General features: G+C 47.9%; 2 long non-coding RNA genes and 1 pseudogene across 2 annotated transcripts; all 3 read left to right on the top strand.

Annotated features, from left to right (window-relative positions):
- Window positions 1–33,805: 33,805 nt before the first annotated feature.
- LOC101414641 (E3 ubiquitin-protein ligase RNF146-like) lies at window positions 33,806–34,621 on the top strand (annotated as a pseudogene).
- Window positions 34,622–37,781: 3,160 nt separating this feature from the next.
- LOC131278992 (uncharacterized) lies at window positions 37,782–39,942 on the top strand. The gene is made up of 3 exons (XR_009186339.1): window positions 37,782–37,832; window positions 39,717–39,801; window positions 39,906–39,942. It is a non-coding gene; the product is annotated as an uncharacterized lncRNA (long non-coding RNA).
- Window positions 39,943–62,258: 22,316 nt separating this feature from the next.
- LOC131278895 (uncharacterized) lies at window positions 62,259–63,960 on the top strand. Its single transcript, XR_011648953.1, has 3 exons — window positions 62,259–62,327; window positions 63,238–63,316; window positions 63,758–63,960. It is a non-coding gene; the product is annotated as an uncharacterized lncRNA (long non-coding RNA).
- Window positions 63,961–71,503: the final 7,543 nt, after the last annotated feature.

The following is a 71,503-nucleotide window of genomic DNA, read 5'->3' as shown; positions in this document are numbered from 1 at the left end:
TTTCCAAGCACCAGCAACACTTAAAATACCCAAAGAAAGCCACAAACCTGCTTCTTTGGGACCCTGTAGAGACAGAAGTCTTATAGACTAAAGATCAGCCCACTTGGAGGCCACTTAAAAGGAGGGATAGAAGCTTCAGAAACATTGTGGTGGCTTATGTTCCCTTCCTTATAAAGAACGAAAAGAAAACAGAGTTTGATAGCCAAGAGATTTCAAATGGAGTCAGGAGGCCACACAGAGGTGACTCTTAGGCAGGTCTCAGGTGTCACAAACCACTCGAGTCTGCAAAGCCTCAGGCACAGGCTCCTCAAAACCTCAGGGACATCCCGACACCAAAAAGCAAAGCGCAATGAAAGAACTCAGTTAACTCCTAACACAAGCCCAAATATCCTCCGGCCACAATCAAATTTTGTGCTCGTCTTTTTCTTTGAAAACCCTTGCTTGGAAGTGCTACAACAAACACTACTTGGGATCCTACCTGAATCTTTGCTCCCCGAATTGCCATTCAAGAGCCCAGATGAACGTCTTGGTTGCCTTGCAGCTTAGTCTATTTCTCAGTAGAAACCTCCAAAGAAAAAGTATCAGGACACAAAAGCCTGGAGCATCCTTCTGCCTCGGGAAACGAGGTATTCCCGGAGCCATCTCTCTTGTGCCTGACCCCTGGACCTCCCGCAGCGCCCACAAGACAGGGGCTCCCCAGGCCCTGGACCCAGGGAGGCGGGGAATCAGAACCCCCCTGTGGAGCTTGGACCTGCTCCAACGACCCTCACCTCCCCCTCTCCGCCCCCACCCCCACCCCCGTGCACCAGGCGCCCCCAGCGACTTACTTGTCCAGGACGAAATAGAGGTCCAAGGAAGGCTGGCAGGCTCCCTGAATTCTGGAGCCACGCGCCCCTCCCGCTCCAAACATGGTGAGGTCTGCCCGCCGCGCTCAACACCATCAACAGCAGCAGCCAGAGGGGCGCAGGGGTTGCCTGGGGGGCGCGGCTCCCCATCTCCCTGGGCTCCCAGGCGGCCACCACAAGTCAGCTCCAGTCGCCGCTTCCCACTTGTTGAGCGGCCTTTGGCCTAGACCCGCCTGAGGTCGCCGCGCACCCGCGCAGCACGCCAAGCGGGGCAGCGGCTGGCTCTGGGCACCAGCCGCACCTGCCTGCTCGCCCCCTTCCACCGCCTCGGGGGGACCCAGTTATTACCGACGGCCATGAGGCTGAGGTGGCCCCTTTGTGACCTGCAGCTCTGCGGGGCTGTTCACAATAGCAAGGGGGAGTCACAGGATCTGTGCGGGGTGGGAGGGGCTAAACGAGGCGCCCCTTTCCCCCAGACCCTCACAGGGGCCCACTAGAACCTCAAAATCTCTGCGTTTTTGGTTAATAGCGGTTATTAGAGGGTTCTGGGTGTTTGCGGGTGAGTACCCGGCACTCCCTCGCCCCCCACCCGCTCTCCCCACCCTGGCCGGGGAGCAGAGCCTGGAGGCAGAGGCTGGGCTCAGGCATCTCTGTGGTCCGCAGTTACTCTCAGTCTTGCGGGGGTCGCAAGTGGGACCCAGAGGGTGCTCGCAGGCTGAGGACGCCTCCCTCTCCTCACCCAGCAGGAGGCAGTCCTCCCCTGACCAGCTCCAGGGGGAAACCGAGGCCCTGCAGCAGGCAGTGGGGGAGGCGGGCCAGCCGCGGGCTCCGAGGGTCTCCAGACTCTCCCTTGGGGGCTGCCTCCGGAGGGGGTGGGGAGGGAAAGTCGGCTGGGGGAGCGGGAGGGGCCCTGGGAGTCCGTCTGTCCTGAGGGGCCCTTTCTCCTGGAGAGAAAGCCCCGCCTGAGCTGGCGAGCCCGCCCCCTGGGGTCCAGCCGCGACTCTCCTGGCTCGGAGGCGGAGCTGTGGGGACCCGCCTGCTCGGCGCCCCCGGGCCAGCACCAAGCGCTGACAGGGCGGCGGGGCCACGCCGCGGTCCAAGCCGGCAGGGCGGAGGCCTGGGGTCCTTCTGAGTTCACTGGCCTGGAGCTGACTCTGGGCTGGGGGTGCAGTGACGGGGCACGGGCTCTTCTTTCACATCCGCGCGCTCAGCACTGCGAACTGCGACCACCGACCACCGACCACGGTCCCCTCGGGCTGCGGGCGGCGGGGAAGTGTTCTGTGCGCGGAGGGGAGCCTCGCGCTCAGCCGTTATCAGAACGCGGGCGCTGGGACCAAGCGTCCCCGCACGTGGAGTCGGATGCCAGCGGCGCTGGGCCTCGTGGAGGCGGTGTTGGGGCCGCCCGGCGGGGCCGGCTGGTCCTTTGGGGTTTTTCTTCTCTACGCGGCTTCCCGGGGGGACTTGGGGTTCGTCCAGGGCTGAAGTGTTTGCTGAGGGAGGGAGCGTGAAGCCAGCGTGCAGGGGCTCTGGGTGCGAGCTCCTGCTGTTGAAGGGATCCCAGCTGCTGGGGGGGGAGGGGCAGGTAGAGGGTGCCTGGAGCCCCTGGGAGAAGGCGTCACGCTGAGGGGGGGGTGTGGTTAAAAATAAGCCCCTGGAGCCAAGGTCGATCAGAGTAGGATGTTGATTTAGGGTGCCAGAGATTCCAGCGTCCACAAAGTGCAGAGTGTCACCAAGAGCCAGGGCCCCAGAGTGGGGGACGGGGACTTCACGGGGCATGAGGAGGCCTGTGGCCTGGGAGGTCAGAGTGCTCAAGGTCACTCGGCTTGGCCTTCAAGCCGCCCTGTGGTGGCAGGGTCTGGGCTGAGGAGGGGGCTGTGCGGGAGGCCCCAGGCCTGTGGAATGGGGGTGCTCCGGGGTCAGGGCTGAGGGACAGACCCCCAGCCTTCGGGACACACAGCTGCAGCCCTTGGGTCATGCTCACAGGTTCTAGGGTCACACGGGACAGCTGCTCCCAGCTCCACACCCCGGGGCTCAGACGCCAAGACCCCAGCAGCTGCCAGCACCCGAGGGGCGGGGACTGCTCATCTGGGAGCTTCTCCCCTCCAGGGCTGGGACCTGGGTGGGAAAGGCCGGAATGTGGGCTCAGCTGGGACTGTGAGGGACACCCACCCAGGGCCTGCCAGCTGACCTGGCTCCCCCCAGCCTCGAGGTTTGATGGACTGGATGCCTACGGGGTGCTCAGGCCTCCAGGAGCTCTGCCTCCAGGGAACAAGGCAGAAAGGGTTTGGCCTTTGTGACATCACCTTGCCCGTCAGACGTGTCACTTCCCTGGACCCTGCTGGCCCAAGTCAGGAGCCTGCCTGGGCCAGCCAGGGGGACACAGGACCCGCCTCTCCATGGAGGCTGTCCAAGGCACTTCCACCAGGTTTTAAAGCTGCTGCCTCCCCAGTGCTTTCAGTGGCCTGGAGAGTCCACTGCGCACAACACAGGGCACAGACAACTCTGCATTGTAAGAACTTCAAAAATGTCAGGCTGAGCATGTAAAAACATGTAGAACTACCTTAACCAAAGTAGTTTCGGTATGTACAAGTATGATACATTATTTTCTAAAAGCCCTTTTTTAATTCTAAAAATGTGTATTCAATATGTGTAACAGAACAGTAAGTGATTTAAAAAATCCCTCCATTGTCATGTCTTTTCCTTCTTTGGAGTGATATTTAAAATAAAGGTATATCTTAGATAAACAGCATTTTAGAATTGGTGAACTCTAACATATTTCCCTATGAGGTATCTCTTTCCTATTACTAGAATTGTCATATGTTAATCCTTCATGTATTAGAATGGTCATATTTTAATATTTTGGCTTATTAAGCAGCCATCTTATTCATTGGATCTCAACTTAGCATTTCCCTAATTTCTAGAGGGAGAAGTTTTCTATTCACATGATTTGGGGCCATTCATATTCTCTCCTCTGTGAAATTCTTTTTCATATCTGTGTCCAGTCTTTGATTTAGGTGTTTATCTTCTTCACATTGATTCTTTAGTGTTATTTATGTATTATGGATAGTAATCCTTCCACTATTGTTGTAAGTTCCTTCTTCCAGTTTGAAGCTTGTTTTTTTTCCCCATTTTATTTGTTGCCACTTTTAATAAGCAGAAATTCTTTATTTTAACACACCTGAATATGACCATTTTTATAAACTTTAAGATTTCAGCTGTCTCGTAGTGTATCTTAAGAAATTCTTCCCCATTAAAGGTGACAAGGACAGTCTCCTACCTTTTAAAGGTTTGGAGACTTGCCTCTCACACTGAAGCCTTAGATTCACGTGGGGTGACTTTATAAGTGTGAGCTGTGCTCTCATCTGTTCCACCTTTTCCCATGGAGGTAGCAAGTGGCAGCCCCCATGGTGGAGCTTCCTCCTGTCCTCAGTGAGCTGCCACCACCTCAGGAGTTTCCAGCTCCGAGCTCCCGGCTCCAGGCCCTGGTTTAGGTTGACAGGCTCAGCCCCAGGAGGTCTGTTATCCATGTGGAAAGTGGTCGGGGGTCTTGCTGCCCCCCTGCCCCTCCCCTCTTAGGGGAGATTTCAAGCCATGTCCCCCTGGAGTCCATGACTCCCTTCCACCAGTGACATGCTCCTATGTACCAGGCGCTGTAACGTGTGGCCAGGAGCTTTCAGGGCCAGCGATGAACCAGTGGCCCCACCGCCTGGTGCCTGAGGGAGGCTGAGGCCGAGAGCCCCCAGGGACCCAGGATGGGTACATGGGGTGAGCGGGGAGGAGCATGTGTGCTTTGAAGCTGATCGGCTTTGGGATGGCTCATTACCAGATGATGTAACCCAGCCAATTCTGACACGTCACAGCCTTCTGTAGCCAGCCCTGATATTTCTCTGATTTCATACATTTTTGGAATCAGCTTGTCAAGGCTCCCCACCCTCCAGGCCTCTCAATGGTGGATTATAATGGCATTAATTATAGAAGTTCATCTGGGGGAAGGGAGTCCTTGCAGAGAAGATCCTTCCCTGCGGGCACCTGGCACATTTCGTCGTTCTTAGGTCTTCATCAGTGGCTTTCACAGCATCTTTCCCAAATTGTAAAATAAATAGAAAAATAGTTTGAAAGAAATTACAAATTACAAATTTTAAAGGAGAGTAGAAGACCAGGTTAGATTTAATAATCTATTATAAGAAATAGATAGTATAGAAACAAACATTTACAAATGTAAATAATAATTTTAATATAATAGAAATTATTTATAACCTAATTCTAACTTTTATATCAGAGCTCTAACTTTAGGACATAATTTCTAAGAATGAACTGAATTATTGGTTTAGTTATTTAATTTCCATTTATGCCGTAGTTCTTTCTGGATAATCAAATTCATATTTAGGAATTCTTCATATCTTGGAATGAACTGAAGCAGATAACAGTATACTATCTCATAATTTTATGAGGCAAGAAAACTCAGTCTTTTTCAAAGTAGTTATGTTAAATCATTATTGATCCGGATGGATTATTTTAATTAATGTGTATGCATAAGAAAGGGTTCAAGAAAAATCAAGTATCCAAAACAAATGTTCTCTTCTCCAGTCCTTCCCAATTAAAAGCAAGCGTTGGCAGCCGGGCAGCGCCAGGGCCCCTCCAACCCCGGTGCCCAGTACCCCGCCCCCAAAACTTTGCCAAATTGCAACCCCGCCGGGAGGCGCGGGGCGCGCGCGGGGCTGAAGCTGACGCCGGGGCGCCCCCTCCCCGCCCAGCCGGCCCAAGGGCTCCGCGAAAAGTCGCTGCCCTGCCCGCCTGACGACCGGGCGAACCCTGCGGCGGGCGGCGGCCAACCGGGGAAAGTGCGCGGGAGCCAGGCGGGCGCGCGGCCCGGCGCAGGGACGTGGGTGCCGTGCGCCGGCGGGGATTTTACACACCCAACTTGAACGCGCACGTCCCCGCCGCCTCCCTCAGCGCGGCTGCAAGTGTCCATTCTCCTGCCACTAGCATGGTGACATCCGCTCAGTCGCGCCAGCTGCTGAGTGACTAAGGGCAGCCATCCCTTGGCTACACCCACGGAAGTGAGGCCTTTTGGATGGAGAAGGAGCCCATGCATCTCCATCACGATGTCTTGGGCCAGCGAAAAGAAGGATGGGCCCCAAATCTCAGTTTTCCACACTTAATGGAATCAAGGGAGCTGCGACCGGCCAGGTGCCCCAAAGCAAATCTGCTGAGCTGCGGGCCATTATCGAAGAGTTGGGAAAAAAGATCAGAACATCGACGCAGGGAGCAAGAGTGCCAGGGAGAGATTAAAACCAGGCATCCTTCAAGCCAGAGGACTGGTTCCCGAGCAGCTGGCCGAAACAGGAATGCCGGAGCCTAGCAGCCTTGTTAACCTTGAAGCTTTCCAGCTTTTACAAGACGAGAAATTACAGTTCATCTTCCTATTCAAAGGAAACTCTTGTGTTCAAAATGTTAAGTTGGTTTTTATTTCTCCCCATTCCCTCTCATGGTTCATTAGGCTCTGAACCTACAGACTTTACAATTGAGAAAAGATTTTGCAGTTGATTAGGATTTGTCTTTTAAGTAGTTAGGAAGTCCCTGTGTTTTTTTTTTTCTCCAAGCATTGATTAAAAATAATAAATGGAAAGTTTACCTATCTTACATCAAACTGTAGTTTGCTTTCAAGATACTAGTGTCTCACTTTAATTCTCTCTTTTTGAATACAATTGTTACAATTGTTCTTTTCATAAGCTCATACAGGTTGAAGGATTCTGTTTTTAGCAAATACAGTGCGCTTTACTTAGTGGCCCCTCCTAGTTTGGCATACAGTGTAGCTTCTGTTTAATATAACTTTTTTGCTTAAGCATTTGCATGACTGTTAGCGCTTTGAAGTCAAATAAAAAGTACACAAACTATAAATACGGAAGAGCAATCAATCATACCTAACAAGGACCCCTGAAAATTTTCATACTGAGACTATGTGTAGATTTCAGTTTTATGTTTCCTGTAAGTTGATCAAAATGCCTGGAAAAAAAATGACGAACTGTTTTCATCTTTGTATGTATTCATTACTTGACGTAATAAAGCTTATTTTCATTAACAACAAAAAAGCAAGTCTTTATTTTGTATGAAGAAACTTACAGAATACTGATCCCATAAACAATTTGTTAGTTACCTTGAGTAATTATTGTTCATATACTTTAATATTGTTATTTTACATTTATCTGGTCTACTCCAGCTCTTTTTTTTTGGTCACTATTTGCATGGAATACCTTTTTCCAACCTTTCACTTTAACCTAGTTACATCATTACATGTGAGTTTGGTCTCTTGTAGACAACATATAGACAGCTCATATATATTTTTATCCATTTTTTCAGTCTTTGTCTTTTGATTGGGGAGTTCAATCCCTTAACATTCAGTGTTATTCCTGGAAAGGCAGTACTTACTTCATCCATTTTGCCCTTCAGCTCTCTACTGTCACACCATTCTATTGTCTTTTTATCCTTTAGTTTACCCTTCCTAATAATCTTCATTTCTAAACTCTTCTCCAAATCTCTCACCCTTGTTCTTTCCTTTGACTGCAGCATCCCCTTTAGTGTCTTGCAAAGCTGGTCTTTTGGTTACATATTCTATCTGTTTTTGTTTGTCTGTGAATACTTTGAATTCACCCTGATTTTTGAAGCACAGCTTTGCCAGACACAGATTACTTGGCTGGCAGTTTTTGTCTTTCAGTACCTTAAATACATCATACTACTTTCTTCTCTCCCCCATAGCTTCTGATGAGAGGTCTGTACTTAATTTTATCGAGTTTTCCTTGGATGTGATGCTTTGCTTTTCTCTTGCTGCTTTCAGAATCTTCCCTTTGTATCTGATATTTGTCATTTGAGTAGTAGGTGTCTCGGGGTAACTCTATTTGGGTTTATTCTGTTTGGGGAGAGTTTTTCTTTTTGGGTATTGATATTTATGTCCTTCATAAGGGTTGGGAAGATTTCAGTCATTATTTCCTCAAATTATTCTTTCTGTCCCTTTTCCCTTTTCTTCTTCTGGGACACCAATAATGCCAATGTTTGTGTGCTTCACATTGTCATTCACTTCCTTGAGACTCTATTCAGTTTTTTCCATTCTCTTCTCTTTCTGTTCTCTTGTCTTTTCTAGTTCAGATGTTTGGCCTTCAAAGTCACTAATTCTGTCTTCAGGCAATTCAAATCTGCTCCTTCGTGCCCTAATGTATTTTCAATCTCATCCATTGTGTCTTTCAGTCTCAGAAGGTCTGTTACTTTTCTTTGCAGGCTTTCAACTTGTTCTTTATGCTCTCCCAGTGTCCTCTTAATATCCATTACTACTTCAGCAATATTTTGTATAAGTTCTTTGAAGTGATTCAGGAGAGTTATGTGATTATCACTGATTATGAGTTGCCTTAAATCCTGTATCTCTTCAGGATATTTGGTTTGTTCTTTTGGCTGGGCCATCTCTTCCTGTTTCTTAGTACAGCTTGTAATTTTTTGCTGATGTCTAGGCATTTGAATATGTTGGTGAATTTACTCTGAAGGCCAATTTCTCTCTTTTGCCTATTTTTTTCACAGCTTTTATTTGATATTTGGTTCAACTTATTCTCAGTCTTTAAAATTGCCCAGCTTAAGCTTTCAAAATTGGGCCTGGGACATCATTAGTGGGGTGCAGATTTTCTCCCAGGGAGCTGGATACAGTTTTTTTTTTTAATCCTGTAACATAATTGCTTTATTTTTTTATTTTTTATTGTTTTCATTTCTCTCCCCTCCCCACCCCCATTGTCTGCTATCTGTGTCCATTCGCTGTGTGTTCTTCTGTGACTGCTTCTCTCCTTATCAGCGGCACCAGGAATCTGTGTTTCTTTTTGTTGCATCTTGTTGTGTCAGCTCTCCGTGTGTGTGGTGCCATTCCTGGGCAGGCTGCACTTCCTTTTGCACTGGGCGGCTCTCCTTACAGGGCGCACTCCTTGCGCATGGGGCTCCCCTATGCAGGGGACACCCCTGCGTGCCAGGGCACTCCTTGCACGCATCAGCACTGCACATGGGCCAGCTCGATACGGGTCAAGGAGGCCCGGGGTTTGAACCGTGGACCTCCCATGTGGTAGACGGACGCCCTAACCACAGGGCCAAGTCTGCTTCCCTGGATACAGTTTTTGTTCAACAGTTTTTGTTCATGCAGTTTCCACAGAGGTGCTTCAGTCTCCGTTTTCTGGTGTTCCCGTGTGGAATCTCCAGATCTGAGATTCAAAACCGGCTCTGCTGGCCCAATTCACAGAAGAAAAGCACCCCACCTCCCCTCCCTTTTCCCTTGAAACAGCTGACAGGAAGGGCAATGTCTGTTCCCCTCTGTCACTGCAGTGAGCCAGATGTTTTACGCCAGCTTATTATCTGGGGGGTGCAGGAGGGGAGCCCTGCCTGGCTGCCACAGGGGCTTGGTAACTCAAAGTTTGTCCCTCCCGCGCCCTCCTCTCTGTCCCTCCCCCTCCTGGGAGTGGTGTGGCACTGTCCTGAGCTGCTGACCGCACAGCAGCTCTCTCAACAGCGCTTCTGCCTCCTTCTCCGTTTTTGTGAGGCATTCGGCTCTGCCCCTTAGTCCATTGCCCTCTTCCCCAATCCTCATGAAGCGCTGTAGGCTCGGCTTTAAAGAGAATGCTTCTAACACAGCACCCTGAAGAAAGCTGGTACCCGAAGGTTTTTGGTGGTAATTCTTTATCAAATTAAGGAGCTGTCTGGTTTGCTACAAATCATGAATGTGTCGAATTTTATCTGAACATTTTTTTCATCTTATTTTTTCCTCTAGTGTGTACGATAGGGCCCATTACATTAGTGCATTTTCAACTCTATAATCCACTGTAAGATTTAGAAATAAAGCCAACTTTGTTGTAATGATTTTGTAAGCCACTGCTGGATTCTGCTCCCACCTCCCTTTAGCCCCCACTCGGCCGCTCAAGCCTTGGCACACCCGTCAGCGCCCAGGAGCGCCCAGGAGCCCTTCCCTGCAGCCGCCCGCTTCCGCCCCGCGAGGCTCGCACCCTCCGCAGGCAGTTAAGGTCTCTGGACCCCCGTATACTCCCGGGGTCCCTGAGCGCAGCGCCGCCAATTCTGCGGGGTCTGGAGAGAGGCGGAGGGACAGCTCCCCAGAGCGGGGACGCCCTGGCCGGGCTGGGCCGAGGACCCGCCTCGCCCGGCAGCTACGTGGCCAGGGCGGTGGGGGGTCCCGAGCTCCTCCAGACAGGACCCTTGCGCTCTCCCGGCTGGAGACACCGCCTGGGTGGCGCTGGCGGCACCAGGACGCGCTCCGGATCTCACCGCCCCGCCGTCGTCCCCGGACGGGGCCCGGGTCGGCGAGCCCCGGTGGGCTTCTCTGGCGTCCGTGCCTGGGAAGTGGGGTCCACGCTGCGCCCCTCGCCGCCCCCCTGAAGGAAAGCGGGGCAGCCACCGCACCACCCGCCCCCCAGCCGCCTCGGCCCATCCGGGAGTGGGGACCCTGGGTCTGGGGCGCCCGGAGACCCCGCCCCGGAGGCGGAGCAGCGCAGGAAGGCGGGGCCGGGCCGTCCCGGGCTCCCCGCCGAGCTCGCGGGGGCGGGCGGCGGGCGGCGGGGGACGCGAGGGGCGGAGTCAAGACCGCGGACGTGCCCGCCCACCCGCACCGCCGGCCCCGCGCGGGGAGAGCGCCGGGAGAGCCCCGGGAGGAGCGCCCTCTGGCGGCCCGGAGCGAGGGGTGCGGGGGCCGTGGGCCCGCTCTGTCCTGCCCTGGGCGCAATCCCGTCTTCCCGTCTCCGCCTGCCTCCCTCTCCTCTTGTCCCCCTCACTTTTTCTTGTCAGTCTTGTTCTTTTCCCCTGCCTTCTCCATCTCCTCTCTCCCCTCCTCTTCCTCTACACCCTCTCCCCCTCTCCTTTTTCACGCACGACTCCAGTCTTTGTTGCCCATCCATCCATCATCCATGCATGATCCAGTTGTCCATCCCCCGTCCCCCACCATCCTCCACCCCCCCCCATCTATCCCATATCACCCCCATCATGCTCAGCCAGGACTTGTGCTGAGCACTAGGTAAAAAGCATGCGTCAGTCTCAGACTCTCTAAGATTTTGTATTCATAGATCTGCATGGGTAAACTGTTCAGTGCCTTTCCTGAGGCAAAAAAACAAAAATGATCAAATTATAAATCTGAATTTTCAGGGTAAGCTGAAAGAAAATACTTGGTTTTAGAGACAGGCGTTGATTGAAACCTGTTCCTGACATCTTGCCTTTATAATCGTACAGACAGCATACCTGGAAGGACGCTCAGCCTTGCAGGGGCACACAGGGGGCACTGGGTGCCCATGCCCTGCTTTGTGGAGGTGCAGTGCCTGGCTGGGGCAGGGAGGGGTGGAGAGAGAGGAGAGGTTCAGAGACAGGTTCTGGGGAGACAATAGAGAGGCTGGGGCTTCACAGTGGAAACATCTGGGTGAGAGTTGAAGTAAGTGAACTGTTCACTTCTAATACCTCTACTCACAATGCTGTTGTTGGACAGAAATCAACTCACAGAATTACTGATGAGACAATGGCCATTTTATAGTATTAATTGTGGCTTTGGACATTAATGTTTTTGTTTACATTATGGAGGGTCAGGGTGAAAATATTTCATTTTACTATCGAAGAATGTCTTAGACACACTAAGTAAAGAAATCTAGGAAAGGAAGTCAGATTCATTTTGGAGGAATAAAGGAGATCTAGTATATATCAAGGCAAATTTTTACTGAGTGTTAAAAATTTAGTCTTCTCAGAGAGATGTGATTTCCTTATTAATGATATTTCTATGACATATAAATCTATATATTCAAACATACAGATACACACACAAGTAATATATAGATAGATATGCTAAGTTATAAAAAGAAAACTTCTTTGTTTTAAGGATATTAAGTAGTAGCTAAAGCTTAAAGCTTTGACTTCATATAAACATTTTAACCTACTTTAGGTTATTATAATCTTTAATGATAATTCAGCTATTTGATTCTTCAGTTGATTTGGAAGAGGAATTTGGCAGTAGATAAATCACACAGAGGAAGTGAACAAAATTAAATATGATGGAGGAGGAAAGATTTTTTTCACTTTAGATCAAAGATGACTAGACAAATTCATGGGTACATGTGGGCAGCTTTCATTTGGGGGACCCTATTTGCTCTTGAAGAGTTAGTGCCTTTTCAATCATTAACCATTGACCTCCAATTTATCATTATTGTGTGTGGGGGGGGAGCAAAAGGGATGCTTTTCAAAGGATCCAGAACCACCACATCTGCTTTGCTCAGCAGAATCCTTCTCCAGAAGCCCAGAGGTGGCCACTTCTCTTAACAAACAGGTGATCAGACCAATTTTCAGATACATACCTAATTCTTGAGTTGCAATGCTCTTAGGCTTACGTTCCCTGGCTGTGGCTGTGTCTCTCTTTAGAGCACAGAGTCCTCCTTTCTAGTAGAGGAAGACACTGTTGGCAAGTGGGAGGGCCTGGCTGAGCAGCCTGATGTTTGAACCATGGATTTCCCTCTGAAAGCCCCTCACCCCCCACCCCGGACCTGAGACCCCTGGCTGGGGAGCTGCTATACTCTAGTTTGTTAGTCATAAAGCCAGGCTGCTCTTGGACTCTCGCTCCCTGCCCTGCACACGTGTGTAATCCTACCAGTAAGCCCTGAAGTGAAGATAACCACCCCCCTTTTACTTATGAGGAAACGGAGGCCCCGAGGCCTTGCCCAGGACCACACAGCTAGTGAGGGAGTGAGTGGTGGGGCTGAGCCTCCAGCCAAGCCATCCCTGGAGCCCTGGGTGCTGAGGCTAATGCAGCCCCACTGTGGACTGCCTGTGCAGCTGCAGCCTGGGCCTGTGATGTGTCTGCACTGTGGCGCCAGCTAGCAGCCCCGGGTGACTGACGGAGAGTGGTGGGACACTCCCAGTTCTAGGGCCCTGGCCATCCTCAGCCATGGCTGGCTGTCTAAATGCCCCCACAGGGCCTTTTGGAAGCCACGGTCCTGCTCCTCTGCTCTCATTGGCCCTGCCCCTGCAGATTCTCAGCATCCGAGTGGGCGATGGGATTGCATGTCCTCTTAGAAGATAGTTTGTGAGCATTTGGGTGCAGGCGGCTGACTTGTGTTGGGACTCAGGCCACCGTCCCTGCAAGCCTGGGGCCTGACTGTGTCCTGAAGGCTGCCCTTGGTTTGGCATGAACCCAGCAAAGCAACCCCTCTGGCGGGGGTGCAGGCAGAGCTGGCTGAGGAGCCCGTGGTGGCTGGGCAGGAAGCCGTCCTCGCCCCCAGCCCCAGGCACCCAGTTGGCCCCCACAGAAGCCTGGCCGGCTCTCCAGGTTGTCATTTTTTCAGTGTGCCGGGGCTAGGAGGATGCCTAAACCATGTGTAGTCATGCCCTTCCTACCAAAAGCCACCCATAGGCCTTTGAGTTCAACTGATGATCATCCTCTGCAATCTTCCAAAAAGGGTTGACATCCAGGGTCACCAAAGCAGCAGGAGGCCAGGAGGCATTTTCTACGTGTATTTGTTTTCCCTGAAGAGGAAGGCAGACACAGGAAGGGGTCAGCCAGCCAGGTAGATGGTGTCAACAAGGAAGAGTCATTTCTGAGCTGTGGCTTAGAACACCTGGGGTTGGCAGGTGACTGGGCATGGAGAGTATCTTCAGATCTCTGGGGAATATGAGCTCATCTCATTGTTTGCCAAGAGTTCTCTTTTGTTTTGTTTTGTTCCTCTGTGAATGGAGGGGGAAGGAGAAAGATGCCCAGGCCATTTGGTCTTTCATCAACTGCTATCAGTGCCAACTTCTGGCTGGCCCCTAGGGGAAGGAAGGTGGCATGTGGATGGCTAACCCTTTGCAGGAAGTGTGAGAATAAGATTGAGGCTACCCAGCATTTACTGAGCCTGGCTGATGAGCACTTTTGATACAGCCACTCATTTAATCTTTACAATAGTATCCCATGATGTGGGCCCTTGGAGATGCTTTCGTAGAAGTGAAGAAGTGCAGGCCCAGAGGAGATGCACATCCTGTGCCCAGTCAGACAGAGCAGATCAGCATTTGAACCCAGACCTTCAGACCCCGGAGCCCGTGCTCTTAGCACTCAATCACTATGAGGACTGAAAGCACAATGGCTCCCTGGGTGGCCTGGATTATGGCTTGGACAGGGGGGATATGGGAGAATGTGGGCAGTGGTCCCCAGGAAGGAACAATGAGCCTTCTGCAGCCAGTGCCCAGGCGGTGGGGATAAACCAGGAACCACGGGCTGCCTGCCCAGTGGGGAGGTGGGTGCTGGGGGCCTCTCAGAGGCAGACTTGGCCATGCTGGTCATAGGAGGGGGATGGGAGCCTTAGGGGAAAGTGTCTGGGTGGGCTCAGGCACCCTGCAGACTGGGGGAGCTCACCTGCAGTTTCCAAGACCCGGCTTCATGATCCGAGGGCTTGAAAACAGAGTCTTGGGATTGAAGCAGGTTTCCTCCAGCAGGGAGAGCCTGAGTGGCACTGAAAGGTGCCTGTGTGGCTGAGCTGGGACTGAAAAGAACCAACGATGACAAGATCAACGTGTGCTCTGGGCACATGCAGAGAGGAGCACTGAGGACCAGCAAATCGTGCCAGGGGGCGAGAGCCCAGAGTGAACTGAGCCCAGGGAGAAGTGTGAGGACAACAAAGGGGTCTTTGGCATTGCACTTGGAGCCAGAAGAATGAGGAATGCATGGACTCCTTATCCCCAGGGCAGCTGGCATCTGTGCAGCAAGAAAGAGGGGGCAGCCAGCTGCCCTTTGCCTCTGGAAGTCTGGACAGGCACCATTTCTCCCATGGGAACGCACAGCAGGCCCTCGTGGGGAGGGAGCAGGGAGGCTGCCTAGAGCTGCTGTGGTTCTGGTTTGCTTTCCTGACCCAGGGAAGTCCAGCTGGGCACCGAGGGGCCCATGAGATGAGAGCTCCTGTCTGCAGTGGCTTGAGAGGAGTCGGAGGGCGTGGGGGCTGGGAAAGAAGCCTGGAGGCAATGAGACTCCAAAGCCTGGGATTGGCCGGGGCCCTGGACATCAAGGCATTTTAATGGATGAGGGGAGAGGAGCACGAGGGCTGGCAGGGGTCCCTGGGAGCCAGCCCCCTCAGACCAGCATCATGTCTGTTTGACAAGCAGAGAGCCTGCCGTTGTCACAGTTGGAGTGGGGCAGGGTTAGGGTCATTTTGTAGAACATCTTAGCACATGTCCAGGTGATCTTCTCCCAAGCAGTGCTGATGACTGTGATGGCGGTGACTCCAGGTGGGTTCCCTGGTGGTTTGCTGAAATGCTGGTCCATTCAGTATCTTCTTCTCTTCCTCTTTCCTTCCTCCTCAGAATTTTTATCCCAATTATTAAGTTTTGGTTGACTGCACTGATGGAGTGTTACTTAGGTTATGGGATGTTGTGTGGCTGGATGGGATATCTAACTCAGCAGTCAGTGGACTCCAGAACCTTACTTGTTTCGGAGGCTGGACAGCTGGGCTCAAGTTAGCAAGATGGTATTTGGCAGGTTGGAGATCAGCACTTGGATCTTTCCCTGACTTCTATGTTGTGGTTGTGAAAATTAAATGAAGTGTGCTCAGTGGCTGGCATGTAAGAGCGTTTCAGTAACAGTGATTTCTATTTTTATATCATGAAGCATCCTGTTAGCAACTATACTCTCCTCTTGGAAGATTTTCTGTCTGAGAAGAAGGTGGTCTCATCACTGGCCCCGGGTGCCTGTGGACAGTTCTGACATTGGGGCTCCCACCCAACAGCAGTTGGCAAAGGGCTCCTAAGACTCTGGGAAGGGAGCCTGGGGGGCCATCTACAGAAGGGGTGGCACCCAGAAGGGCAGCAGGGACAGGCTCCTGCCCAGCCTGGGAACAGGCATTATATGGTTTGGAGCTGTCCTTTGGAAGACAATCAGAGAAAGAGAATGGGGGAGAGCAAGTGAGCTTGCAGAAGCTCAGGGATGGGGCTTCTGAGATGGGTTATTCTTTGAGAAATGGGTGAACTGGCTTCAGACCAGTTAGAATGATATGACTCCCTGGTGATGTGGAAGACAGATGGATAACAGCCCACAGTATGCAGACGGGACATTGCAGCAAGGCTCAGGGTCACTGGGTGAGCTGAGCAGGCCACCCCCACCTCTGGAGGAGACATGAGCTGATACTACCAGTCTCTGGTACCGGCTGTCCCCGTGTAGCCACTGCTTTGGGAAGGAGTGCCTCCGGTGTCCTGGGCAGCATGCAGTTTGGACGTCCTCTCAGCCTGACCCCCAAGGGTTGCCCAGGAATGGCTCGAAGGTTGAGATGTTTCAGAAGGACCTGTTGGGATGGTCCTGCGGAGATTGCTCAGAGTCCAACTCTGTGATGGGATGAAAGCACATGGAAAAGTTGGAGAGAAATTAGGAAGAGGAGACCAAATGCCATCACATCTTCTCCTCTGGCTTTGCATGTCACTGTTGTCTTGGAGCCCACCAGGCCAGGCCCTGGGGTGGAGATGTGGAGGGAGCCACCAGAAAGGCTTTGGGGTCATGACGGACTGACATCCAAGCTGTGCCCCATACTTCCTGCTGTCACTGAGCATGGTGCTCAGGTTTCAGAGACCCAGGGCCCCCCATCTAGGGAAAGACAATGGGAACCCCCCACATGTGATGAAAATGAAAGGGCATGACACTTGCACGTTCTCCATAGAAAGAGCGTGGACCCATGTGCTCCTTCTCTAGACAGGGACAGCGTGAGTGGGAGGTGCTGGCTGGAGCCCAGGATGTTCACACCTAACCAGCTGCAGAGGGTGCAGTGATTCTGCCCCCTGGTGGTTTTCCCAGTGGTGAAGACATGGTGAGTGTTCAGTGGAGTGGGACGGAACCACTCGCCAGCCACTGGGGAACCCCTAGGTGCTTTTACTAGTTTGAAGAATGTGATGTGAAGCATGCTTTTTAGGGCAGGGTGAGGATGGAAGCCACTGAAGCACAGGTGACAGCACCCCTGTGTCTCCTCTCCTCTGGCACTGACCTCTGACCCTGCACTGTCCCGCCTGTGGTCAGCAAACATCTTCCTCACCTGACTGTGACACCTCAGGGGCACAGGTTGAGTCTGGAGTCCATCCCCACTGGTGCTACCCAGCCAGTTGGCTCAAGTAGGCAGTCAACAAACACTTGGCGGAGGAGCAGAGGTAAAGCAGGTGGGCCCCCACATGGGGGTCTCTTTTGGCAAACAGGGCTGCGGCAGCTCTCAGCCTGGCACACAGCCTTGCCCCATCGACCATGAGCTGCCACTTCTGCCCCAAGAATCCAGGTGTTTCTTTCCACGTTGTTATCTCTCCAGTCCTCCCTCCCCACCCCACATCAGCGACACCTCTGATCCCCTCTCCTGTGAGGACGAGGGCTGGTCAAGGTTGTTCATTGTTCCCACTTTACAGACAACCCTAGAAGGCTCAGAGGATCAAGTGCACTAACTACCCATGGCCAGTGATTGGTAGAACCTGGCCCCAAATGAGACCAGTTCCCGCGGTCCTTGCTCCTGGTAAATGTAGCCTGGTAAATGTACCTGCAGGGTGTGTGGTGCAGCCAGGGTGCCTCTGAATGTCTTCCTCTCTCCCTGTTGCTTCCTCTCTCTGCAGGGCCCTGCCGTCTGAGTGTGGCCAGGCCCTGCCATCATGGGGCGCTCTCCTCATCTCACAGCTGCAGCCTGGTCCAGGCCCTCGGGGACCCCAGAGCCCTGCAGAGTGGCCCCCCTGTTGGGGCATCCCCTGGCTCAGCAGGCCCAGGCCCTGCTAACGGAGATGGCTGCTGAGCAGGGGGCTACTCCAAGCCCAGCGGCTGGGGACAGCGGGCAGCTCACTTGGCCTGAGCCAGGCCGGGGCTGCAAGCCGGTGCTGCTGGAGAAAACCAATTGCCTGGGCTCCAAGACTGCAGTGGGCAGTGGTGGCTGGGATGCGGCAGCCCGGGCTGAGCTGGCCCCATCGGCGGCCCTGGGCAAGCTCAGACTGGCCAAGGCACTGCCCCACAGAGCGTGCTGGGGGCAGAGGCAGAGCACCTTCACAGAGGTGCAGAGGCTTAAGGAGAGGCTGGGGAGCCTTGAGAGCCTGGAGCGCGAGCATGGTGACCCTGCTGTCCAGCCTGGCCCCCAGCAGCTGACCCAGGACCCCTCCTGGGACCCGGCCGGCAGCGTGGTCTTCTCCGGGTGGCCCAGCAGTGCCCAAAGTGGCCCTAGAAGTGCCTTCAGCAACCCCGCCAAGTGTCCAGCAGAGACACGGGGCCAGCTGTCCTCCTAGCTAGCAAACCCAGAGACTCCCTGCAGCACCTGTCACTCGCCATCGCTGGAGGCATCCCCTGCTGGAGTCGGTTTTCAAACTCTGAACACTGGGTGGGCAGCTTCTGGCACTTGCAGATGTGGCCACGAAATGCTCCCCTCTCCAGCGCTTTTTGGGGGGCTCCACACTGTGGCTCGAGCACGCTGCTGCCGAGACACCCACACCTGCATCACCGGCCCCCACTTCCTCACCGACCCTGCTGCCACCCACCCGCGCCTCCCCAGGCTTGTTCCCCCAGAACTGGTATGCAGTATGCAACCTCTGCTTTTGCCTGACATCCAACCTGGTCTCCCACATGTGGTCCCGCCACAGAAAGCAGCCTGTGGGGCCAGAGCCACATGCAGAGTGGAGGGAAGAGACCCTTGAGTGCCCCATGTGACGCGAGCACTTCCAGGAGCACCACCACCTCTCCTGACACATGACGTCCCACAGCTAGGGAGGCCAGGGGTCAGCCTTGGGGGCAGCAGGGGCCTTGGGTTTGCTGTGGGCAGAAATTCACTCATTAGGCCTCCTTCACGAGCAGCACACGATGTGGAAAAGCCAGCTAAGCCCACACGTTGGGTGTTGAGAGAAGTAACTTGTGGGATTAAAGGGTGCACTGGGCTAATGCAGGGTGTTGGGACCGATAGGCTCCAAAGGTGCTTCTAGCATCTTCAAGACAGGGGCCTGCTCCTATCAACGTTCTTGTTGCCCCGTTTGGCAGTGAGGGGGACACGCAGAATGGACTCCGGAAGCAGCGAACTTGCACTTGAGTCTTGACTCTTTCCCAGACCTGCTGTGCCTGTGTAACCTTCAGAGTCCCAGGCTTCTAATTTGTGCAGTGGAGGTGATAGCACCTATGTACTGGGGATGCTGTCAGGGTTACATCTTTCCATCTTTATGTGGGAGGGAAATAAAACACAACAGGCCAGGAATCCAGATTTCAGCTACCTGTCAATTCTAGAACCTTCCACCCGGGAGTTCGGACACCCAGATGACTATCCGGCAGGTTGGTGAAGGTGCGAGGAGCCCCCTGCTTGGGGGTGGGCCCTTGGCTCCTGAGTCATGTCCTGGGAGAAGGGGCAGCGGCTCCCCGCACCAGCAGATCACAGGCTGGGGGAGGCCGGAAATGAGGCCTTTAGGGGGAGGCGGCTGTGGACTGCTAGGGGGAGGGGGCGTGGACCCCAACTCTGTTCTGCCCCAGCCTTCAGCAGACCCGGCTGCACCTGGGACTTCTGAGCTCGCGCAGAGCACCCTGCTCCCCCGGGCGCAGGAGACCCGGCTTAGGGGTGAGGAGTCAGCAAGACCCTTCCCAGGGCTCCGGGGACCTCCCTGGCCTTGGAAATGGCGGCGCCCCGGGGGGCGGCAGGCCCCCTGCAGGCTGCTTCTCCAGGAGGGGAGGTGATGGGTGATTTGCGTAATTTTGGTTCAGTTTTTAGGATGCAGGCTGGGGGGCCTAAAGACCATGCAGCAAGATGTGAAATCGCTAGAGGAACCCTTTCATTGAAAACCTCCTTCTCCGATCTTTTGAGCTGGCACAGCTCTGAGCAGAGAGGACTGGAAACGCCCTGACGGGGGGCAGGGCAGGCGGGAGGAGCAGGGACAAGGCTACACCCGCCTTCCGCTCCACGCGTGTCCACCGGGCAGGACGCCGCGGGCCCCGCCCTGCTGCCCCGGCTGCCTGGAGGTGGGGCTGCCTTCAGGGCCGTGGCCAGGGGCTCCCACCAGGGCAGCCCAGGCAGGGGGCATGCAGGTGGGGCAGGTTTCCCCAGGAGCGTGCAGGGCCACGCTTCTCCCCCTCGGCCACTCCTCTCCGGCGTGAGGCCACGTGGGCAGCGGGGATCTCACCACAGCTGACCGGGCCGTCATGGGCCCAGACCCGCGGGAGGCGGCTGCAGGGGTGCGCCCAGCAGGAGGGGAGCAGGGCTGGGGGCCCGTGGGTTCCTCCTGCAGCGCGCCGGGGCCGAGGAGGGGGCATGGGTGCTGGGGGCCTCCTGGCCCTTTCTGGGTGCAGCACTCCCCAGCTCTCCAGTCCCCCTGCCTCGGGGCCAGGCTGAGCCCCCAGGCCCTGGAGGTGAGGTGCTCTGTCCTTCTGTCCATGCACTGTCCAGCAGAGGCATGGCCTGTTCCCCACGGAGATTCCCTGGACGTGGCTCAGCGCCCAGCCCAGCCCTGCACACCTGGGTCCCAGGTGGTCATCGCCGACCTGCCACCCTGCCGCTGCCCACAGTGCCCTGGTGCAGGGCCCAGCTCTTCTCTGTCCCACCTTCCATGGGTCCTCTCTGCAGCCCCCCTGTGCCTCCCCTTCCCTGGGCACGGCCTCTGGGGAGACCCCGGGTCTCATGCCCCAGACCCCTTCTCCTTCCTGCTGCCCATGGATGGACCCCCGAGGGCCCTGCCCAGACAGCCAGCTGAGGCCCTGCCAGGGTGAGGCCCGAGCACTCAGGGCCTTTCCAGTCCCTTCGTTGTCCATGCTCGCACTCACGACCCCGTGGGGCCTCCCAGGCCCCCCGTCCCTGCCCACCTGGACAGAGAGGCCTCAGGCTCCCACAGCCCCAGCTGAGCCTCACTCCCCACAGACCCTGGGGGGCCAGGCAGACCCCCCCTCAGCCTCACTCTACCTGGGGAACTGGGCCCTGCCTTCGCTCGGGCTGCCTGAGCTGAGCCTTCCCCTGTCCTGTGTGCCGGGCAGGGGTGGGGGGTGAAGGGGGACATGCCAGGGGCAGTGTCCAACCCTGAGGATGGGAGAAGGTGGGGCTGATGATGTGGAGAGAGGAGAGGCTGCACAGTAGGCAGGGTGGAGAGGGTAGGAGGCTAGTGGGGATTTGGCACAGAGCTGGGACCCCAGGACAAGGCAGAGGTGCGGCGGCTTGCTCGGTCGGTAGAGGTGGGGTCTGGCTGCGGACGAGGGGTCGGTCCAGCTCTGGATGAGGAGTCGGTCCCGCTCGGGACAAGGGGTCGGTCTGGCAGCAGACGAGGGATCGGTCTCACAGGGGTTGCGCAGTTCGGCTGACGGGGTCGCCCGGCGAAGCTGGCGACGAAGGGGTCGCCCGGAGAAGCAGGCGATGAAGGGGTCACCTGGAGAAGCAGGTGACGAACTGGGGACAAGGGAGGCCAGGCCCTTGTCGGGGGCTCTCAGGACTGGAGGGCGCACGGCAGAAGAACTACTGCGGAGACAAGGTAAACACGCAAGTCCACTTTATTGAGGGAGAGGCAACAGTTTTATAGGGGCTGGGGAAGGCTGATTGGTCGAAGCCACGCCCTGTTCTGATTGGTTGCCAGCGAAAGGTCAGTGGGCAGTACTGGACGGGGGAGGGGTGGTGGTTAGGGATTGGCTGTCGCTGTTGCTGGGGGAAGGGGCAGGGTTTAGGGATTGGTGGCTGCTGTTGCTGGGGTGGAGGGCAGACTTGAGTTTCCCGCCCACGCCTGGCTGTTGCTGCTGTCGGGGGAGGGGAAAAGGGCGGACTGGATTTTTCCGCCCACGCCTGGCTGTTGCTGCTGTCGGGGGAGGGGAAAAGGGCAGACTGGATTTCTCCGCCCATGCCTGGCTGTTGCTGCTGTCGGGGGAGGGGAAAAGGGCAGACTGGAATTTTCCGCCCTGCGCCTGCGCAGGGAGAAAGAAGGCATCGTGTGGTGCTACCCGGGAGGAGGGGTGGCCGCGGAAGCATGGCTGCTGAGAAGGGGAGACCCGAGGGCACTCTGCGCCCATGCCAAGCTTCCTTCAGGGGTGGCGGTGAGTCCTACCAGCCACCCTATTATGGGGGCAGCAGCTTGGCCTGCCGCGGCCGCTCCCCCGCCGGGCCACACTTCAGCCCAAGGGGTGACCACACAGAGGGGAGGCAGGGTGGCCCAGGCCCAGGGCAGAGTGACAGGAGCTCCCTCACACCTGGTCCTTGGGAGTTGTGTGGACACAGGGCAGGGCGGAGACAGGAGGCAGTATGGATGTTACCTGTCTCTGGCCGTGGTTTTGGGGGCAGAGTGCCTGTGGGTAAGGTGGGGTCCCCTGCAGAGGGAGGGGCAGGTGAGGGCAAAGGTGGGGAGGGCAGAGGGGAGGAGCTCACTCTCGGGCACGGTGGGTTTAAGGGACCGGATCCAGGAGCAGAGGGGCTCCCAGTTGGCTCAGAGCCTCTGGGTCAGCCGCCCAGAAAAGAGATGGGGGGACTGTTTGCCTCTTCCTGCTCCCCATCCTCCCCACAGGAGCCTGAGCCAGCCCTGTGCTGCCCCCCGGGGGCCTAGTGAAGGGCCTGGAGCAGAAGGCCCTTCATGGGCAGCCCAGAGGTCCTGCCGCCCTGGGCCTCTGCCGGGGAGCCCCACACCATGGCTCTGCAGGCCTGAGCTGTGTCTTGTCCCTGGGGGGTGCACCGCAGGGTCTCCTTGGCTCTGGCGAGGGCCATGTTTGCAGGGACCACCACGTAGCGTGCCACACCCACCCGTCCAGAGGCTGCCACCTTTGGCCAGTGGCCACAGGGATGGTGTTGTACGGGTGCATCATGCCCACATGGCAGTTCTGTGGTGGCTGGCAGCCCCCGCTGGTCACCTCCCCAATGGCCTGTGCCTGGCCCAGCCTCTTCATGATGTCAGTAAACTCCCCCGTGGTGCCAGCCATCGGGCTGCTGGTCACAATGACCATGTGTTTCCCGGTGCCCTTGCATTCGCCTAGATGCGCAAGGCCTCTAGCATCAGGAGTCAGTTCCCTGCCCTGGTCCAGATCTCTATATCGTCTGGGTGGTTCGTGGCTCCCATCCTGGACAGCTCAGGTCCAGGGCCCCCTGAGCTGCACCTCTGAGTCTATTTGTAACTCCTGGTTTTTTGATGTCTCTTTGAAAAAAAATTCAGGGGAAACAGTTGTAACTCACGTGGTTGAGCACCTACTTCCCAGGGATATCCCAGGTTCGATCCCTGCTACCTCCTAAAAATAAAAACAAACAAACAAATGAAAAACCAGTTTGGGGGAGCCAGTGTAGGTCAGTGGTTCAGTGCCAGCTTCCCACATACAAGATCCTAGGGTTAATCCCTGGCCCTGGTACCTAAAACATATATATAAAAAAATAAAAATAAACTCACTGGGTCCTGATCTGTATTTTGCAGTATTATTGAACATAACTCCTGGAATTGAACTCTAAATGCTTGTGGAACCGTGAAGAACAGGGAGATAGACAGTTGTGTGCTCTTCTGGTCACAGGCATACCCCCATGTGTTCTACAAGTCCACTCTTGCTGGTGGGAGCACACTGGCAAGGGGAAGTTCATGGTTCATACATCTGCTCATCTAGACCCTCCCATATGCCAACAATGGCCTCATCTACTAGAAAGGAGAATGACCTTCTAAACAGAGACCAAGCTTACTTAGTGAAGGAGAATATGTTTAAAAGCATTGCAAGAATTAGGCTTGTATGAAAAATTTTGTCTGATTGCATGGTTTAAGAAAAGTTGCCACCTATGGGACTTCTGAAAAAGGATTCTACTAGGCAAAGCTGACATGATTCTAAATCATCTGAAAAGCATCTCTTTCACAACCCCCCCATCCAGAATTATGATAAATTGAGGTATTGAGGTCAATAGTTAATGATTTAAAAACAATTTAAATCATCAATACAGAATAGTCTTGCAAATCAAAGTTCCATGTATCTAATTATGAATTGGTCTGAGGTTCTTTGATATAGATAGACTGAAAAAATTCTTTCAGTAAACAGACTACAACGCTCCTCTATAATATATTTTTGTTAATTTCTGCATGATTTATCAACTGCCAAATCCTTTCACATTTCAATTTGAGTCAAATAAGTAGAAAGATGAAAGTTCTTAATAAATGAAAAAAAAAAGTTTAAATTATTTAAAGGAACCCAAAGCTTAAGGTGGTGACATCAGCAAAATGGTGGAATAAGACATTACTGGTAAATGCCCCCCCCCCCCTTAGAAATAGTGGAAATCTGGCAGACTGTCAGAATCAACTTTCCAGAACTCTGGAAATTGGCCAACGATAAATAACTTTTTAGTAAACAACAAATCAGGAAAAGTAAAACCTATAATTGGTTGGAAAGCTGCAGAACACCTTTACTTGTGAGCCCCTCCCCAGCTGTTGGCTTGGCTCAGAGTCTGTGGCTTGATGGTTTGGCACCCTGCACAACTTGAAGTGCTGGTCCCTGATGCCTGGTGATTAACTCACCCAAACACACACACTAAATGTCTTTGTACATCAGCTCCAATCTGCTTCTTGGAAGACTGACTTAAAGCACATGTTTGTTTTTCCTAACAAGGAATTTGCCGGGATATAGAAACAGTGCAGAAAGGAGGAGCAGAGCTTAGTTGACTGTAATGCCTGGGGTGAAAGACTGTAATTGAGACAAAAAGCACAGCCCAGGGTGCCAAGAGGAGAATTTGAGAAGAGAAACTCCTTTTGTAGAGAAAAAACAGTTACACATATTGAAGACTTCTTGAAAGTTTCTACACATGCTAGGGCAAGAGACCTGCTCAGAAAACCTGAGAACAACCTAACTTTTCACTGCAAGCTGATCTATAGATTCAGTATAAACTGGACTGGCTATAGAAGAAGAACCTCAATGCACAGCCAATATAATCTAAAATCTGGTGGAAGAGAGAGAATACAACTTCCAGATTTAAAAAGCCAAAGTAATCAAATACCCAGACTTTGACAAAAGATCACTACACATACAAAGAAAAGAGAAGAGATGGGCCATTGAGAGGAACAAGGTAAAACAACAGACAAAGCACAGACATTGGGATGAGTGATTAGAGATATTAAGTTGCCTCTCATAAATAAGTTCAATGAGCTAAAGGAAATCATGGACATAGAACTAAAGGAAATTGGGAAGGTGATGTTTGACCAAAAGGGGCAATTAGAAAATTTTCAAAGGGATCAAACAGAAATTCTAGAGTTGAAAAGCACAATAACAGAAATATAAAATATACTAGATGGGTTCAACAGAAGATTTAATCAGGAAGAAGGAAGATTCAGTGATCTGGAAGATAGCTAGGTGAAATTATTCAGTCTGAAGATGAGAAAGAAGAATTTTTGAAGTGAGTAGAGCTGAAGGGATATGAGAAAAACACGAATTGTACCAATATATTTGTTATAGGAATTCCATTAGAAGGGAAAAGGAAAGAGGAAGAAGAAACATTTGAAGAAATAATGGCCAAAAGCATCTCAGACTTGATGAAAGATGTGAATATAGACATCCAAGAAGCCCAACAAACTTCAAATAGGGCAAACTCAAAAAGATCCACACTGAGACCCATTATAACTGAACTGCTTAAGGGCAAAAATAAAGAGAAAATCCAAAAAATTTAGCAAGGCAGATGTGACTAATCACATAAAAGGGGATGGATCCTCAATAAGATTATGTATCTATATTTCATGAGAAACTAAGGAGATGAGCAAGCAGGATTTAAAGTGCTGAAAGAAAAAAACAACACTGCCCCTAATTGTGTATCCAGCAAAACCATCCTTTAAAAATGAGGATTAAAACATTCCCAGATGAGCAAAAGCTGAGAAATTTCAACACCACAAAGCCTCCCCTCCTAAAGGGAGTTCTTTGGGTTGAAAAAAAAAAAAAAAAGGACACCAGACAGTAGTTTGAAGACTTATGAAGAAATTAAGTTTTTCAGCAATGGTAACAATATAGGTAATTATAATTGGCAGTATTATACAGTCTTGCTATGTAACTCTAATTTTTTATTTCCTACATAACCTAAACTACAAATGCATAAAAATAGTCATATTTCTACATTATTGGAAACACAAAATATAAAGAGAATTTGTGAACAGAAGTAAATAAAGAGAAAGAACAGAGGTGTGTAGGAGCAGAGATTGCATGTGGTATTGAAGATAAGTCAGTATCAATTGAAGCTACATTGTTATAGACATAGGATGTTAATTATAAAACTCATAGTAAAGGAAATGAGAAGGGGATCGAATAGTTTCACTACAAAAGATCAACTATACACAAAAAAAGAAGCAATGGAGGAAATGAGCGGCAAAAATAGGTATAAGATGTACAAGAAAAAAATGGCTGTAGTATATCCTGTATTATCTATCAGTCATTACTTTGAATGTAAGTGGATTAATAGATCCACTTAAAAAACCTGAGATTAGCAGAATGGATAAAACAACAAGATAGGACTATATGTTGTTTACAAAAGACTCACCTTAAATTCAAAGACAAAAATAGTATGAAAGTCAAGGGATGAAAAAATTCCATGCACATATTAACCAAAAGAATCAGGGTGGCTATACTAACATCAGAAAATAAGTTTTGTGAAAGGTTGAATTATGTACCCCAGGGGAAAAAAAGCATGTTTTAATCTTAATCTCATTCATGTGGGAGAACACTTGGTAAAAAGCACCATTTAAAGATGTTATTTTTAGTTAAAGTAAGGCCCAACTGAATCAGAACTGGTCTTAATTCTATTATTGGAGGCCTATTAAAAAGAAAAAGCCACATGGAGGAGCTGGAAATTGGGTCAGTAGACCCCAGAAGAGAAAGGAGAGAAAATCACCATGTGATGGGAAAGCCAAGTAACCTAAGGATTACCAACCAGGCAGAACAATACCAACCCCAGGAGGAAGCAGCCTCCTAGCCTCTGAACCTATGGGCCAATGAATTCCTGTTTATGCCAACCCACTGTATGGCATTTGCCACAGCAGCCAGGAAAGTAAGATGGGCTCTAAGCTAAAATCTGTTATAAGAGACAAAAAAGGACACTATATATTAATAAGAAGATCAATCTAACAAGAAGATATAACAAATATAAACATATGTGCTCTTAATAACAGAGCCCCAATATTTAAAGTAAACATTGATGAAAATGAAGGGAGAGATAGTACTACAATAACAGTTGGAGATTTCAATATACCACTTTCATAAGTGGGTAGAATACCTAGACTGAAGATCAGTAAGGAAACAGAGGACTTGAATAATATCATAAGCCAACTAGATCTAGACATATATAAAACATGACCCAACATCATCAGAATACAAAGTCTTCTCAAGTGCTTTGAAAGTAGTTTATAGCTATAAATGCCTATATGTAAGAAAAAAGAGACCATCCATAAATTACACATCATGAGGAACTGGAAAAAAGTAAGGTAAATGTAAAGTTAACAGAAATCAGGAAATATAACTATCAGAGCAGAGAGAGAAAATAGAAACACAATCAAGAAAATCAATGACACAAAAAGTTGTTTCTTTGAAAAGACAAAAAAAAAAATGACAAAACTTTAGTTGCTGTCACACAGAATGAAAAGAGAGATGATGCAGCAAATCACCAAATTCAGAAATGAAAGAGAGGACATTCTAATAATCTTGCAGGAATTAAGAAGATTATAAGAGAATACTATGAGCAATTGTATGCCAATAAATCAGATAACCTAGAGGAAATGGATATATTTCTAGAAATTTACAGCTTAACTAACTGAAAAAGAAATAGAATATCTCAACATACTTAAATAATTAAAGTGTAGGGAACTTTTCCTAATTTACTCCATAAAGCCAGCATAACTCTGAAATAAAAGCCAGGTAGATATCACAAGGAAAAAAATTAAACTAATTTCCTTCTGAATATAGATGTAGTAATCCTCAAAAAAATACTAGCCAATCAAATCCAACAGTATATTAGAAGGGTATGCCATGACCAAGCAGGATTTACTTCAGGAAAGCAAGTGTGGTTCAACGTATGGAAATCAATTGATGTGATACACAACACAAATAGAATGAAGGGGAAAAAATCACTTGATCATCTCAATTGATGTAGAAAAGCTATTTTGAGGGGAGTGGGCGTGGCTCAACAGGTTAAGCTCCAGCCTTCAACCTGGGAGGTCCGGGTTCGGTTGCTGGTGCCTCCTGAAAAAAAAACAAAAGTGAACAACAAGCAAAACAGATCATAAACCAGCTCAGGGAAGCTGATGTGACTTGGTAGTTGAGTGCTGGCTTCCCACATGTGAGGTCCCAGGTTCAATCCCCTGCCCCTGGTAACTAAAAAAGAAAAAAAACAGGCATTTGACAAAATCCAACACCCTTTCATGATAAAACAAGGAAAGAAACAAACAAAAAAACAGAAAAATAGGAATAGAAGGGAACTTCCTCAACATGACAAAAGGCTTGGGAGGTGGCGCACAGTGGTGGTGGAGGCTGCAACTGCACAAAATCTTCAGCGCACGCACACAAACACACACATGATCAGATTTCAGGAGAATACGTATCTAATAGAGTCTCATTGGTCAGTAAGTTACAAAATTTCTAAACTCACATGCACCTATAAAAATCCATAAAATAAAGCAAAAATGAGAGAACTTTAAGGGGAAATTGACAAGCCCACTATTACAGTGAGAAATTTCAACACAAATCTGGTCAAGTAACTAAAATATAAGTAAAAATTGAGATTTGGACAATATAATAAACTTGATTTAATGGGCTTATAAATTATCTTCCATCCAGTGATGTAATCAAACAAATATCAGTAAAAATCAAAGAAACACTACCAGACAAATCATGTTCTTCAACGGCAGTGCAATTAGTTTGGAAATCAACGCCTAAAAGAATTCCTTGGAGAAAACACACTGAATAGAAAATTTTAAATCACACATAAATAATTATGTAACAAAGAATTCAAAAGAGTAAAGAGGGTGATATTAAAGAAGGAACAAATAAATAAATAAAAAACACAATAGAGATTAACAAAAGAGCCAAAATTTATTTGAAAAGTAACCTAACACAGGAAATATTCTGGTGAAATTCAAGATAAAGCAAACTGTGTTTATTAACCTTTCTATTTTCATTATAGTGCCCTCATAAGAACCATTTTTCAATTTTTTTCCTGTAAGTACTCCCATGGGGTTTTAATACCATAGGTATGCTCTTTATCTCTTATATGCTTTTTGTGCATCTGTGCTTTATTCATAGAAAGAATAAGATTCCTTTCCCTGCAAAAACCAATGTTTGCCACCTGTAGCATTTTGATATGTTTATGAATTTCAAAATAGATATGGATTTATGTTTGTAATCTGGTCTGTACCTGGGTGTGATTAAGTTATGATTAGGGCTTTGATTAGACCACGGCATTAGAGTGTTGAGTCCACACCCCTTGGTGGGGACTCAGATAAAATGCATGGCAAAGGACAGAGTTGAGGGTTTTTGATGTTGGAGTTTGATGCTGAAGCCTTAAGCTGGAGCCCTGGGAAGTAAGCTCACAGAGGAAACAGAAGCAAGACCCTGGAAGAGAGGAACCCAGGAAGGCTGAACCCTTCCAGATGATGGCAGCCATCTTGCTCCAATACATGAAAATAGACTTTGGTGAGGGAAGTAACTTATGCTTATGGCCTGGTATCTGTAAGCTCCTACCCCAAATAAACACCCTTTATAAAAACCAACTAATTTCTGGTATTTTGCATCAGCACCACTTTGGCTGACTAATACACCACCTTTGGTTGATATTATCCTTTTTGAGAATACATATATTAAGAGAAGGCAAATTTAAGCAGTAATAGTAATTAATAAGGTTTAACTATAAATAAAACAGAAATATTTTAAAAAGTCAAACATTCTGAACCACTTTATATCAATAAATGATCAAATGTGAGTAAATGAATAAATTCCAAAGTATATAAACTGAGTTGACTTTAAAACAAAAGGAAATACTGAATAAGCCTGGAGCTACTAAATAAACTGCATCCGTAGTTTACAATATTCTCACAGAGAAAACACTAGGCTCAGATGGTATATACCAAATATTCAAGAACACATTATATTGATCACACCCAAAATCTTTCCAAGGAGAAATTACACTCCCGTATGCACTGAATGAGGCTACCATAATATCAAGGTCAGTTAAGGATGGCACAAAAATAGGGGATTACAGGCCAGCATCCCTCATGCATGATCCTAGACCATAAAAATTCTAAACTATTAGTAAAGCTCAGTCCTTCAGAATTAAAAAAAATTATCATCACATTCAAGGTGGGTTTATTTCCAAAAAATTTAAATTAGGTTTACTTTCAAAAATGGATTAATATAATTAACCATATTAATAGACTACTGGAGAAAAAATATGGTCACAAAATGTGAATAAAATAGTTTAGATAAAATTCAACACTCATTCATCATTTGTAGCAAATGTAGAAGGTCTGGGAATCCCCTTACTCTGGTAAAGGATTTCTGCCAATAGCCTTCTTCATAGTTGTTGACAGTAACATGCGAGAAGCACGCCACCTAAAATCAAGCCTGCCTCTATCACAGCTTCTATTAAAAAATTCACTGAGGATGGAGAGCACGGTTGTTCATCTTTCCTTTCAACTTACATAGAAACCCAAGATTCAGCAGTTAATTTTTAGAAGGTGTATGCAAGGTGGCCAGATATAATAAATAAAACAAATTATGTCACAACAGCAATAAAGAGTAGGCAAACGTCATTTAATACTACCATAACAAAAGCAGCAAAAATATAGGGTATTTGGGGAAGAGGCTGTGAAAGGCACCGATGAAGACCTAATGTAGAGACACACCAGGTGCCCACAGAGGATGGTTCTGCAAGGACCCCCTTCCCCCAGATGAACCTCTATAATTAATACCATTATAATCCACCATTGAGAGGCCTGGAGGGTGGGGAGCCTTGACAAGCTGATTCCAAAAATGTATGAAATCACAGAAATATCAGGGCTGGCTACAGAAGTCGTGACGTGTCAGAATTGACTGGGTTATGTCATCTGGTAACAAGCCATCCCAAAGCTGATCAGCTTCAAAACACACATGCTCCTTCCCGCTCACCCCATGTACTCATCCCGGGTCCCTGGGGACTCTCGCATCAGCCTCCCTCAGGCACCAGGCAGTGGGGCCACCGGTCCATCACTGGCCCTGACAGCTCCTGGCCACATGTTACAGCGCCTGGTACTTAAGAGCATGTCACTGGTTGAAGGGAGTCATGGACTCCAGGGGGACATGGCTTGAGATTCTCCCCTAAGAGGGGAGAGGCAGGGGGGCAGCAAGACCCCCGACCACTTTCCACATGGATAACAGACCTCCTGGGGCTGAGCCTATCAATCTAAACCAGTGGACCCGGAACATGGACTGGAGCCAGGAGCTTGGAGCTGGAAACTCCTGAGGCAGTGGCAGCTCAATGAGGACAGGAGGAAGTGCCACCATGGGGGCTGCCATTCACTACCTCCATGGGGAAAGGTGGAACAGATCAGAGCACAGCTCACACTTAAAAATTCACCCCACGTGAATCTAAGGCTTCAGTGTGAGAGGCAAGTCTTCAAAACCTTTAAAAGGTGGGAAACTGTCTTTGTCACCTTTAATAGGGGAGAATTTCTTAAACAAGATACACTACAAAACAGCTGAAAACTTAAAGTTTATAAAAATGGTCATATTCAGGTGTGTTAAAATAAAGAATATCTGCTTATTAAAAGTCACAACAAATAAAGAGAAAAAACAAGCCACAAAATGGAAGATAGTTGCAATGATAGCTAAAGGACTTGTATCCATAATAAATGCTAATTCTAAAGAATCAGTATATAGAAGAAACACCCAAATCAAAGAATGGACACAGATATGATCAGGCATGTCACAGAGAAGGAAACACAAAGACCTCAAATCATGTGAACAGATGACCTCTCCCACCAGAAATTAGGGAAATGCTGGTTAAGACCCAATGAATGAGACATCCAATATGTATGCCAAACTATTAAAGTATGACATTAAGAATGACATTGGAGGAAACGGACTTGGCCCAGTGGTTAGGGCGTCCGTCTACCACATGGGAGGCCCATGGTTCAAAACTCAGGCCTCCTTGACCTGTGTGGAGCTGGCCCATGCACAGTGCTGATGTGCGCAAGGAGTGCCCTGCCATGCAGGGGTGTCCCCCGCGTAGGGGAGCCCCACACGCAAGGAGTGCACCCAGAAAGAGAGCTGCCCAGTATGAAAGAAAGTGCAGCCTGCCCAGGAATGGTGCCGCCCACATTTCCCATGCCGCTGACGACAACAGAAGCGGACAAAGAAACAAGACGCAGCTAATAGACACAAAGAGCAGACAACCTGGGGAGGGGGGGAATTAAATAAATAAATAAATCTTAAAAAAAAAAAAAAAAGAATGACATTAGATATGAACCAAGAGACCCCTCACAGGGAAATATGTCAGATTTCAAAAATGGGCATATACCATTTATTTAAGACATTCCATTATTTTAAATACCACTCAGGAGGGAAAAACCTCCAATGCTTTGAGAGGATTGTGCGAAAATGGCATTGGACTAGGAAGGCAGGGCTCAAGTTTCTCACAAAAATAAATGGGGAAAGGGCCACCAGCTCTCTGGGGGACCTACTTTGGAGATCAGCAGACCAGGACAGTGCTGTGCAACTCCTAACAGGGTGAGGGACAAAGAGATGAAGAAGCCGAAACAGCAAACATGAGTTACCAAAACCCCGCAGCAGCTGGGAAGGTCTCCCTTCCCCCACTCCAGTATATTAAGCTGGGGCAAAACCCTGGCTCACTGTAGTGACTGAGAGGGAACAGACATCTTCCTCCCTGTCAGCTGTTTTAAGTGAAAAGGGATGGGGAACCAGGGGGCTTTTCTTCAGGAATTCAGCCAGTAAAGCCCACATTGAATCTCAGCTGTGGCCAGACCAAAACACAGGAAAGCCAAGACAAACACCAACGAGTGACATCTGCTGGCCAGTCTGGAAATTATATGGACAAAAACTACTTTTGTTTCTCTCTGTGCCCTGAGAGAAAGTCTGTGCCCCATTAGTGAGTCCATGGCCCTATTTTGATAACTTAAGCTGGGCAATTTTAAAGACTTAGAATAAGTTGAACAAAATATCAAAGAAGAGCTGTGGGGGAAAAAAAAACAATAGGCAAGAGGGAGAAATTGGTCATCAGAGCAAATTCACCAACATTTTCAGAAGCCTAGACATCAGAGAAGAATTACAAGTCATATTATGAAACAGGAAGAGATGGCCCAGTCAAAGGAACATACCAAGAATCCTGAAGACATACAGGGTTTAAGATAATCAGCGACAATCATAAACTCTCCTAAATCAGTTCAAAGAATTGAGAGAAAATATTACTAAAGAGATATGGTATTAAAAAGACACTGGGAGAGCACAAAGAACAATTTGAAAGCCTGCAAAGGAAAGTAACAGACCTTACGGGAATGAAAGACACGATGGATGAGATAAAAGTGTGTTAGTGTGAGCCTCTGCACCCATGGTCCTATGGTCAGTCACATGATGATTGCGCATGTCTCTGGCAGCCGTGGGTTCCAAGGCTGAAGAGAAAAAACTGTGAGGTGGCTGCGGCCATGGCAGGAGAGAGAAAGAATCAACAAGCAGTGGAAGGGAAATTACTGTCAACTGACTGCTGGGGAAGAAGATGTTGTATTTTTGTGGCAGGAATCTGTGGGATCTGTAATAGAAATGATGGCTGGTTGTGGTGAAATTGGCCACTCAGTAAACATGTTTCCAATGAACAGGAATGCCGAGTCCTGTTCTAATACCGCACTATCTCTAGCTGCCCCTGAATGTGTCCTTTGTCTGCAAACGTGTTCACCCAGGCAGTCTGCCTTGCAAACATGTTTTCTATCTGTGCTGAAAATAAATTCCTAAGGATTTCCTTTACAAACTAACCTTGTTGTTACAAGAAGAGGAAATGGTGAAAATGTGTGGTATTATGAAAGGGATGCATGCTTTCTCCAAAGATAAAAAGAACACTGAAATGCTGATTTCTGGGTTTCTCTATGTTGCTGATCTTGAAAATTTGGTTCAGTGTAGGAGAAATGAACATGGGCATTGCAGGAAGATTAAATAGGATATCATAGATGCCAAAGGGTGTAGCTGGACTTGGGCTGGACTGTGACTTTCCCACTGCAAACTTAGCAAGAGAGAGCTCTGCTGATAGAAAGGACAGTATATTAGCACAGAGGGGAGCTTCAGTTCAGCCTCAGTTGTCCAGAGAAGTGCTTGCATCAAAAGGTAGTGCTGCAGGCTTCCTTAACTGATCAGCTACTGCTCCTAACTTCAGTAGATGGTCAGTTAACAAACCCTGCAGCAGCATCCTCTGATGCAAGCACTTCTCTGGACACCTCTTTTGCTCATTTGCAACTGAGAGGAGACAGCATCACTGAAAGGAACCATAGGGGAGAAGGAGAAGAAGATCAAGAATCAACATCTTCAAGCAGGGGACCAGCTCCAAACATCCCTACTGAAGAAAGCAAATCAGATGCCATTAGTGATAGTGAGCATGCATCTGCACTTGATGCATAGCACCCCTTGAACCAACAGAAACTTTTGGTTTCTAATATAAATCAGATAGTAATTGGTAAATCAGATCGTTCAGGAACTGATTGCTCAGTAGCAGGGGGGTGCAACAGTGAGTGTCAGAGTCAGATCTAGAATGCCTGATGGACAGTGCACAGTAACTGAAGTTAAAATAAATATAGCTTTCAGCCCCATGCTCAAAGCTGATATGGTTATCTGCAAATTTCTGCCCATGTAACATTATACTCAACCTAATAGTATATTTTGGGAGTGGGGATGGGAAGATAGACCTATAAGTAAAATGTCTAACATGTCTCTGTTGAAAAATTTATTTAATGTAAGGAATTTGGGTGTTAATAGTTGAGAGCTGTTTGGTAATAACCCAGTTTTCTTGAGGTCTGCTTATTTTATAAGAATAAAATATTTTTTCTTCAGTTCTTTTGACCAGTGTGTGTTGTTATCTGTGCATTAAGAGACCTCATCTGACTCTTGCATTGTGTGTTATTTTTTTGCTTGGATTGACATAAAATCATTCATAAAATTTGGTATCTTTGAGATATTTGGTAAGAGTATGAGCAGGAAGCTTAACTTAATGTGAGAATAGATGTGAATTTGGGATTTTAAAATAGATGACTAACAACCATTTTATAGAAAAGTTACTGAAATGTAAATGTAAAGTAAAGTGCTAATACCTTATGCTTTGGGATTTTGTCAGTAATACACTTCATGGCATTCTCATAGACTTTGCTGTCTAGTCCTTGTAGTTCTGAGGTTTCTCTCAATCTGCATTATTCTTTTGATTATGAAATTTATAATTTAATAAATTCCACAGTTTATTAAAAAATACATTAGAGGCACATATGAGTGGATTTAATTTGCTTGAAGAAAGGATTAGTGATTTCAAGGACAGAACATCTGAACTGGAAAAGACAGGAAAATAGAAAGAGAATGGAAAAAATGAAACAGGATCTCACAGAATTGAAGGATAATGGGAAACACACAAACATATGCAATATCTGCATCCCAGAAGAAGAAGAGAATGGAAAAGGGGCAGAAAGAGTATTTGAGGAAATAATCACCAAAACTTCTCAATCCTTAAGAAAGACATCAATATCCAAGAAGGACAGTGCACCTCAAACAGAGTAAATCCTAATAGACTTATCCTGAGATGCCTACTATTCAGAATGACAAATATCAGACATAGAGGTTTCTGAAAGCAGCAAGAGAAAACCTAAGCATCACATACAAGGGAAACACGATATGATTAATTGCTAACCTCTCATCAGAAACCATGGATGTGAGAAGAAAGAGGTATGATGTACCTAGTACTAAAAGAGAAAAACTACCAGCCACGAATTCTATATCTGGTAAAACTGTCTTTCAAAAATGAGGGTTAGTTCAAAGTCTTCACAGACAAACAAAAACTGATAGAATATGTTACCAAAAGATGAGAATTACAAGAAATACTAAAGGGAAAGCTGCAGCCTGAAAGGAAAAAAACAAGGATGAGAGATTTGGAGAAGAGTATAGAAATGAAGATGATCAGGAAGGATAAATTAAAGGATCAATAGACAGACAATAATAAGCTATGACAATAGAAAATCAAAGGAAAAATGGATGAAATAAGTAATGTCTTTATGGTAATAACATTGAATGTTAATGGTTTGAACTCCCTAGTCATAATACAGACTGACAGAATGCACAAAAAATATATAACCAATCTATTTATTTTCTACAAGAGACTCACCTCAGATGTAAGGACACAATGAGGTTAAAATGTAAGGCTGGAAAAAGATATTCCATGCAAATAGCAACCAAAAGGGAGCTGGAGTCATGACACTGATATTGGACAAAATAGATTTTAAAGGCAAAATTGTTATAAGGGATAAGAAGGTCAATATATATTGATAAAAGGAAAAATTCACCAAGAAGAAATAAGTGTAGTAAATATTTATGCACCTAACCTGAGTACCCCAAGATACACGAGGCACACATTGCCAAAACTGAAGGGAGAAACAGATGTTTCTACCATAATAGTTGGAGATTTAATACACCACTCTCAGTACTGGATAGGACATCTGGACAGAGGATAAATAAAGAAACAGAGAACCTGAATAATATGATAAAGGAACAAAACAGAATAGACAGCCATAGAGCATTGTACCCCCAAACAGCAGAATACACATTCATTCAAGTGCTAATGGATCTTTCTCCAAGATACACCATATCTTGGGTCATAATACAAGACAATAAATTTAAAAAGATTGAAATTATATGAAACACTTTCTCTGATGATAATAGAATGGAGCTGGAAACCAATAAATATATAAACAACAACTCTTAAATCATCAGTGAGTCGAAGAAGGAACTAGAAAAAGAACAGCGACCTAATCTCAAACTAAGCCAAAGGAAAGAAATACTAAAGATCAGAATAGAAATAAATGTAATTGAGGACAAAAAACAATAGAGAGAATCAATCAAACCAAACATTGATTCTTTAAGAAGATCGACAAAATCAACAAACAATTAGCTAGACTGACAAAGAATAAAAGAGAGAAGGCACAAATAAATAAATGAGATGGGAGCATTACTACTGACCCTGCAGAAATAACTGAGATCATGGGAGAATACTATGAATAGCTGTAGGCAAAAAAAAAAACTACATTTACAACTTTGTTGCAGACATCATGAATAAATTAAAGAAGTATGGCTTCTCCGAGCTGCGGGCCCCTTGGGGTGTGTGAGGTCAGCCCAGGCCAGGCAGAGCACACATCCCTTGGAGCCTCCAGGGGCCTGTACATCCCTCGGGTGGGAGCCCCGAGCCCAGGGCTCTGAACCAGGGCAGAGGACAGATGGACAGATGCCAGTGGATGCCCCCTGTGGTGGCCGAGGGGTGGTGCCAAGGGGGGGAGCTCAGTAAAGTCCATCCATGGCCAGGACAGGGAAGTGGTGACCAGCTCCCCAGAGAGGTCTAATTGTTGGAGGAGGGGTGATGGGGGAAGGGAGATGGGGGAGGGGAAGGAGGGACAGAGTTGCAAGAATATCACAGTAGAAGGGAGACGCCTCAGAGATGCGAATGCAGGTCTTGATGTCACTGCAGGTGTGTGCAGGTGTGTGCAGGTGTGCACAGGTGTGCACAGGTGTGTGCATGCATCTTCTGGGGTGTTGGGCTCTAGGGGTGGGCAGAATGCCATCTTGGCACCCGCTCTTGTGTGAAGCCTCCAAGTCCTTCACTCAAGTTGTTGGAACTGCCTGGTGGGGAGTGGGCCCAGACGTGAGACGCGGTGGGGAGGGGGCAGCTGGGTGGGGGCCCGGCCTGGCTGCCTGGGCATGCGGCTTCCAGCTGTGAGCGGCTCTCACAAGGTGCTTCCTCACAGCCCGAAAATGCGGATCTGCTTCATCACCTTCGACTCTCAGGGCTACGTGTCCATGGACCTCACGTCAGATGAGTAAGACCCCCCTGCCCTCGGTGGACCTGGAGGCCCCGCAGGGCAGTGAGGAGCGAGCCCCAGCATCAGGCTGGCCCTCACTCAGGACCCGGGTTCCTTGGGGATGCCTGGCACCTGGCACTGTCTCCCCCAGTGTTCTCTCCTCACCCCTTCTCCTGTCTCCCTTCTGTCCCGAGCACCCACGGCAGCATGTCCCTTCATCAAAGTCTCTGAAGAGTCCAGGGACCCAGGGGGGCTGGTGGAGACTCGTGGGTGTCCTGTCCCAGCCCTGCCTGTGCTGTGAGCCCAGCTCTGTGCCTGCTCATCCCCCTCTAGATTTGGGGGGGGCAGGGTCCGAACCAGGCGGGATGATGGGGGCAGTCAGGGTGCTGGAGCAAAGGGTCCGGGGAAGCCAGAGTGGGCCAAAAAGAGGAGCCCAAGGGCAGGTTCCCACAGGCATGGGGCGGGCATAGCTGGGGGCACGTGGTGGCCTGAATAGGGTCACAAAGCCTGGGAATGGGGCTGGCAAAGTGCCTGGTGCCCGCAGGGTCCAGGCACTTGGGGCGCCAGTGCTGGGGCCCCATCCTGAGTGGAGAGCCCAAAGGAGCCTTGGGTACATGTCAGCCTGGGGGTGGCACCTGGGGGTGGAGAAGCACGCTGCCTGCACCTTGTAGGGAAGTCAGGGCAGCAGGGGAAGCAGGAGGCAGTACCCAAGGGAGGGTGCTGTGGGGGGGGGCAGGCCTCCCCATGGTGCTCCAGGAGGAGCTGAGGGCTGATGCTCTGGGCAGGGGTGAGAGCATGGAGGGGGAGTGGGTGTCCTGTGGGTTTGGAGATGGGAGGAAGCAAGTCTTGGAAGGCCCCTGGGTGGGGCCATGGTGTCCAGGGGAAGCTGGCTTGGGGTAGGAAGCCCCCCCCCAGGCAGGGCGGCTGTGGGAGCCATGCAGGAAGGACACATGCAGGGAGCCCCGAGTCCTCAAGCAGCAGCCCTGGGTGCGCATGGCCTGCAGCAGAGCTGGGGCGGCCTGGGACTGGTGCTCCCACAGGTGCTCCCTGCCTGAGCTGAGGAGGGTGGGCAGAGGGGCGGGGTAGGACCTAAAGGATCCCTGGACTTGAGAGCAGAGGGAGCCCGAGCCCCTGGGGGTGTGTGGAGAGTGTGTGGCTACAGGCAGCAGGTGCAGGGTCCTGGAGGGTCTGTTGTGGGGGCAGAGGCTAGAGCTCAGGGACTGGGTGGCCCCTGCTGGGGTGTCAGGAGAGTGAGACCAGGGAGGGGGGGTCCTAGCGGAAGAGGCACCTGCAGGAGGAGGGGCTTACCCAGGGAGGCGGAACCTGCACACCAGCCTCCAGGGGTCCCAGCCCCACCTCCTGGGCTGGGCGGGCCTGTGAGGCCGCCCCCACTGCCCCCCCTCTGCCCACAGCCCACCCTCCTCCCAGCTTTCGGCCTTTCTCCCGCAGCAGCCCAGGAACCCTCTTAGGCCTATTTGCTGCTTCCTCTAGCACTGACACAAGCATCTAGTGGCACTGAGCTCCCCCCCAGGGGGCTGCTGAACAGGGGAGGGGGCGGGCAGTGGAGAAGCAGGACGAGCTTTCCCAAACTCAGCCTCCAGTCGGCCGCCTGCCGGGGGTCCCCCAGGAGTTCCACGGAAACACTGGTCCCTTGTGAGTGCTGCCTCACAGCTGCACGTGCAGGGATGCCCCCACTGTGGAGTGGACGGTCAGAGGCAGGGCCCCTGGGGCTGGGGGCTGGGTGCTTTGGGTCAGGGATGCACCCAGCAAGCCAGGCCGAGCCCATGGGGACAGCGGAGTTCTGTCTGCATGTGAGATGCAACCGCGTCTTTGCACATCCACGCAGAGCCGCTGTGGGAGGGCCACGCCCACCTCCACTGCCTTCTCCATGTTGCGTTTCAGAGAATATCTTCAACAAGGTCTTCGGAGACTCATGCGTGAGCGTAATCTGGTGTCATCTTCCTACGTGAATGAAGGACTAGAGAAGGTACAGCTGCTGGAGTCTGGGGCGTTCATCCTTCTGTATCACGTTCTTGGGGGGCTCCTTGCTCATCTAACCCCCTTGTCCAACATTTCCTTCTTTTGTTGCAGGCAAATATGATGATGAGAAAATCCAGCTCTCAAGGTAAGCCCCCTCCTGCCCTCCGTGTTCTCAGGGGTCGAGGGCAAAGCCGGGCTTGGGCATCAGTGCATTTGGGTCCCCAACCCTCCCCCACATTCTAGCTCTGAGCTGGAGGAAGTTCCTTACGGCCTCAGAGTTAGAATCCTCCTCTGTACAAGGAGGCTAAGATAATACCCACCTCGCCTTTATGAGAACTAAGGTACCTGCCTGCACCTTTGGTCTTGAGAGGCTGGAGGTGCATCCAGGTGAGGCCACTTCCCTCTCTGACATGCACTTGGGAAAAGAAAAGGAAGCAGCCGAGGGCCCCACACAGATGTAGGGTTTGGTTTATGGATCTTCTCGATTGCCACCTTTTGTTGCTTGCTGCACCCTCTGAGCTGCACTGTGGCTTTCAGCTCTTCTTCCTTCCACCCTGTGCCTCCCTCCCTGATGGTGTTGGGTGCTGTCCTCAGACCAGGAATGACATCCTTCCAGGCTTCTCAGGGGGCTGCACTGGGGTTTGCAGAGCCCTTGGCTGGGTGCATGGTCCCCTGTCAAGGGCCTTGGCCAGGGGCCCTGGGGCCCAGGACACGGGCAAGAACCCCCAGGCCAGCCCTGATCAGGGATCCCTTACCCTAAACCTGCAGCCCACCCATTACAGCAGGTCAGCCTGTGGTCTCCCTGCCGTTCTGGGGTCTTGCACCTGTCAGGTGCACGAGATGGGTTTCCCTTCCTGGCACAGATGGTACCATCTGGTGAGGGAGGGTGGGGCAGCCCAGCAGGAGGGCCCTGTGGTGGGCTCAGTCTCCTGTCTGCCAGGTGGGTCCTGGGCTCAGGCCCTTCTCTGCTGAAAGCCTGCAGAGTAGGGTGGCTGGCACATGCGCCTCCCATGAGCTGCCCACGCCTTGCCTGTGAGGACTTGGTGTGGGGCACTGGGCCGTGTCCCGGCATAGGCAGCCCTGAAGATCTGCCGCCATGGCTCCCTGGTGCACCCCATGTGCCATTCCCAACTGGCCCCTCTTTGCTTGTCCTCCAGGTAGGAAGGTCACCAGAGGGGTCTATGCTCTGACGGCTGCAAAAATACCTGAAGGGGCAGACTGGCTGGCTGTGGAGCAAGTGAGTCCAATCCATCATTACAGCCCTTATGCTGCACTGATTCTGGGGAATTCTACTCAGCGCCTTCTTTCTCTTAGGCTCGAAAGGCTCAGAAGATGGGAGCGATCATTTTCGCCATTGGTGCAAACGAGTTTGAGCAAAAACAGGTAAGTGAGAACAGGTAATGCAGGGGCCGCCCTTGAGCCTGGTTGGGGGCAGGTGTCAGAGGCTGCTTTCCCCGGGTAGCCCAGGGATGCCATCCTAACCCCCCCCAATTACTTGGGTCTACCCCGTCCACTTTAAAGGATGGAGTTGGCGGGCTCGGTTGCACCCCAGCTGAGGGTGGAGGCTGCCCCCCATGAGTTCTGCTGCAGATGAAGGATCTAGTTCCAGGGAAACACTGCCCAGACCCTGATGTGTTGGCCAGGCACTGTCCCATTTGTGGAACCAGCTGCCCCTTCCATGCCCTGGCTGCATGTCCCAACCACCTCTTCTCCCTCGTAGCTGGAAGGAATTGCAGAATCCAAGGACCATGTGTTTGGGGTCCCTGATCTGAACTCCCTGTCAAGCACCAGTTCCCAGGTGAGTGGGAACTGGAGGTGAGAACCCCAATGGGAGTGAGAAGCTGAAAGTGAGGAGGGGCTTGTCGAGAATCTCCCCACAGCTCACCCCCTGCCCTTCTGCCCACTGTGGATTCTAGGTAATTGAGAAGAGATGTATCAAAATTAAATCTCTGGAGCCTACCAATGTCTGCATGGGAGGTAAGGGCTGAGGTGTCACTGGTGTAGACAGAGGTATGTGTGTGCATGTGTATGTGCATCCATGTGTGTATGTGCATAGGCATGTGTGTATGTGTGTGAATAAATATGCATGTGAATGTGTGTATGTGTGTGCCTTTTCATGAGTGTATATATGAAGAGAGTTCCTGGTGCAGGTGGAGCCCACCTGATGGCCCCTGAAATGCTTCCGGGTTCTTCCCCAGAGGGCTGGGGGTCCCTGTGCCCCCTCAGGGGTCCCTGGTGTCCCCTCCGAGGCAGTGCTGGGCACCGGGCACCCGGTCACACCATGTGGGCAGAGCCAGGGCACGTGGCACATCATGAGCAGCCCTGATGGGCTGAGAAGAATTTGTCTTGTTCCTTCCAACCACATTGTCCTCTTATTAAAACACCTGGGAAAACTTTCGGAAAACTGAGCAATGAGAAGAAAAATTTAATAGCCAGTGTGGTCCCCTGTTCCACGAGTTCTGTCTTTAGCATGTTGTTTTCACGACAGCGGGAAGGCCTGTGAATTCAGGTGATGAGCTCATTCTGGGCGGCCCCTCCCTCCTGATCTGCCTGCCTTGCTCCTCCCACAGCTGTCTTGGCCATGAGCCATCTTGGCTGTGACTTGGCAGCACCTGCAGTGCCCCCACTTCCTGCCCCTGACCTTGGACATGCTGTGGTCATCCACTCCCTGGGGCTCTGTTTTCCAGTGAATCCCAACCTTCCCACATTGCCTCAGCACCTACTTTGGAGATGAGTTTCCAGATCTGTCCAGATCACCAGTTTCTTGGCTGCTCTGACAATTGAGATGGGCCAACACGCCCGTCCCCATGGAAATGAACCGTTTTGTTGAGAAGAGCCCTGGTCTGTGGTGGAAAAGAGAAAAACAATCACAATTGTTAGAGATTCTTAATTATAAGATTGATGCAGCTGCAGGGAAGTAGAGGGAAGAATAGAGAATAAAATATTACCCTGATCCCAAACCCAAGTAACCATTGTTTCCATTCTCAAATACAGCATAGTGAAATTTATTTTCTTCAAATTTATGGAAGAAAAAGAGACTGAACTGGAATCGAAGAAACTGTAATCCCCTACAGATATTTCTTCATGAGACCTATGAGTTCCTAAAATTAATGAAGTGGTTAGGGCCATAACTGAGGGTTCTGTTCCATTTTTGTTCCATGTGTTTTAAAAATTAAGTTACTCAGGAAATAACACCTGGATGCCAGTCCCATCAAAATTAGTGAGCATTTCTAAACTGATAACAAACTTAGTTTTTTTTAAACAATTCTATTTATTGAATCATATTAATAAAGCATAAATCCTTCCAAAGGGTATAATCAATGGTATTCATTATAATCACATAGTTGTGCCATTCATCACTTCAATCATTTTTGGAGCATTTTCATCATTCCAATAACAGCAATAATAATAAACAAACAAACAAACCAAACTCAACACCTCTCAATCTATGCTTCACCTGCCATACACAGAGCTGTTGTGCTCCTTCTGTCTAGTATATTTGCATTTACAGTGTGCATGCAGTATCACACATATTCATATTTTACCTGAGGTTTCACTGTTCTACAATCCCATGTTACATTTTTTAGCTTTCTTTCTAGTAATAAACATTACCTTAAACATACCCTTTCAACCACTGTCATAGCCATATAATAGCTCTGCTAGTTACAAATACCGTGATGTGTTCTCACCTGTTCCACATTTCTGTCTTTAGCATGTACTATTTTCACAATAGTATGTGCTAAAGACATTTATTTCCAAAGATTTACAAACAACCTTTTTACCAATTCTGTACAAATTAACCCTCAGCTCTCTATTCTCTAACCTCATTCTATTTTCTGGTGACCTATATTTTAATTATTAACTCCATGAGTTTACATAATACATTTTGTTCATAATAGTGCAGCCATATAGTATTTGCCCTTTTGCATCTGGTTTACTTCACTCATCATAATGTCCTCCAGGTTCATCCATGTTGTCACATGCTTCATGACTTCATTTCTTCTTAAAGCTGCTTAATATTCCATCATGTGTACACACCACAATTTGTTAATCCAGTCATCAGTTGATGGACACCTGGGTTGTTTCCAACTTTTGGCAATCATGAATAATGCTACGAATATCCGTCTGTTCTTGTCACTGCTCTCAGTTCTTCTGGGTATACACCCAGTAGTGGTATTGCCAGGTCACATGGCAAATCTATATTTGACTTCTTTGGAAACTGCCAAACAGTCCTCCACAGTGGCTATACCATTCTACATCTCCACCAACAGTGAATAAGCATTCCTATCTCTCCACATACTCTCCAACTCTTCCAATTTTCAGACTTTTTAATAACGGCCAGTATGACAGGTATGAAATTATATTTCATTGTAGTTTTGATTTACATTACCTTAATCACTAGTGATGTATAACATTTGTTCATGTTTCTTTGCCATTTTTATTTCTTCTTTGGACAATTGTCTTTTCAAGTCTTTTGTCCATTTTTTCATTGGGTAGTTTGCCTTTCTATTGCTGAGTTATATGATCTCTTTATATAGCATGTATAGAAAACCTTTATCAGATATGTGATTGCCAACTATTTTCTACCATTGTGTCAGCTGCCTTTTTACCCTTTGGACAAAATCCTTTGAGGTACAAAAGTGTTTAATTTTGAGGAGGTCCCATTTATCTTTATTTTCCTTTGTTGGTCATGCTTTTGGTGTAAAGTTTATGAAAATACAGCCTATCAAAATATCTGGTAGATGCCTTCCTACATTTTCTTTCTTTCTTTCTTTCTTTCTTTCTTTCTTTCTTTCTTTCTTTCTTTCTTTCTTTCTTTCTTTCTTTCTTTCTTTCTTTCTTTCTTTCTTAATTTTAACAATGGGACATCATTAACTTTATTGACAAAGATTTTCTTACAGCTTCTTTGAAATGTAATTCACATTCCATAAAGTTAAATGTTAAGAAAGGTACAATTCAGCGATTTTTAGTACATTCACAGAGTTGGGCATCCATCACCACTATCAAATTCCAGAACATTTTATTTTGGGAGTTTTATGGTTCTTGCTTTTATACTTAGGTCCTTGATCCATTTTGATTTAATTTTTTAAAATAAGGTGTGAGATAGAGATCCTCTTTCTTTCTTTTGGATATGGATATCCAGTTCTTCCAGCACCATTTATTAAAGAGACTGTTCTGGCTCAGCTGGGAGGACTCGAGTGTTGTTCAAAGCCCCTTGCCTGTAGATGTGAGGATCTATTTCTGAGTTCTTGATTCATTGGTCAATCTGTCTGTCTTTATGCCAGTACCATGTTGTTTTTAGCGATGTAGCTAAGTGTATGCCTCAAGTCAGGAAGTGAGAGTCCTCCAATTTTGCTCTTCTTCTAAAAGACATTTTTGGTTACTGAGGGTCCCTTACTCCTCCAAATAAATTTGATAATTGGCTTTTCCATTTCTGAGAAGATAAAAAGGGTGCCAGGATTTTTAATGTAGTGTTGAATCTGTAAATCAGTTTGGGTAGAATTGACATCCTAACGATATTTAGTCTTCCAATCCAGGAACACAGAATGTCCTTACATTTATTGAAGTCTTCTTTGGTTTCTTGTAGGAATATTCTAGTCTTCTGAATATAGGTCCTTTATGTCCTCGGTTAAGTTTATTCCCAAATATTTGATTCTTTTAGTTGCAAATATGGAATTTGTTTTCTCATTTCCTCCTCAGATTCCACATCAGTAGTGTATAGAAACGCTATTGACTTTTGGGTATTAATCTTGTGTCCTGCCAATTTGGTGAACTTGTGTTTTAGTTCTAATAGCTGTGTTGTGGAATTTCCAGGAATTTCTAGAAATAGGGTCATATCATCAGCAAATAGTGCAAGTTTTACTTCTTCCTTTCCTATTTCGGTGCCTTTTATTTTTTTATCTAGCCTAATTGTTCTAGATAGAACTTCTAGCACAATGTTGAATAACAGTGATGGCAGTGGGCATCCTTGTCTTGTCAGTGATCTCAGCAGGAAAGCTTTCAATCTTTCATCATTGAATACAATGCTAACTAGTTTTTTCACTTATGTGTTTTGCCATTTTGAGAAAGCTTTCTTCTATTCCTATCATTTGGAGTATTTTCTATCAAGAAAATGTGCTATATTTTGTCAAATGCCTTTTCTGCATCATTCAAAGAGATCGTGTAATTTTTCTTCTTCAATTTATCAATGTGGTTTATTACACTAATTTTATTGTGTTGACTCACCCTTGCATACCTGGGATAAAACCCACTTGATCATGGCATAAAATCTTATTTTTTAAAATAAAGACTTATTTATTTGTTTGTTTATTTATTTTTAATTTGCTACCAGATGGCTCCCTTGTCTGTCTGCTTGTTGTGCTTGCTGGGTCTGCTCATCTTCTCCAGGAGGCACCAGGAACTGAACCCAGGACCTCCTACATGGGAAGCAAGTGCCCACAGCCCTGAGACACATCCACTCCCTGCTGGCTGTGGTGTCTGCTCATTGTGGTGGTTGAGACTTCTCCTGATTACAGTGTCTGCTGATTGTGGCAGTCTACTTGTTGTGGCAGTCTGCTTGTTGCAGCGATTGCAGTATCTGTTTGTTACAGCAGTTGCGTCTGCTCTTGTGGTGCCTGCTTGTTGCAGCATTGGCTCTCTGTGGTGTCTTCTTTAGGAAGCACCAGAAATCAAAGCCAATTTGTTTAGTTCCTCATTGATTTCTTTTAACATTATTTTGTAGTTCTCTGCATGTAATTCCTGTACTTTGGTTAAATTGATTCCTAGGTATTAGAATCTTTTTTTTTTTTTAATTTTAAGAATAAAATTTATTATGTTACAAGTTTGTTTACATTTTTTGAGACACTGAATCTTTTATTCTCATGATGAGATCATTCTGAGATAACATTGGAGGCGTATCTATTCTCCAGAAAATATATTTAATCCCATTTAGTCTATTCAATATATAATTTACCAGATATTACAGGAGATTTGGTATTGTCAATATGATACCAATTAAATATAAAGGTAGCTAACAGTTACTCAAGCTTTGTACCACATTTGCCTTATGTATTTTATTTCATTTTCTCAGTATGCGGTTTGTTGTTATTCTCATCTTCAAGAGAGGACATGCAGGGTTGAATGAGGAATAAAAACTAAAATCAGTATGGATATATTTATTAGGTTTCATTTGACTGATTGATTTGTATAAGAACATTCACAGTAAATACTGGGAATAACTTTAGAAAAACTTAATTTATGCATCTTTCATCTCAAACACTTGCTCGCCCACATGGAATGCCAAAGTGTTTCAGTTTAATTGGTCCTTATATATGGCACTCATGATGCCTTCTGTGACTTGCAATATAAAAATTACCACTCACAATAAAGTTGAAAGAACTGTGACTCAATCATAAAAGTTGGCTTTGCTAACTTGCCTATTAAAGTTTCTAATAATTACTTAAGTCTTCACTATATTATTATATCTGCTATACCCTTTTATATTTAACTTTGAAAATTTGATTTGATAGATGGTAACTTCTTTATGGCTCACACTGTACAATTAAAAAAAATAAAAATCACTGGTTTTGGGTATAAGAATGCTAGTTTTGATTTAAGATCTATCAATCTACTGTGGGAACGCATGCAAGTCTCTTCTGGTAGTTCCCTTACTTGTAAAATGAGTTAATTACATTACAGGAGTTATGATATTTTCCCCAGACTCACAATATGTATTCTGTTATATTTTCTCTTTACAGAAAGGGATGGTTAGTTTCAGACGCTTGGTTGAGGATTCTTTTCTCTCCACTTGTAACAGGGAGGCATCAAGGCAAATGCTTTCATGCCTGTCATGCCTGTGATGCTCTGAACTAAGAGGGGTTCTTTGAGTTTGCCTTAACTTGCATGCGTAGGGTTTGGCAGAGAGTGCTCAATTAACACTGAGGTAGAGCACTCGTGGGAAGGAATTTTCAAGCCAAGATTTTAGGAAGATTGTATTCTGTGACAAGTAAAGCAGTTCTAAATCCAGAGAATTAAAATAATGCTTACAGCTTCTTGGTCAAAAGGAAACTGTTATGCCTTAAAACGATTATAAACTTGTTTCCTATGAAGAGATAAGTAAATATCATTTATTTTCTTACAGTGAAAAGTTTACTTTAAATTGATCTGCTGATGAAATCTTGTCATTAGTTATAAATATGCAACCGAACCTTCTCTATAGTGATTTTTTTTAACTCTAAGGATACATTATAATGACAAAAGTATTTGAAACTAGTATTTCCTTGCACTAAGAGTTTTACTCTTATTTCTTTCAAATACAGTATTTTAATGAATATGTATGAGTTAGCATGTGTGTGTATGTAGGTGTTTGTGTTAACCCTTGGGCCAGCCTTACATACAGGGCTATAAGTGCAGTGGATCTATGCACTATATTTTCAGGGGAATTGCAACACTATCCTTACACTATAAGAATGTCACCTTATATACATACCCTTTGATACCTGAAATCCTTTACCAGGGCATTATTCTTTTTTTTTTTTTAATTTATTTTTTTTATTGACTTTGTAATAATATTACATTAAAAATATATATGTGAGGTCCCATTCAACCCCACCCCCCCACCCCACCTCTCCCCCACCCAGCAACACTCATTCCCATCATCATGACACATCCATTGGATTTGGTAAGTACATCTTTGGGCACCTCTGCACCTCATAGTCAATGATCCACATCATGGCCCATACTCTCCTCCATTCCATCCAGTGGGCCCTGTGAGGATTTACAATGTCCGGTGATTGCCTCTGAAGCACCATCCAGGGCAGCTCCATGTCCCAAAGACGCCTCCACCTCTCATCTCTTCCTGCCTTTCCCCATACCCATCGTCCACCATGTCCACTTTTCCCAATCCAATGCCACCTCTTCTATGTGGACATTGGATTGGTTGTGTCCATTGCACCTCTATGTCAAGAGGAGGCTCAGATTCCACATGGATGCTGGATGCAATCCTCCCACTTTCAGTTGTAATCACTCTAGGCTCCATGGTGTGGTGGTTGTCCTTGCTATTGTAAATGGAATTTCCCCCCTGATTTCCTCTTCAGATTATTTAATATTAGTGTACAGAAACATTATTGATTTTTGCTTGTTAACCTTATATCCTGCTACTTTGCTGAACTCATTTATTGTTTCAAGTAACTTTGTCATAGACATTTCAGAATTTTCTAAATATAGTATCATGTCATCACAAATAGTGAGAGTTTTATTTCCTCTTTCCCTTTTGGATGTCTTTTTTTTTATTTCTCTTGTCTAATGGCTTTGGCTAGAACTCTGGCACAATGTTGAATAACAATGGTGACAGTGGGCATCCTTGTCTATTCCTGATCTTGGAGGGAAAGCTTTCAAACTTTCCCAGTTAAGTACAGTGTTGACTGTGAGTTTTTCATATGTGCCTTTTGAGGGATTTTCCTTTTACTCTTAACTTTCAAAGTGTTTTTTTTTTTTAATCCAGAAAGGATACTGGATTTTGTCAAATGCCTTTTCTGCATTAATTGAGATGATCATGTGTTTTTTTACCTTTCAATTTGTTAATGTGTATTACATTGATTGATTTCTTATGTTGAACCACCCTTGCATACTAGTAATAAATCCTACTTGGTCATGATCTATAAGTCTTTTGATATATTAGATTCTATTGGTAAGTATTTTGTTGAGAACTTTTTGCATCTATATTGATTAGAGAGATTGGTCTGTAATTTTCTTTACTTGCAGTGTCTTTATCTGGTTTTGGTGTTCGGATGATGCTGTCTTCATAAAATATGTTGAGTAATTTTCCCTTCTCTTCAATTTTTTGGAAAAAATTAAACAGGATTGGTGTTAATTCTTCTCAAAATGCTTGGTAGAATTCACCTGTGAAGTCATCTAGTCCTGGACTTTTCTTTGTTAGGAGTTTTTTGATGACTGATTCAATATCCTCAAATGTGATTTAAGTTCTTGTATTTCTCGTAGCTTCAGTGTGGGTTGTACATTTCTAGGAATTTGTCCATTTCATCGAGGTTGTCTAGTTTGTTCGAATACTCTATTCTCTTATAATCTTTTTTATTTCTGCAGGGTCATAGCTGCATCTCTTTCCTTTCTGGTTTTGTTTATTTGCATCTTCTTTCTTCTTTGTTAGTCTAGCGAGGGGTTTGTCAGTTTTATTGATCTCAAAGAACCAGCTTTTCGTTTTGTTGATTTTCTCTATTTTTTTTTAATTCTCAATTTCATTTATTTCTGCTCTAATTTTTATTATTCCTTTCCTTCTGTTTGCTTTGGGAGTGGTTTGATGTCCTTTCTCTAGTTTCTCCAGTTCAGCCTGTTCTTTGATTTTTGCTCTTTCTTCTTTTTAATATGAGTGTTTAGGGCTATAAATTTCCCCTCTCCAGACTGTCTTCAATGCATCTCATAACTTTTGATAAGTTGTGTTCTCATTTTCCTTTGTCTCAATATGTTTAATGACTTCACTTGCAATTTCTTCTTTTTTTTTAAAGGACTCTTTTTTTTTTTAAGATTTATTTTATTTATGTCTCTCCCCTTTTTCTTCACCCCCCTGTCTGCTCTCTGTGTCCACTGGCACCCTCGGTGGCACCTGGAAACTGCATCTTTTTTTTGTTACGTCATTTTACTGCATCAACTCTACTTGGGCGTGGTGCCACTCCTGGGTGGGCTGTGCTTTTTTCATGCAGGGTGGCTCTCCTTGTGCATGGGGCAACCCCATGCAGGGCCGCATGGCACTCCTTGTGTGCAGCAGCTCTGTGCATGGGCCAGCTCACCGCATGTGTCAGGAGGCCCTGGGTATCAAACCCCGGACACTCCCATATGGTAGCCAGACACTTTATCAGTTGAGCCATGTCTGCTTCCCACAATTTCTTCTTTGTCTCATTGAATATTTAGGAGTGTGTTTCTTAGCTTCCACACATTTGTGGATTTACATAGTTCCTGTCTATTATTGATTTGAAGTTTCATTCCATTATGATCTGAGAAGGTGTTTTGTATAATTTCAGTCTTTGTATTTTTTGAGAAATGTATTGTGATCTACCAGGTGGTGTATCCTGGAGAAAGATCCACGTGCACTTGGGAAGAATTATAACCCACTGAGTTTGGGTGCAACATTCTGCATATGTCTGTTAGGCCTAACTCATATTGTTCAAGTTCTCTGTTTCCTTGTTGATCTTCTAATTGTTCTATCTAATGATATGACAAGTGTGCCAAAGTCTCCAACTGTTATGGTAGAGGTGTCTATTTCTCCCTTCGGTTTTGTCAGAGTTTGCCTCATGTATTTTGGGGCACCCTGGCTAGGTGCACAGACATTTATGACTGTTATTTCTTCCTGGTGGATTGTTCCTTATATTAATATATAATGGTCTTCTCTACCTCTTATAACTTTTTTTTTGCAATTAAATTTGGTTTTCTCCAATACAGCTACCTCCGCTCTTTTTTTGGTTACTGTTTGTGTGAAGCATCTTTTTCCAACCTTTCACTTTCAGCTGGTTTGTATCCCTGGGTCTAAGGTGAAACTCTAGTAAGCAACAAATGGATGTTTCTTTTTTAAAAATCCATTCTGTCAGCCTATATCTTTTGACTGGGGAGTTTAATCCATTCACATTCAATAATACTACTGTACGTACATTATTTACTTATACCATTTTATTCTTTGGTTTTCATGTATCATAGATTGGTTTTCTTCTGACTTTTTACTCTTTTGGTTATCCTTTCTGCTATTCTTTCTTCTATCCTGTTTTGCAAACCTCTCTCTCCTGTCCTTTTCTTTCAGGCTGTAATTGTGTAACTCTTCCTTTAATATTTTCTGCAAAGGTGGATCCTTTTTGTTTTTTTAATGAATTCTCTTAGTTTCTATTTGTTTGTGAATGTTTTAAACTCACCTTCATATTTGAGGGACAGTTTTGCTGCATAAAGAATTCTCTGCTGGCAGTTTTTCTCTTTCAGCATCCTAATTGTATCATATCATACTGCTGTCTTCTTGCCTCCATGGTTTCTGATGAGAAATCTGCACTAAGTCTTAATGGGTGTTCCTTGTATGTGATGATTTGCTTCTCCCTTGCTGCTCTCAGAATTTTCTCTGTATCTTTGACATTTGACGTTCTGAGTAGTATGACTCTTGGAGTGGGTCTATTCAGATTTATTCTGATTGAGATACACTGAGCTTCTTGGACATGTAAGTTCATTTCTTTTGTGTGAGTTGGGAAATTTTCAGCTATTATATCCTCAAATATTCTTTCAGCCCCTTTTCCCTTCTCTTCTCCTTCTGGAATTCCCATGACACATATGTTGTTGCATTTCATGTTATCATTCAACTCTGAGCCCCTGCTCTATTTTTTCCATTCTTTTCTTTCTTTCTTCTTTTTTCTCTTCAATTTCAGCTTTCTGTCTTCTATGTGACTTATTCTTTCTCCAGTCATTTTGAATCTACTGTTGTATGCCTCTAATGTGGTTTTGATCTTACCTATTTTGTCTTTCATTCCCATGAGCTCTGTTATATTTCTGTTCAGGTTTTTAAATTCTTCTTTGTGTTAGCTCAGTATCTTCTATTGTAATATTATTTTTATTTTCAAAGACGCTTTGGATTACATAAATGTCACATAAAAATTATAGGGAATTCCCATATGTCCCATCCTCTCCCCCGTCCACATTTTCCCACCTTAACAACATCTTTCATTAGTGTGGTACATTTGTTACACTTGAAGAACACATACTGAAGCATTGCTCCTACCCGTGGATTATATTTACATTATAGTTTTTACCCTCTGCCCTGCACAATCTTATAGGTTATGACAAAATATATAATGGCCTATACCAATCACTGCAGTGTCATGCAGAACAATTCCAATGTCCTGAAAATAACCACTATTGCACCTATTTTCCCTCTCTGTCCCTTCAGAAACTCTGGTGGCCACTGATTAGTGTTTTCTTGATATTCTTTATCTCTTCAGATGCCTTGTCTTTCAAGTCATTAATTTGATTTTGGAAATTTGTGTTCATCTCATTGATTAATTGTCTCAAATCTGGAGTTTTGATATATTCCTTTTCTTGGGCCATTTCTAACATCTTTTTTATGGCTTGTAATTTATGATGTCCAGGCATCTGATTAGGGTGATGAGTTTACTCAGATGCTAAATTTCTTCCTCTTTCAAAGGGCTTTAGTGGCAAGAGGCTATGTGTTACTGCTATTCTTTGATTTTTGGTTCAATCTGTTCTGAGTCTCTGGGATTGTCCTGGTTAGTTGATCAAATTGGGCTATGAACCCAGTAATGGGGGACAGACCTGCTTCCTAGGGCTTTGTGCAGGGAGATTGTAAAGGCCAAAAAAAGCCTCTCTTTCTTATTTAATTTTAATTTTCTCACATGCAAATCCTTGGTCACCCAGCAGATGGCGATCTTTGTTAAACCTCTTTCAATGCCCAGTTGAAGTGTGTTGCTGCAACATTAACTGGTTTATTGTGACAAAGTTTCCTGTCGGAAGGCTAATAGCTTTGTAATTGACACTTTCTCAGGGGCAGTTCTCCAAACTTTGCTGGCAGCCCCTTCTCATTTCCCAGGTGAGAAGTAATTTCTCCCCGCTATGTGACCTCAAAAAACAGTCCTGGTCAGTAGAGAGGGAGATTGAGAGAGTTGGATCTCTTTAATCTCTTGCTGGCTCTTAAGGCAAACAATAGTGTGACCCCATCTGGCTTGGAAGGGCCCATGGGACACAGCAGACCAAATTTGTGGGTCAAAAGCTGGGTCAAAATCTGGGTCAGCCTTAAGCTGTGTTCTTCTCTCTCTTTTTCTGTGGATGTAGATCCCTAGGGCCCCATATGTAGCCATCAATCCAGAGGCCTGAGAATTCAAAAGTTTTTATATTGTGGGGGAAGGTGCTGGCATTTACAGCTATGGCTTTTAATGCATAGTTTTGTAGACACAATTATTTTCCTGTGCCCCTCTCTCTTCTGGGCAGTGTCCAGTCATCCCCTGGTGTCCTAAACCCTAGAAGATTATTTTCCCAAGCTGCTTATGTCTGCCATCTAGATATTTTTTAAGGAAAGAAGAGAGTCTGGTGTGTTTTTAGTCAGCCATCTTTCTGGAAGTTCTAATATATTTTTTTAAATATTATTTATTATAATTGTTACAATTATTTATTTATCAGTTGTATTGGTGTATATCATTCATACATGAACATACATAAACAGTAAGTGTGTAGTAAAAGTTGTGAACTTACAAAACAATCATGTATGACATTATACAGAGTCCCATATATCACCCCACCAATAATAACATCTTGCATTTTTCTGAAATATTTGTTACAAATTATGAGAGTATCATCAAAATATTACTACTAACCATAGTCCATATCTTATATTTGGTGTATTCCCCCCAAACCCACCCTAATATTATTATTATTACTATTTTAATTTGTTAAACTGCTTTTGTCTGTTATTTTTATTTTATTTTTATCCCCCACCTTATGGCTTTTTGCATACTGTCTGCTCTCTGTGTCCATTTGCTGCACGTTCTTCTGTGTTTTTGCTTGTCTTCCTTTATTTTTTTTGTTGTGTCATCTTGCTGAGTCAGCTCTCTGCACTGCTTGTGGGCTGGGTGGTGCTCTGCAGCATGCAGGCGAGACTGCCTTCACAAGGAGGCCCCAGGACATGAACCCAGGACCTCCCATATGGTAGATGGGAGCCCAACTATTGCGCCACAGCCTCTTCTCCCTATTATTATATTTAATATATATTACAGGAGTTGTGCACCTATAAAACAATCATGCATATGTGTAAAATTGCCATACAACAGCCCTTCAACCTTCACCAACACACCACACCATAGTGAAACATTTGTTACAGATTATGAGATAATATCATTAGACCATTACCACCAACTATGGTCCATAGTGTACATTTGGCACACTTTTTCCATATTCCTTCATTATCAACATAGTAATCTTTGGCATACATGCAAGAAAATTACATTATTCCTGCTAACCACAGTCCATAGGTCACACCAGTTGTTTTTATTCCATGCTTCTCCACATTTCCACCACCCTGTAATAGTGATGTACATCTGTTCTTGCTCACAGAAGGACACTCTTTCATCTGTACCATCAACCACAATTCTCATCCACCTCTGGGTTCACTGTGTTATTTAGTCCCTAGATTAAGCTCTAGCTTTCTTTTAATTGACATTTACATCCCTGGATCACCCTTTCCAGCCACATTCCCATTTATAAACCAGCTGTTATTCACTATAATATGTTACCATCAACTCTGTCCATTTCCATGCTTTAACGGTCAAGTTAAATAAAAATTCTACATACGCTAAGCATCAGTACTCCTTCTCAGACCTCCTCGTAACTCCTGATAACCTGTCCTCTAGGGTTTAACTCCATGAATTTATTCTTCATATTTCTTTTATATTACTGAGACCATGCAAGATTTGTCCGTTTGTGTCTGGCTTACTTCACTTAGCATAATGTCTTCAAGATTTATCCATAATATCATTGGTGTCCCAATTTCATTTCTTCTTAATGCAGCATAGTATTCCATCATATGTATATACTACATTTTGTTTGCCATTCATTGACTGTTGGAAACTTGGATTGTTTCCATCTTTTGGCAATTGTGAATAATGCTGCTATGAACATCGGTGTGCCACGTGTTCTTCTGTTTGTGCCACAGACTTCAGTTCTTCTGGATATATTCTTAGTAAAGGAATTACTGGATCATACGGTGGTTCTATATGTAACTTCTTGAGGAGCAGCGAAACTGTCTTCCACAGAGGCTGCACCATTTACAACCCCACCAACAGTGAAGGAGTGTTCCTATTTCTCCACACCTTCTGCAGCACTTTTTTTGTTTTGTTTTTTAAATTATGGCGATTTTATGTGGTGTAAGATGAGATCTCATTGTCGTTTTGATTTACATTTCTCCAGTAGCTAGTGATATGGAACACTTTTTCATGTGCTTTTTGGCCATTTGTATTTCCTCTTTGGAGAAAAGTCCATTTAAATCTTGCCCATTTTTAAGTTGGATTGCTTGTGTTTTATTGTTGTTGTATGCTCTCTTTTATATAGAATGGAAATCAAGGCCTTATTGAATATGTGGTTTCCAAATATTTTCTCCCATTTAGTGGGATGCCTTTTCACCTTCTTGATGAAGTCCTTTGAATCACAGACGTGTTTGAGTTTGAGGAGGTCCCATATATCCATGTTTTCTTTTGTGGCTCATGCTTTTGGTATAAAGTTTAAGAATCTACCACCTACCACCAGGTCTTGAAGATGTTTTCCTACATATTCTTTTAGGAGCTTTATGGTTCTTGCATTTATATTTAGGTCTTTAATCCATTTTGAGTTAATTTTTATATAAGGCATGAGATAAGGGTCCCTTTTCTTTCTTTTGGCTATGGATATCTAATTCTCCCAGCACCATTTGTTAAATAGACTGTTCTGCCCCAGCTGGGTGGGTTGGATAGGTTTGCCAAAAATTACTTGACCATAGATATGAGGGTCTACTTCTGAACCATCAGTTTGGATTCACTGGTGTATGTGTCTGTCTTTATGACAGTACCATGCTTTTATTTATTTTTTAACCATTGTAGCTATGTAATGTGATTTAAAATCTGGAAGAGAGTCCTCCAGCTTTGCTTTTCCTTTTCAAGAAGTTTCTGCCTAATCAGAACCCCATTACCCTTTCAAATAAATTCAATAATTGTGTTTTCCATGTGTTTAAAAAATGCTGGTGAAATTTGTATTGGGATTGCATTGACTCTGTATATCAAATTGTGTAGAATTGATGTCTTAATGTCTTCCAATCTATGAGCTTGGAATATTCTACCATTTATTTAGGTCTTTTTAAAAATTCATTTGACAATGCATTGTAATTTTTTTTAATGCAAAGGCTCTACATCCTTGGTTAAATTTATTCTTAAATATCTGATTCTTTTAGTCACTAATTTAAATGAAAAATTTTTCCTGACTTCCTCCTCAGATTGCGCATTATTACTGTATAGAGACATCACTGATGTTTTTGTGTATTATGGGTTGCTTATTGGTATAGTGTGCTGATTGATTTTCTTGTGCTGAATCACCCTTGCATCCCTGGTATAAAACCCACATTATCATGATGAATAATTTTTTAAATATGTTGTTGGATCCAATTAGCAAGTATTTTGTTGAGGATTTCTGTACCTGTATTCATTAGGGAAATGGGTCTGCAATTAAAAAAATTTTTTGTAATATCTTCATCTGGCTTTGGTATTAGCGTGATATTGGCTTCATAGAATGAGTTTGGTAGCATTCCTTCTTATTCCATTTTTTGGAAAGAGCTTGAGTAAGATTGGTATTAATCATCTTTGAATGCTTGGTAGAACTCACCTGTGAAACTATCTGGTCCTGGGCTTGTCATTTTGGGAGTTGTTTGATGACTGTTTCAATCTCTTTCCCTGTGATTGGTTTGTCGAGGTCTTCTATATCTTCTAGGGTCAGTGTAGGTTGTTCATACATTCCTGGGAATTTTTCCATTTCATCTACATTGTCTAGTTTTTTGGTGTACAGTTGTTCATAGTATCCTCTTACAATATCTTTTATTTCTGTGGGATCAGTAGTAATGTCCCCATTTTCATTTTTTATTTCATTTATTTTCATCTTCACTCTTTTTTTTCTTTGTCAGTCTAGCTAAGGGTTTGTTGATTTTGTTAATCTTCTCAAAGAACCAATTTTGAGTTTTGTTAATTTTCTCTATTGCTTTTTGTTCTCCATTTCATTTATTTCTCTTCTGATTTTTGTTATTTCATTCCTTCTACTTGCTTTGGGATTTGTTTGCTGTTGGTTTTTTCCTTGATTTTAGCTCTTTCTTCTTTTTTAGTATAAGCATTGAGTGCCATCAATTTCCCTTTCAACACTGCCTTCACTGCTTCTCATAAGTTCTGAGATGTTGTGCTCTTGTTTTCTTTTGTTTTGAGATATTTATTGATTTCTACTAAAATTTCTTCTTTGATCCACTGATTATATAAGTGTGTTGTTTAATTTCCATATGTTTGTGAATGTTCCCTTTTTCCACCTCTTGCTGATTTTCAGCTTTATTCCATTAAGATCAGAGAAGGTGCTTTGTATAATTTCTATCTTGTTGAATGTATTGAGATCTGCTTTTGCAGAGTTAAAATGGCAGCTACTGGCTGCTTTCCAACTTGAACAGTTTCAAACTTTAACTGTTCTTAGGGTTATATTTTATCCAGCCATGTTTATTAATCATTACCTGAATTCAGGGGCCAACCATCTCTTTCCCCCCCCCCCCACATTTTTGGGAAATGGAGCTTCCAACTCCAGCCATGGAGTAGCCCTTGAGGCAGCTTCTCCACCAGTGGAGAATGGACACTGACCTCCATAGTGTAGAGTGCTCTACTCATGAATCTTCTCTGCAGATGGTAGGTCTCCTCCTTCCATTCTTTCAAGGATGTTGCAGGATGCTCATCTGGTCTCCTAGGGCCCCCAAGCAGGTGCTTTAGATAGTTCTGGGAGATCACCAATTGCCTTGTAGGATGAGCTAACTCTCAGAACACCTTACTCTGCTGCCATCTTGCACCTACTCCCTCTAATGTATTTTTTTTTATTTTTCATACTTTATTCCCTGTATGAATAGGTCAAGAAAGTAGAATTTCCCCAAGCACTGATTTATAGATAATGTAAAAAAGGAGCACACAAAACAGAATATTCAGTTTCACAGAGAGTCACAATCAATGATCACTTTAAATGCAATTTCAACTCTCAATTTAAGCTAAGTGCAATACTAATTTAATACAAGATAGTTAAATACACACACAACCTGTATATCCTGAACTACAAGTGGTTTCCATGGCCACATATGCTTTTAGGCAAGTACACATTTCCACAATGAACAAGTACTAACAAATATGTTAATAAAACTCTACCCCAAATGCTTATCCTGCCATCAGCTTTTTAAGCAATGCCATTCATGCTACTGAAAGCATTTCTTTTTAGAAGCTTTAAACTGACTTGGGAAACTCAGTTCTAAAACTTGACAAACAGAGTGTATAAACCCCAAAGATTTTAAATAAAAAAAGCCTACCAACACTGAGGCATTTACATGAAACTTAGTTTCTCAAAAAAAAAAACAAAAAAAAACCACTCTTGCTATCTGAAGAAAATTAAAACAAATGACCACTTAAGACACTTAAGCATTCTTTAAAAGTACTGTATTTTCCTATATCATCATCTACTTAAGAGAAACACAAACCAGTTCACTTCATTAACAATATCAGAGTTTTGTCTAGAAACTTAAGAAAACATAAAAAACATGTCTCAGCTATCACAGGATCAAAGGTGCCATTTACTTGTCACATATAAAACAGCTACAATATAGCCTACAATGACAAAAAAGGACAGCTAACACATAAGTACTACTTCATCATCTAGTCAAAAGTCAGAAGGAATTACATGAATTGCAAGGTACTTTAACTTATATATGATCATTAAAACCCAATGGCAATATAAAGACAGGCAATTAAAGACTCAAAAACTCTAAAACTGAAGACAGGAAAATAAAGGCTGAAACCTGTATGTTTCTCCAGCTTTCATTTTCATGGTTAGGTATCTGGACCTTACTATAGGAAATATGCAGTTACTATGTACAGTTGACCCAGAAGATAAGGAAGCTTCAAGAAGTACAAAAAGGATCAAGATCCATAGTTTGTGTCATCAAATGCTTTTCTAGCTTGTTTCAATTCTTCATTCATAGTAAGTCTTTAACCTTAGCAAACTTCCTTGGGTCCTTTCGAATCAAGATGATGATATCTTCAACTTGTACTCGACCTTGTCTTCCAATTCACATTGCCTTGTGAGTCATCTCAGTGATGACCTCTATGACAAGGTCTTCAAGAATATCCACTGACTCAGTATAAGGATTCTGGTCATCCCCAAATCCATACATCATACACTGTAGTTCCTTAGAAAAAAGTCTCTTTCTATTACCCTGTCCACCTTCTGCACCTCCTCCAATTTCTTCATTTTCTTCCTCAAAAGTGGGGTGTTCCTCTTCATCTTTCTATGTTTAATTTCATCCATTGTGTCTTTAATGCCCATAAGCTCTGTTACTTTTCTTTGCAGTCTCAAATTGGTCTTTATGCTCACTCAGTGTCTTCTTAATAGTCTTTATCCCTTTAGTCATATTTTCTTTCAATTCTTTGAAGTGATTTAGGAGAGTTGCATGATTATCATTCATTAATTTTCTTAAATCCGGTATATCTTCAGGATATTTTGTCTGTTCCTTTGGCTGGGCAATCTCTTCCTGCATCCTAATATGGCTTGTAATTTTTTGCTGATGTCTAGGTATCTGAATATGTCAATCAATTTGCTCTGATGGTCAATTTCTTCTGTTGCCTGTTTCCTGCCCCGCTCCCCCCCCCCCAGCTCTTCTTTGATACTTGGTTCACCTTATTCTGGGTCTTTAAAATTACCCAGCTTAAGTTATCACAACCGGGCCAGGGATTCACTAATGGTGTGCAGATTTTCTCCCAGGAGTTGGGGTTAAGAGAGTCCTTAAAGCAGTTTTTGTCCATGCAATTTCCAGACCAGCCAGCACATGGTGTTTCTTTGAAAACCTTTCTGTGGAAGTGTTTCTTTCAATCTCTACTTTCCTGTGTGGTGCAGTCAGAACTGAAATTCACAGCAGGATTTGTTGGCTGAATTCATGGAAGAGAAGCCTTCTGACTCCCCTTCCCTTTTCCCTTGAAACAACTGACTTGGAGGAGGACATCTGTTCCTCTCCCACTGGGCTGCAGTGAGCCAGGGCTTTTACCCCAGCTTAATATCTTGGAATGGGGGAGGGGAGCCCTTCCCAGCCATGGTGGGCATTCGATAGCTCAGGTTTGTTGTTTTGGGTTCTTCATCTCTCTGTCCCTTGCCCTCCTGGGAGTTGCATAGCACTGTCCTGGTCTGTTGACTCCCAAAGCAGGTTCCTAGGACAGCTTTTGGCCCTTTCTCCATTGTTTTTGTGAGAGAGTTGAGCCCTGCCTGCCTACTCCAATGCCATCTTCCTGGAACTCAACTAGCCTAGTTGAAATGAAAACATTCCATAAGAAGCACCCCTTGTGAGGGGGCTGGCCTGCCACCCCCAGGGTCCTTCTGCTGGAGAGGGCAGCATTCCCAGCAGCTCTGAGCACAGCCCTCATGGGCTGCAGGTGGTGGCAGACCCAGCCTCCATCCTGCAGAAAGACAGTGGATGCTGCTGCTCACCCTCCTCCCTGGGCGCAGCTGGGCCTGGGCCTTGGGAAGCGGAGGTCCTGCTCCTCCAGACTGGGAGATGACCAGGAGGCCAAGTCCCACTCAGAGGGTGGCTTTGCAGTGCCCTTCACCCCAGTCCAGGGGCCAGTGAGCATGCGGGCTGCTGACTGAGAGGTGCCCCCACAGCTGTGGGCCTGTGTTCAGCCTCCTGTGCCCCAGTCCCAAACCCCACAGAAACCGAAGGCTAAAGGAAAGCCAAAGGATCCAAAATCCTCTCCCATGTCAGGCTTCCCAATTGCGGGAAAGGGCGCCCCTAGCCACTCAGTCCTCTGCTCGCAAATCCCCTGTCCCCCTCTTGCCTCTTTGCTTCCCCCGCATCCAGCCACCCAAAGTCCTGCTGCCTTCAAGTCCACACCACCCCGGGATCTGTCAGGCCCTGGCGCACTCACTGTCCTTGGATAAAGCCCATGCTGCCCGTCCTGCTTGCTCCCTTCCTCCCTGCACAAGCGCAAGTAGTTCTGACCTCAGGACCTTGGCACAGGCCCCTCCACAGCCTGGAACATTCCTCCCTCAGACCTCTCCCTGATGGATTCCTCACCTGTTGGGGCTCAGAGAAAGCATTGCCTCCTTGGAGAGGCCTGATTTTTAGTGAAGTTTCAACAGCATACAATTGTTGTGAGAATTGTAGAATGAACTTGAAATACTCATCACCTGCTGTCAGTAATGGCACACCCATGCCAAGCTGGTGACGTCAGTATCCCCGCTGCTGCTTTTTTTAAGCAAATCCTGGACATCATGTCAGTTCATCTGCAAATATTGTAATGTCTCTAAACGAGAAATTGTACCTGTAAAAGATGATCCAGGCCACCCGTTCTGAGTAGATGTCCCTTCACTTCCATGCTCTGTGCCTTCCCCATTTTCATTGCCACACGCTTCGCACTCCCTGACATATATTTTGTTCATGGTTATATTTTATGGAATTGCCTCCCCATCCAGTCACGAGAATGTTCCTGCCTTGAGAACATCTCTCTGCCTGCCTTGTTTCTGTTAAATACCATCGGCTGCCCAGTGCCTGGGGCAAGGCCAGGGATCCCACAATTTCTCTGAGTAGACGGTGACCGAAGGAGAGGCTGGCCCCCTGCCAGGGTCCACTTGTCTGGCTGAGGGCAGCAGGAAGTGGTGGATGGATGGATGTGCACTGACCTGCTGTGGGGTTTCTCTTTTAAATAAAGCAGCAAGCTCTTCTGGAGACAATGTCATAACTTGTCCTGGAGTAGAACCTCAGATACTTGGAAAGTAAGTGCCCCGACCTGGGGACCCTCGTGGCAGGAGACCAGGTGGGCAGCGGTTTAGGGGTCCTGGGTGAGGACACCCTCAGCCAGGGCACCTGGAGAGCCCTCTGTACCTGCCTTGATGGGTGGTCCTGGGGGTGGACAGGGATCCGTGTGGCCTGGCTCTACTGAGGATGGCAGGAGATGGAGGGTGCCTGCCTTAGTTTCCCCACTGCTGGGACATCTACCAAGCCATGGGTTGTCTTAACAAGAGGGATTTCTTGGCTGCCAGTGCTGGGGCTGGAAGCTGGCTTCCTCTAGGGTGGGCAGTGCTCTGGTGCTGGCAGCCGGGAATCCTGGGGTCCCATGGCTCCCCCATTACACGGCCGTGTACTCTCCTCTCTCTGCCGGGTTCCCATGGACTTCCAGCGTCTTCTCCTCCAAGTGGCTTTCCCTTGAAAGCCCCCAGTCACAGCAGTAAGGGCAGTCTCATTCCCCTGACCACAGCGTAACGATGTCCTCAGAAGTTCCACTGATAAAGGGTTCCCACCCCAGGACGGGGTGCAGGTCGTGAACATGGTTTTTTCTGGGGCACGTGCTTCAGCCCATCCGCTTCCAAAGGGCTCCTGCCACTCACCACAGCCGAGCCCACGTGCCCTCTCTGCACGGAGGAGCCGAGGGAGACCCCCCATGGCTGCTGCTCATGTGGCACATGGCCACATGGTGGGCAGACGATGCTGGGCTCCTGGGGCCAGCCGTGTCCCTCGGGGCCTCTGCGCCAGGCCAACCTCGTGCTCTGGGGAAGGAGAGCTCGCCCTGTTCTCTCCACTACCCCAGTGCCTTGCTGGAAAAGTCACTGCACCCAGAAGCTGGGGGCCAAGTTTCAGCCACAGAGGAGACCTGCTTGTCACTGGCCCACCCCCTCTGTGCTTTAGGCCCATCTTCATTGAAATCAGCCTCAACAAAGGCATAACCTTCATCACCAACAACCTCAAATTCAGAGGAAAGGACTGCGTGAGTACTGGGTGGGGGCACCCCCGTCATGGGGCCCATTGGCCCAGCCCTGATGCAGACACACTGGGGGGCAGCTGGCAGCCAGGGTGAGTGGGTGGGGCAGGGGTCCACCAGGACCAGAGTCCAGGCCTGTGGCTCCCCTGGCTGTGTGGGTCCCAGGGCCCACCCCTCCAGGTCGGGGTTCAGGCAGGGGGATGGGACAGCCTCCGCCACACATGGCATCCGTGGCCCTGGGCGCTGCCGAGGTGGTCTGGGCATCTGGCCATGGACTCCTGGCCCCTCTGGGGTCCCTCGAGGTGGGGTGCCTGAGGAGAGGAGGAGGCTGGGGGTGGAATGCCAGGGGATGGGAGCCAGGAGGGGGCCACCCAGCCCCAGCCCAGCCCTCAGCCACACCTGTTCTCTGGCAGCCAAGGCTGGATGGTGACAGTGGCCCTTCCACAGGGGGAGAATCCTGCTGCCAAACCCACCGAGGACAAGGCTGGGAACCCAAGCAAGGTCAACAGCCAGAGCCCCATTGAGCAAACCCCTGAGAAAGCCCCTGAGATGCCCCAGGAGGCCCCCCCAAAAAATCTCCTTGGGAAGGCCCCCGAGCAGGCGCCTGGAAAGCATCTGAGAAGCCCCCCGCAAAGCTCTTCAAGCGTCTTACAGCCAGAACCCTCGAGAGTCTTTCCAAGTACCGCAGTGGTGATGCGGACAGCAGAGATGAGCAGGAGGGGACCCCCGAGGGCGAGGGCAGCAGCGAGGAGGCAGAGCCCCGTGGCTTGGAGATCCCCTTACCACCCGTTATTGAAAGCTTCATCAGCACCGGCAGCAGAGACTTCCCCTGGATCCCCGTGGTGGCTGGCGCAGCTGCCCTGCTCTTCATCCTGTTGCTGTGCAGCTTCTTCTACCTGTGCTGTTGGGTGAGTGCCTCTGCTATGTGAGCAGGCAGGTGAGTGCCCTGCTACGTGAGCAGGCAGGTGAGTGCCCCTGCTATGTGAGCAGGCAGGTGAGTGCCCTGCTACGTGAGCAGGCAGGTGAGTGCCCCTGCTATGTGAGCAGGCAGGTGAGTGCCCTGCTACCTGAGCAGGCAGGTGAGTGCCCCTGCTATGTGAGCAGGCAGGTGAGTGCCCTGCTACCTGAGCAGGCAGGTGAGTGCCCCTGCTATGTGAGCAGGCAGGTGAGTGCCCTGCTACATGAGCAGGCAGGTGAGTGCCCCTGCTGCCTGAGCAGATAGGTGAGTGCCCTGCTACGTGAGCAGGCAGGTGAGTGCCCCTGCTATGTGAGCAGGCAGGTGAGTGCCCTGCTATGTGAGCAGGCAGGTGAGTGCCCCTGCTATGTGAGCAGGCAGGTGAGTGCCCTGCTACATGAGCAGGCAGGTGAGTGCCCCTGCTGCCTAAGCAGATAGGTGAGTGCCCTGCTACGTGAGCAGGCAGGTGAGGGCCCCTGCTGCCTGAGCAGATAGGTGAGTGCCCTGCAACGTGAGCCGGCAGGTGAGGGCCCCTGCTGCCTGAGCAGGCAGGTGAGGGCCCCTGCTGCCTGAGCAGGCAGGTGAGTGCCCTGCTACCTGAGCAGGCAGGTGAGTGCCCCTGCTGCCTGAGCAGGCAGGTGAGTGCCCCTGCTGCCTGAGCAGGCAGGTGAGTGCCCCTGCTATGGTTGCATCTCCCAAGACTGACCAAGGCTCAGGCTCCACCCACCCTGGAGCCTAGAGGCACCCTGGCCTCCTGCCCCACCTGCCACGGGGTGCTCACAGGGAGGCTGTGCATGCTGGGCCAGGCTGCTCCGGTGCCCACGACCCTTCTAGAGGTGACCAGAGGCCAGTGTGCAGCAGGGCAGCAGGAGGACAGAGACGAGTGCTCCTGGGTTAGGAAGGAGGGGCCTTTGAGGGGCGGGAGGACCATCCAGAGAGCTACAGGGAGGAGGAGGAGAAAGTGGGGATGGGGGGCAGAGAAGGAGCAGGCAGGTCCCTGCCCAGGGAGCGCTTGAGGAAAAGACTGCAGGAACCATCCTGCCAAGGGCTCTCAGCTTGGGGTGGCCTCAGCCTGCCTGGCCTGCCCCAGCCCTCCAGGGAGGGGCTGTGTCCCTGTGACAAAGGAGGAAACTGAGGCTCAGAGGCAGCCCTGCTGTCCACAGCCCCGCAGGCATTGGTCTGTGCCCCGTGGCTCCGAGCAGGGTCCCCACCTCTCCCAGGGGCTGAGGCTGAGCCCAAATCGTACCTTCCAGCACAGGTTATGTCTTCTTTAAAAATAAATATTTTTAAAGAAGCTTTATATTACATAAATGCTACATAAAAAAATATATACATAAGGGATTCCCATCAACCTCACCATCTCCCCCTCCCGCACTTTCCCACATCAATAACAACCTTCCTTAGTGTGGCACATTTGCTAAATTGGTGAACATGTATTGAGGCATTGCTACTAACCATGGACTCTAGTTTACATTACAGTTGCCACTCTGTCCTGCACAGTTTCGTAGGTTATGGCAAAATCCATAATGCCCTGTACCCATCATTGCCCTGTCCTGGAGACAACTCCAATGTCCTGAAATTCCCCTCATGTGACACCTCTTCTTCCCTCCCCCCCCCCCCAGAACCTCTGGTGGCCACTGCCTTTATATCAATGATAGAAGTTCTTCCATTGCTAGAATGATGTCTATAATAGAATAGTAATAAGTCTACTTTAGTCCAGTGTTCATTCCGCAGTCTTGAGGATTTGACGATGGTGATGCAGTTTCTGATTGAGCGGGGCCCTGTTTCCCAGGCAGTAGGTGGATGTTACTCTCTTGCTTGCAGTTGCAGACACTCTCTGTTCCTTGGGATGGGCGTTGTCCATCATCATCTCCTTGCTAGTTGTGCTGGATGAGTCCAATGAACTGGAGAGTAGGTGCTGCAACTCTGCTGAGATTCAGGACCCAACTGGCACATGGATGGACCAAAGATTTTAAGTCTCTGAAACATACATTTAATAAGTAGAGTGCTAATTATAGGTTCAAATAAAAGGGGCAGGAGAACCTTGTTTAGGAAAACTATAGAGTCTAACTTTGTTACACTGAGGATCATAGATTCCAGAGTAAGGCCAGCTGATAGGGTGCCTAACTCCTGAGCTGCTCTGTGCTGCTTTTGGTGTTTGGGTATCTCTAGCTCTTAGAAGCCCTGCTGTTTGAGGCATTGTTTACCGTGGCAGTCAATGGGATCCTGCTGAGCCTGCTGAGATGTACAGAAGTGTAACCTCTGGAATGGCCTTCTGATTCACTTCAAAATCTCTAAGCCATAAAAGCTCATTTGTATTGAATATTTCCCCCTTTGGTCAAGGTCTTTGTCTGCATGCGTTGTTGGTTGGTGTTGGTAATAATCCCTTGGTGCCAGGGGGGCTCATCCACAGGCATCATGTCCCATGCTGGGAAAATGATAGTGTGTTTATATGCTGAGTTTGGCTTTCAGAGAGGCCACATTTCGGCAACAAGGAAGCATTCAGGAGGTATCTCTTAGGCAATATATAATGCTAGGCTAAGTTTCAAATTCACAAGGAAAGGTCTGTAAGTACGGTCGTCAATATCAAGGGCCTGGCATCATGGTCTCTCCTCCTTCACTAGGCACTGCCCTTGTACTTGGGAGATTCTTGCCATGCTGTTAGAGAATGCAGCAGCACTCCCCAGCATGGGAATTCAATATTCTTGTGGTTACTGTGTGGGTCTTCAACCATCCAGACAGTGAACCCTTGAACATATTCATATGCCTTCAAGGCATGCCCCAGGTGGACCCCTTCCCACATTTCTGTAACCTACAGCTTCTTTGAAGATAAAGTGGAAAAATAAGACCCTGGGGGAATATACAGGAGAAATTGTTACTGCACATACAAGACAACAGACCTTACAGTGATGAAAGACACAGTGTCTAAAAACTTTTTATATTATGTCCATTTTTAAAGTTTTTTTTGTATTTTACTTGTTATTTTAAATACTAGTGTAATTTCATTATCTTATTAATCTTATTTGGCTATGTCTTTTTAACTTTCTAGTGTAAAAAGAAGCCACCGGACCTATGTAAGGTAAGTCGTACGTGTGTCCTGACTTCCTGTGAGCTCATCTGCCATGCACTGAGCCTCCCGTGGCCCACAGAGGGGTCCGCTCCTGCCCCAGGAGCTCCACCGCCTGTGCCAAGAGCCTGCAGAGCAGGAGGAGAGGGGTGCAGGTGTGGGGAATGGGGGCTGCTAGGGAAGCCAGGAGTCCCCCTTCCCAGGCTCCCACCAAAGGGGCAGTGTGGGCAGCCTGTGGGGGGTCTGCCACGGACCCTCCTGGGACAAGTGGGGCCCTTGGGCCCCTGCTGGCTGGCAGGATGGTACTTGCCCAGGACTCGGGGAAGCTTCTGGCAAAGGAGCCTCATGTTGCAAGGACCCAGCTCTGGGATCTTCCGTGCCCTTGTCTTAATCATGGTCTCCTGGTGGGCAGAGGGGCCTGGGTGGGTCAGCCCTGGGGGCCTGCAGGGCTGAGGGTGGGCAAGGGACCTTACCTGGCATGGAGCTGCAAGGGGCGCCCACCTGGGGGAGCCCAGGGCCAGGTTCAGGGCAGCAGTCATGGGGCCAGGTGGGCCTGGGGTGGTCGTGCTTTCAAAGCTGGAGCCCGGTGGCTGAGGGGCGTCCCATGCCCGTGCGTGGACCCCTGGCTGGCCCAGCATGTGGTGTCTTCATTTGCCAGGGCTGCTCTGGCAAATGTCATGCACCGGGTGGCTTGAACCCGGGGGTCACTGTCTCTGGTCTGGAGCCCAGAAGTCCAGCTTTCTCCTGGGTCCACAGGTTCCGGTGCCGGTCACTGCAGCTCTCGGGGTCCTTGGCTGGCCTCATACCTTGGCCACCTGGCACCGTCCTTGGTCCCCTCTGTCCTCTGCTTTCAGGCTCCTCCCTAGTCATGTTTCCTCCTTCATGAGGCTCCTGGAGTGGACAGAGCCCCCGCTTCTCTTTGGCCACACGTCCAGTAGTGATATCCTGGGCACGTCCTGTTACAGATGGCTCCCCCCACAGAGCACAACTGCAGGCGTGAACCCCTCTCTTCTGGGGCCCTCGGTCCAGGTCCCACACGGCGCACAGCCTCAAGAAGGCTCTGCCAATGGGGGCATCAGAGGAGCGAGGGGACAGGGGAGCTTTGCAGCACTTTGGGGACGAGCCAGATGCTGACTTCTTTGCCCCAGAGGATGCTCCCTGGGTCGCGGGCTGCTGATGTAATCCGGGGTCCCTCACTCGATTGTTTCTTATTCACCCCACAAACATCAGCTGAGTGGCAGCACCAGCCCCCCCGGTTGTGCCGCCCTGGAGCACATGCTTTCTCTTCCCCCAGACAGTGTGCTGCAGCCCACCGTGCCCCGTGATGATTACCCGCTGCTGTGACTTCCCGGGCACTGGGCGTCTGAACCAAATGGAGGTGAGGAGGGCTGGGGCAGGGGAGGGCACGAAGCTGGGGGTCAGTGTCCCAGGCGCTCCAAGTCGACTGAGCCCAGCTGCCCCTGCCCCACCTGGTCTTTGGGTGCTGGCGGGCGACCCACAGCAGGCAGGTAACTGGTTGCCACCCAGGTTTCCTCAGCTCGGGGGTGGCTCAGGTTTCAAACCCCAGCCAGTGGTGGAGGGAGAAAAAGAGCCTGAGCCACAAAGAGGGGTGAATGAGTCAGAGAAATAGAGACGTGCTGAGCAGCCGCTGTTAGCACATTCTCAATTCTCCGGAGATGCCTCAGCTGTGCCCAGCCCAGCAGCAGCCTTTTTGACAGAATAAGGACAAAAGCTGCTGGCTGCGTGGCTGCAGGGCTGCAGGGAGGAGGAGCCCCAAGACCCCATCCTTGAGTGACCAGGGCTGGGCCTTGAGTCCTGGGAGCCCAAGTCTCAGCCCTTCGCCCCTCCCTGGACATGCTGCTGCCCACCTGGTTGGGAGAGCCCAGCCCGGCCGAGGGTCCTGGGGTGAAAGGGCCACCTGGAGGACAAGAGCCCCAACCTCCTCCTGGCCAGGCCCCTCCATCCTGCTCCTGCCTCTGCTCCATGCTCCTCTGTGGCCCCAGAAGGTGCTGGAACAGCCAGCCCCACCCCTGTCCTGACACAGTGACTTGTTCGGCCTGCTCAAACCAGACCCACCCCACCCTGGTGGCTCAGGCCAGCCAGGAGCTGCCCTCCACCGGCCCAGGCCTCCTTCTGGACTGTTCTCTGCCCTCCCCACCCCCATATCAGGAACCTGCCCCCAAGCCAGGCACGGGACCTCCCACCTGGCCCCTGCCTGCCCCCTCCTCCTCCACCCCTGCGCAGGTCTCCCTGCCCACCGTGGGCTCGTGCCCAGCTCCCCGCGCCCCCTGATCGCCCCCTCCAGGACCTCTCCTGGCTCCTGGTGTAGCTCACCCGGCCTGGGAACTTGTCCCCTAAATGGGCCACTCACCCCCCACACCAAGAGTGTCTTGTTCCAGATTCTGACACTGAGCACAGCGACCACCACCGCAGCAGGCACGCAGGCCGCCAGGCTATGCTCCGAAGCTCATGCGGGTTCTTGGGGCTCAGCGGGGTGCCTGGCCCTCTCTGGACGCGTCGCCTGGCTGTGTCACGCCCTCATGCCACGTCTCCTTGCAGGGCAAGCTGGACCTCCTGTGTGCCCTATTGAGTCGGCGCTGCACCCCAGTGCGCCCGGTGTGGCCCCGTTCCGGAGCACGGTGAGCAGGCACGGTGATCCCCCATGGTGAGTCGACGCCCCAGTGCTTTTCCCTCATGACGCCTGCCCACAGACCGGGGCCTAGCCCTGGGAAACAGCCTCAGGAGCACGCAGGCCCCAGGGGCTGGCCGTGGCCACCCACACACTCCTCCCTGTGGTCTCAGATGTGCAGGGGACCGTCCAGGCTGGAGGCTGAAGGGCCACGGCCAGAGTCAAGGGCAAGGGGCTGCAGAGCAGGGCTGGCCGCCAGCTCCAGCACTCCTGGCCCACAAGCCCCCTGCACCTGCAGCCCTGGGGATCAGCTGGCTTTATACCACCTGGGAGGTGGCCTCCCACGTGGGAGCCTTGGGGTGCAGCCCCCACGGGCTCTTCCAGGTAGCCACAGTCCCCTGGATTGGGCTCCCCAGCACGGGGGGTAAACGGCAGCGCTGCATGTGCACCTGGAGCCAGGGCGGTGCTGCGCCCATGGTGGACCTCCTGGGCAGCTGCCCTCAGGGGGCCCTACAGTCCTCCACTCCGGCCCCTCCTCTGGCCCGAGCCTTGGCACTGTGGTTACGTGCAGCTGTACAGACTGGGAAGCTGGAGCACAGAGAGGCTCGTGCCTTGCCCCACCTCACACAGCCACTGTGGGGCGGGGAAGGACCAGGACCGGGCGGCCTGGCTCCGGAGCCCAGCGCCCTCCTCGCCCTGCACTGCCTGTTCTCTGGTCAGCACTTGGGATCTCATGTGGTCATCCTACATCACCTGGCAGCTGTCCTCATGTGGCCGCGGGCCCCCTGGCCCGGCCTGCAGCGCACCCTGCATGGCCTCCCACTGTCATGCTTTGTGCAGGTGGGGCAGGGGCCCTGGAGGCACCTGGCCCTTGACTGCTGCATCTGTGGCTCGGGTGGTGCTCTGGGACTGCTCTGGGGCCGGGGCACAGGCTCAATTTGGGCACAGCCTGAGGCCCTTAAGGTCACGCACCTGGCGTCACTCACCTGGGTGCAATGAGCCAGCCGCCCACCCTGGCCGGCCCTCACCCCCTGCCTGGCCACCTCCTCTGCACCTCCCAGATGTGGAGACAGAGGCTCCACCTCAGCAAAGAGCTGGGTGCTGCAGGGGGCAGCTCCTCTCGCCGCAAGCCCCCGGCTGGCCTGCATCTGGCCATCAGGTGGTCCCTGATGCGTCTCTGTAGTGGACTGGGCTGTACATGCAAGGCTCTCATGGGCACTGGTGTCTTGATTTCCACCCCATGTTCCAGCAGACTCCTTCTCCACGGGAACCCGCCTGTGTTTGTGGGCCTTGTTTGGAGCATGTTGGGGTGGGGCTGAGGTTGCACAGGTGCCCAAGGGGCAGCTGAGTCTTGTTCTTCTCACCCTGCCCATGATGGAGCTGGACCAAAGGGGGCACAGATATAGGGCTGGTGAAATCCTAACGTGACAGTGTCCTTCCACCAGCAATCTTTAGGAAAGTCTTTGCTCGTGCCTCTGGTCTGTGATGGCACCTGGCTCCCCTCCCTCCCACTTCCCCAGGAGATCCAGAAACAGGGTCCAA

The sequence above is a fragment of the Dasypus novemcinctus genome, chromosome 6 (genome assembly GCF_030445035.2).
Source record: "Dasypus novemcinctus isolate mDasNov1 chromosome 6, mDasNov1.1.hap2, whole genome shotgun sequence".
In the NCBI taxonomy this organism is placed as follows: Eukaryota; Metazoa; Chordata; class Mammalia; order Cingulata; family Dasypodidae; genus Dasypus; species Dasypus novemcinctus.
Note: the sequence above shows the minus strand (reverse complement) of the source record. Positions and strands in the feature narration are given on the sequence as shown.